We start from the raw sequence: 72,089 nt of genomic DNA on the forward strand, positions 1-72,089 counted from the left end.
ATAAAGACAATGATGACTGCAAGAGGAATGTGTCGTAGCTTAAAAGAGGGGAGTCATGAAATATCTCACTGAAAAGGTGGAAGTTCAGTAAAGATCCTCTGGAAGTGGGGGAGCGAGCCATGTGGATTTCTGGGTTAAAGCACCTTCCTGGCAGAGAAAACAGCAAGTGCCAATGCCCTGCTCCGGTTAATAACTTAGAAACAATGTATGGAGTTAATTCAGAAACCACAGAACGTCAAGTCGACAGCAGTTACCGGAACCCAAAGGAGAGAGTGTGCCCTGCACATCCTGAGCCTACCCCAGTCTTCATCTGACCCTCACTCTCGCACAATGGGAAGAGGTAGGGAGCCACTTCTGTTTCAGACCCAGAGGACCGACTGTGTGCTCTCTGAGATCCAGGTCGGGATTTGCCCAGTCGTGGGGTACCTCAGTGTGGTTCTTGAACCCCTGTACTGGCTCCTCAGGCAGGCACACTCTTCAGCTGGGACCAGCCTCAATGTCAGGATGGAGTGGAAATGGAGACTCTTTGTTCCCTTCTCTTGGGGTGTCAACATTTATTGGTGGTGGTGGTGGTCACGCCAGGGTCTGGGCCCAATCAGATTGTTTTCGCCAAGAAAAGTATTATGAGTGAACACTCGCACTTGAAACACTCTCCCTTTCTTTCCTAACTTCCCTGACTGTAGTCTTTCTGTCACTCTAGGGCTTCCCGGGGTATCTAAGCAGTGACCCCACTAGGAATAACCATGGCTTGAGCTACAAATTCTGTTTCCAAATATGTGTCGTGAAATTATAAACTGGAAATACTAGATCCACAGTAAATGGAAGGGAGTCTGGGGCTTATGTTAGACTCTTCACCAGGGCTTCATGATCAGGTTTGAGGGACACTGTGGATGAGTGTTCAGTGTGAGTGTGAAATTGGGGGAAGGAGGGGTGTCACAGGACAGGACAGAGATCTTGGTGTCAAACACGGTTCTCTACAGAGATACTGTGTTTAGGCTGTCAGCATGATCCCTGTGTACAGGGGCTTGGAAGGAAAGAGGAAGACAAGTTTGTAAAGGATGCCGTCCTCAAACGCTGTGTTTGTTGAGGTGGAAAGTAATCGGAGACAAGGGTGAAGAAGAGGAGCTACGCCCAACCAAGTCACACTCTCTTTATTCTAAGAGGGCACTACTGTTGCTATCCTTTTTTCCAGACCCAGTTATCCTCCCTTTAGTCATTGGTGGGAACAATGCTTTGTATAATAGGACCTTGGCACTCTGCAGCACCAACAAGGACATCCAGATTGCTTGGAGAACTACATTCTCTCCCCTTATTTTGCCTGGCTGTCCATCCGAGGCTGTGCTAATACAGGAAATGTGGGATTCTCAGCAACTTTAGGGCAACCCAGGAGAGTGCATGGCAGAAAGTGCATTTGAGAAGTTGTGGGTGTTCATTGGTCTGTATGAAGCCAACTTTTTATACATAAAATCCAACTTTTACTATATGTGGCTATGTAAAAAATAATGAGTGTATCATAGTGTGGTTGCCTTATGATTGTTCTTCTGCTTGTTATGTCTTTGTTAACAACCCATCGCAATCTTAATTAAAGTTGTTTCAGTGGAGCTGATAAAACTCCAGGCCTTAAAGGGTAGACCTGGGCCTGTTCAACGGGAATACTCCAACGCTCTGGAAAGACGGTGGTGCCTTTCCCTGAGAAGTAGAAGTCTAACGAGTTCAGATTAATATACATATCAAACATCAAAAAGCACACAGGTAGAGAACTTGCTGCAAGGACTTTATCTGGGATAAGGAAAGGAAATTGAGGACAAGGTACAAGGAATAATAACAGTCCTCTTACAGATCTTCAAAGCAAATCATGAACTCCTTTGTCTCTGTTTTTGAAGCTCAACGGCAGCAGAAGGGGTAGCGAACACCTTTGATGGTGCAGATCCCAGAAAGATGTTCTGAGCTAAGACACAGTAGACGTCTGCAGTGGCAGATAATGGTCTTCTTTAGGCCTGGAGAAACAGAGGAAGCATTAGGCATTGAATACTAAGTCAGGGTTGGGTAGTAAGCAGAGAATCCTGGAGAAGTTATGCACTGGGTTGAGCGGTTGTGCCATGTTGATTAAATTAGGACTCGAAGCAGTGATCAACCTCAACAGGGTAAACAGGAATAACTATAAATAGCAAATGTTGGCCACACAGGATTAGAGGCCTTCTCTGATATCACAGGTAGCAATGCTGTGCTCAGGGTAAACACAACTTCTGATTCTTCAATAGAAGATGGCTCTTGTCTGAAGGTCTGGGGAAAGAAGAGGAGTGTCAGGCAGAGTGGGCAAGGAGGAAAGGAGCAGCAGAGCCAGACTAATAGAGATACGCTCAGAAGCCACGTGTCCGCTTACAGTAGACATAGTACTGGTCCTCTTAGGATGGTGAGAATTTACATTTTTGTCATAAATCAAAAGAAATCTTACTATGTGTTTGTCATGCAGAATCACAGCTTCCCCAGTCCCAGTCTATCATTTACATGTGGCCCCCATGCCCTAGAATAGGTGTCTCAAACTCAGGGCTGGTAACCTCTCATTTCGAGCACAGCCTCCACGTATAACAAGTTCCTCTAATAGGCCTTGAGTCACCTCTCTAGCTGACGTGTCTGAGTTTTACTCATACATGTTATGAAACCAAATCCTTTGGTGCTGAGGTGCCCCCGAAGAGCCTCTAACTCCAGTGCTTTTGTTTTCCAATGATTTTATGGCTAGTTTCAGACACAACTGGAGCTGGAACCCCCTACAGCACATGGGTCTCACCTGAAGCCTCTTGGACTAAGCGTTCATCTCCTGCAAAGGAGACTGCCATGTCTTGGTCCCCTGTCTCAGGCTCGTCCTGGGCTGGAGCCTCATCATCCGCTTGTCTGAGTGGGTCAGCCTGGGCCTGGAGGGCCAGCAGGAGAATGGCAGTGAGGAGGGCGAGGGTCCTCATGGCTGTGAGTCACCCGGAGGTCAGCGTCCTGTATGGCAGAGCAGGAGCCTGAGCGTGGTGGCGAGTGAAGAGAGTCAGCCAGTATTTATATGTCTGTTAGGAGAAGGCTCAGAGATAAGCGATCCAGTTAGAGAAGGTGTGTATTTGTTCCGGGGATGGTGCTTGAGGGCTGCCTGTTGCCCTCAAGGTGCTTTGATGTTACTCTGTTCTGGCTGCTGTAATTGCACCAAAGGTCTGTATGTCTGGTGTCTGTACTTGGTGTATGTTAACAATGCTGATAAGGGCCTGATATATTTTTCTGTTGCCCATCTGCTTGAATCTTTACCTCTTAATATTCAAAAAAAGAAGAGAAACAATGCTTTCATTCGATAAGCTCAGGGAAAAAAATTTTTTGTGAAGGTGGGCCTTGCTGGAGCTCTAGACCCTTGGGCCAGGCCAGGCCCCAATGGAGTAGAGTGTTAATTCACTGCAGGATTCAAGGGTCACTAATCCTGCCACGGAGGAGGATTTCAAGGTTATAAGGAGAGTAGGCTTCTGTCAGTACTAGTGTGGAAAGGACAATGACCCTGTCAGGCTTCTGGTAAAACGAACTTCACATTCAGGGCCAGTAGGATATTAGGTAATGCCACGGTCAGACTAAAGCCAAAAATGGACACACATTAAATGTATACTAGTTACAACTCCCCACTTTGAGAAATATCAGCCTGATTGATGTATACACAGCTTCATTCTGAGCCTGTGAAATTTTTATAAAAATTAATTCTTGCACATGGATTGAAATGCAAAAGGTAGAAATAGTAATGCGTTAAAAAATTAACATTGTCTTCTATATCTGTGCCCAGCTCTTCAGCTTTGCTCCAGAAAGCCACCACTATTAACAATCACACACATCATTTCACACCTTACTTTATTCGCCTAATGATAAAGCTTGGATATACCACTGTATATCGACGCACATAGATCTGTCTCATTTTTTAAAAAAGAGCTTTGTAGTATTCCAGTGCTTGCACATGCCATAATTTAACTATTTTCTATAGACTTTATTAACTATATTTCTTCTTATTAAAATACCATTAAATTAATACAATTTGGTTATTTCTAAACTTTTGCACTTACAAGCAAGACTGAAATGAATCGTTTTTCATATATATCATTTTACCCACAAGTGATTATACATAGATTTGAGATAAATTCCTAGAAGAACGTGAACTGGGTCAAAGAACATATCACGTACAGTTTATAGATATTGCCACATTGCCCTCCATAGAGGTTGTACAATAACAGTCACAAAAATATAGAAGCCTGCTTGCTCTCCCCTCAACCCCTGCCAATGGCATGTGTTTCAAAAGGTCCTGTTATTAACTAGTTTCCACCCTGCCTTCTTCCTGCCTATGTTCGGGTCAGCAGTGTGCACCACTGAAAGTACTCGATATCGCACACTCTCTTGCGTGCAGCTCAGTGTGACCAATAAACAGAGCTCTCTGACCACTAAAATGTAATGCTTATAGAGAGCATCCCTTTTAAATGACAACAACATAAATTTTTGTTGTTAGTGCTTTCTTTTTTCCTCCTTATTTCTGCTCAGATCATGGAAGTAGTTGGATTTTCAGCAGCTCTCTTTTGTCCATGAGGAAGACAGTTGCTAAACATGGATGGTGAGGCTAGTTACCTGGCTACCCGAGGCCACTGCTGAAACACTTCACCCAGCCCTGGGTTGCCCACATCTGGATTTTTTTGCCCTGAGAAAAACAAGCTCCTTACTTTTTTAAGCTGTTGTTTGTTGGGTTTTATAGTGTTTGTGGCTGAAAGCAATCTGACACTTGTTTTAGGAAGCTTTTTGCCCTTTGCCAGTCTGATAGGTAAAAATTGGTATCCCAGTGTAGTTATGACTGCATAGTCTTATGAAAGAGGTTCCTCGTGTTTTAATGTCTAAAATGCATTTGTATTTATTTTCTCAGAAATTTCCTTTCATTTTTCGCCCCCCTTTTTTTGAAAGGGCATTGTGGGTTGTTGTTTTAATTGATTTGTAGGAGCTTTTTATAAATTCAAGAAATTAGCTGTTTGTCATATGCACCACAAATACTTTTCAGAGTTTGTCATCTCTCTTCTGAGTTTTCTGCTTTTGCCATGCTGAAACTTTGGATTTTTACATAGTTTTTATTGATTTATTTTAAACAGTGTTTTATAGTGTTGCCTTTGGTGAAAGTGTACACAGGAAATTAGGTTCTCCTTTAACAATTTCTATAATACTGTTCAGTGACATTGGTTACATTCTTCACAATATATCGGCACTCTCATTATTTCCGTTTTGGTTATTCTGTTTCCATTAACCTAGCTTCCCTGTCCCCCCTTGCCCTCTCATCTTTGGTCTAGGGTAAAAGTTAACCATTTGGTTTCACACAGTGATTATTTTGAGGAGTGCAGCACTCACAGGTGATATTATTTATTTTATGGGTCGATATATCATTTGGCTGAATGGTGACCTCTGGGAGTGTTTGAGTGCCAGTTTTAAAGAGTATCTCCAGGCGGTAGTCTCGGGGGTTCATCTAGTCTCAGCCGATCTGGGAAGTCTGTCCTTTTTTTAGGAATTTGAGTTTTGTTCTACCTTTTCCTTCCGTTCTACCAGGGCCCAAGTGTTGAGTCCCTGGTCAGAATCGTTGGTAGTGGTAGCTGGGCACCATTTTGTTCTGGTCTCAAAGTAGCAGATGTCCTTGTTCATGTAAACTATTGCTTTTGTAGACTAGTTTCTTCCTTGAGTCTTTGGCTTCCTTCTTTCTCTTTAGCTCTGGAGGAATAGAGATCAATGGTCTTATCTTAGATGGCCACTCGCTTTTACGTCCCCAGATCCTACTCACCAAACTAGGATGTAGAACATTGTCTTTGTGGACTATATTATGCCGTGGTCCGAAGGTCTCAAACCCAGTAGACCAATCCCATGAGGTGTTTCGCTATACCTAGGAAGCATCCATAACTGTGCTCCCCATGTGCTTTATTTTGTACTTCAAAATACACATAAACACGTATATGCATATGCTTGCATTTATTCATATATGCCCTCCTGTACATATTTATCCACACTTATATATCTATGTATCCAAACAGAGAAGTGGGGGAGAGGAGGTGAGGGGACGTCTCAAAAGCTGGGAGAACCTTCCCACTCACACCGCGGGCACTTGCTCATCACAGCCATTTTGCGACTAGGTTGGGCAATACCCCAAACAGGAAACAGAAAGGGAGCTAATCTGATGAAGCTTTAGCCCCTTTTTTTAAGATTGTGCAAACTGGCTGTGGGAGTTCGTAAGCCTCATAATATGAGGGGGCAAAGGGATACCGTGGTGCTGCAAGTGAGTGCTATTGAATCTCGCTGAGGCCTGAGACAGACAGGGTGGTGGGACAAGAAGTTCAAGGGCAGCAGGGTGAGGGACTACTTCAGACTGGCAGGTATCACATAGGGACATCCACAGTGGGACACTGTGGGACAGTCTGTGCAGGGGTGCCCATGGTGGAAAGACATAGAAAGTGCCCACCTTCACCACTGTGAAGTCAAGCCTTACTGCCTACATCAGTGTCTGTGACCAGCTAAACCACCCCTTCCATGCCTGTGTATTGAATTCCAGAGATCAAGCATCCAGAACTCCTGAGTCAGCACTCAAAAAAAAAACCTAAGGACTTAAGCACCTTCTAGTGGTTTTCAGGAGAAGATACCAAGCCCGCTCCACTGAGTCGATTCTGACTCATAGTGATCCTGTGGGCCTGAGTGGAGCTGCGCCATGGGGTTCCCAGAGCTGTGAGTCTTTGTGGAGTTGGGCTGCCACATTTTTGTCCTGTGAAGCTCTAGTGGGTGCCAGCCCTGTCCTTTTGGTTGGCAGCCATGTGCTTGACCCCTGCACCACCAGGGCACCCAATCACAGAATATTCCCACAAAAACTAGAATACAAAATTTAATGTAAAAAAACAAAGATAACAAAATGGCCCACATTCTAGAAAAAATAGTAAAATAAAAAAATCACGAGAGAAGAAAGTCCAGTCAAAAGCAAAACATGGAGAAGAGGAAATTTCTCCTATGGAAAAGCCAGAGTAAAACAAAGAATAAATAAATTTCAAATACTTGTGGTATTTGAAACAGAAGACCTAGGTTACAAGTCTAACTCTAATAAATGCTTGCCATTTACCCTTGGAGGCAACATTTAAATCCTATGAGCTTCAATATTCTCTTATGTAAAATAATAGTACTACTGTATTATTTCAACTTATTTTAGGATGAATATATAGCCCAGTGTGATGAGAAGTGTTATTGATTAACTACTATAGGTTAGGTAGTGTTCTCTGGATAGAAACATTTACTGTACTAATAATAGTTAAAGTCTATTGATTACTAAGTGCTTTTCATCTAGTATTGTAATTAATTATCACAAAGACCCTATTAAGTAGATATTGACATTAACCATTTTTATACAGATGGAAAAATGAGCCTTTGAGAGGTTAAGTACCTTACTCAAAGTCACAAAAGATTAGGCAACAGAGTTGATGACAAATCCCGTATACTTAACCACTATCATATACTCTCTCAATTTTTCTGAATTCTAAAGTGCTGAACCTATGCAAGGGATTGGGGTTATTTGTATTCTGAGCTCAGAATCATTCAGTTGCTATTGTTCAGTGGATACTTGCTGACTGGATCCCTGCCTTAGGATTTTATGCGAAACCCTTAGGACCTGATTTTTTCTTTTCTTTCACCTTTCAAGTAGGTGAGGAAAAGGCATCACCAACCAAAATTCTCATTTGCAGTCATTCTTGGTGAATAGATATCGTTATTCTCAGGAAATGGTAGCTGAGAGTATTATCATCCTGTTCACAGACTGGTCTATCAAATTATACAATGGCCAACAGGATTGGTTCATCAAAGTCTCCAGGATGTATGGTCTTGTGAGAAGAAAGAAGTCTTCAAAACTGAGACCCATCTTGGGGTTCAGCACCTCTTGTGGTGCAGCAGGGTCCTCAATACCTCTGAGGAAGGAAAAGAAATATCCCTGTGTGTGTACAAATTAGTTGGGTGCAAGACCAGAGATAAGGGGCCATTCACTGAAAACAGACTTCTGTGTTTACATCGCAATGTTTGTGTATGTGCTTATATTTGGGGAAAGATGGTGGCACAGAGGAGCGGGTGGCAGGAAAGGATAAACCACACAGAGTTTCCTTGTCACCCTCAAACACCTATGATATTCCTCTGATCCAGCAGTTCCAACCATGGCCATGTTTCCTATCTATTTGATGATCATCTGTATGTACCGTTCGTATGTCAAACTGATAGGGATTCTGATAACCCTCCCTGCTCCACATCTGCCTGAATATTTGACATCCACAATGCAGTTTTGTCTAAGGCATCTATCTGCTGTTTCATTGACCCAGAGCTTTTTTTTCCTTTTTCCAAAAACAGGGAGTTACTTCTGAGAGTAAAAGTGTCAATCTTTTAATGCTACTAAAGTAGAGTAGAACCACATCTTTGTAGCCAGGTCCTCTTTGTAGGGTTGGGTTTCTAAGTCACAAGGAAAGTGTTGCCTCCTCAGAGAGGGTGGCAGCAGGTGGGATGGACAACTCTGACTCAGTGAAGAAGAAACAGATAGGAGTTACTTTCATGCCATAAGGCACCAACACATGTAAGACATTAATTTTACAAATTTAATTAAGAAAGACACAAAAATCAGAATCATAACAGGCATTTAAAAACTACGTAAAAATCCTGGGGGTGGACCAAGATGGCAAAGTGAGTGGATGCTCGCATCTACTCCCCAAGATACTAACACACTGAACAATGAATAAAAACAAGCACAAACTGAGATCTTGGAACTCCAGACAGCAACTGAGGAATTGGAAAATCGGAGGGAGACCAGAAGTGGTGAAGAGGAGGAGTGGGGTGAGCACAGAAACTGAGAGATCCCGTGCGCTAACATCGCTAACATCGAGTGTGAGCTCATCACAGCCATTTTGGGATGGGACTGCGTAACAAACACCCCAAGCAGGGAACACAATCTGAGGAAGCTGTACCTGGATTTGTTTTAAGGTGGCAAAAATTGGCAGTGGGAGTTCACAGGCCCGCAAGGAGAGGGGGTAAAGGAAGACCTTAACACTGCATGAGAATACTGCTGAGGCTTGCTGAGTCCACAACTAACAGGCACTAGGACTAGGGAGAGCTGCATGGGCAATAGGGTGAGGAGAACAATCCAGACTGACAGGCAAGCAGAAGGCAGCTCCAGCAGGACACCGTGGGTAGCGAGTGTGTCAGTGCAGGGGTGTCCATGAGGGAAAGACTAAAAAAACTCCTCACCATCACCACAGTAAAGGTGATCCCCACCACGCACACCAACAGAGTCACCCAGAGAAAACCCCCCTCCAAGCGTACCGATCTCTTGAATTTCCTCACAATAAACAGGGTAAAAAAATCAAAGAAAAGATTACAAAACGGCTCAAGGTCAACAAAAACTAGTAAAAAACACAAAAGCACAAGAGAAGAAGGAAAACTTGAAAGCAAAACATGAAAAAGAAATCTTTCCTGTGGAGGCCAGAATATTGCAAGGAACTGATGATTTTCACACTATGGTTGTAAATATGTTTAAAGAAAGCAGAAAACAAGCTAGCAGAGTTCAGGAAGCAAATGGAGGAACGAAATGAGAGATTCAACACGGAATGTGAAAACATAAAAAAGAAAAAGAAAACAAACTACTTGAACTGAAGAATAAAACATCTGAGTTAGAAAAAGCAAGAGAAACACTCAACAATAGAGTTCAACAAGTAGAAGGCAGGACATCTGAATTAAAATACAAAATATCGGAACTCATCAAGTCTCAAGAGAAAAGAACAAAGAAAAACAAACACACCCAAAAAGAAATGTGGGATTGAATTAAGAAATCTAACAGAATTAATGGAATCCCTGAGCACCACAACCATAATAAAACCATGGAAACAATTTTCCAAGAGGTAATCAGAGAGAATTTCCCAGGCCTGAGCAGAGAGCCAAGCGTGCAAATACAGGAAGCTACATGAACCCCCATCAAAAGAGACACAAAAAGATAAACTCCATGCCATATCCTAATAAAATTCTTGAAATCTAAAGACAAGTAGAGAATTTTGAAAGCTGCAAGAGAAAAACACAATTTAAGTGGGACCTCAGAAAAATTAAAAACTTATGCTCATCAAAAGACTATTAAAAGAGTAAACAAAGAGCCTACAGACTGGGAAATAATCTTTGGAAATGACTTATCCAATTAGGGTCTAATCTCTAAAATCTATAAAAAACTGCAACAACTCAACAACAAAAATACAAACAACCCAATCACAAAATTGGCAAAAGACATGAACAGAACCTTCACCAAAGAGGACATCGCAGCAGCCAACAAACATATGAAAAGATGTTCACCATTATTAGCCATAAGGGAGATGCGGATCAAAAGTACTGTAAGATACTATCTTATTCCAGCTAAAATGGTATTGATAAAAAAAGAAGAGAGAGAGAGAGAACATTAAATGTTGATGGGGATGTGGGGAGACTGGAATCCTTATCTATTGCTGGTGGGACTGTAAAAATGGTATAGTCACTACGGAAAATGGTATGGTGCTTTCTCAAAAAAACTAGAAATAGAATTGCCCTATGATCCAGCGGTAACGGGTATGATCCAGCAATCCCACTCCTAGGTATATACCCTACCCAGAAATACCCTAGAGACCTAAAAATAATGATACGAACAGACACATGCACAACTATGTTCATGGCTGCTTTATTCACAATAGCAAATAAATGGAAACAACCAAAGTACCCATCAATGGAAGAATGGATAAGCAAATTGTAGTACATACATACAATAGAATACTATGCAACCATAAAGAACTATGATGAGTCTGTGAAACATATTACAACATGGATGGACCTGGGGGGCATAATGCTAAGTGAAATAAGTCAAGCATATAAGGACAAATAGTACATTATTCCTTTTTAATAGGGAGATAAGTATAGATGTATAGAGAGAGACCAATGCTCATTAGTGGTTACCAGGGGGACGGGGTGGGGCAGGGGAAGTATGCTTTAGATCGTACAGACTTGTTATTTTTGGTGATGGGAAAAGTGACACTGAATGTAGATGTAGTGAGCACAGCACACCAAAGTAAAAACAAGTGTTTAAGCACATGCAGATGGGTACAGGCAAATAGGTATATGGGTAGGTATAGGTATGTACATAGGTGAGAACAGTCAGAAGTATCTATAAACCAAAAAACCAAACTCAGTGCCGTCGAGTCGATTCCGACTCATAGCGACCCTATAGGATAGAGTAGAACTGCCCCATAGAGTTTCCAAGGAGCGCCTGGTGGATTCAAACTGCTGACCCTTAATGGTTAGCAGCCATAGCACTTAACCACTATGCCAGCAGCGTTTCCAGAAGCATCTATAGGTATGTGTAAATAAAAATATGTGAGTGCAGGCACATATATTCCATTGAAGACACAAATATGGATACTCAGGCATAACCAAACACCTTCCAATATTTGTTTTCTGTGTTTGAAGGCTTAGGACCATAGTCTCATGGGACAACTCAATCATTTGGCATAACACAGTTCAAGAAAATCATTATCTGCACCCTAGTGAAGTGAGTACCACCTGGGGCCTTAAAAGTTTTTGAGCAGCCATCTAAGACACAATTACGGGTTTCTACTTTCCAAGAGCAAAATTGTAAGAAGGTAACCAAAACTGTATAAAAGAAACAAGTGTACAAAGCCATGACCTTATCTATCCTGAGCCCAGAAAAACTAGATGATGCCCAGCCACCACCACTGATCATTCTGACCGGCGTCACAATGTTAGTCCCAGAGAGAATGAGAGAAAAATATGGAGCAGAGCTCAAATTCTTACTAAAAAAAAAAAGCCAGGCAAACTAGAACAGTAGGGAACACAGGACTCCCTGGGACACTCTAAACCTAGAACTAAGCCTATTCCCTGAGATCACCTTTTAGAGAAATAGCAGAGTGACACATAAAATAAAGGATATTACCCATAAGATCTGTGCCCTAGTTAAAAACCATCAGTTTGAGAACAAAAGTCAACAATTACTCAAGAGCAAAGATGAGAAGATAATGGGGCAGGGAAGCTAAAGTACTGGAAAGGGAACAAACTGAACACAATTATAGAGAATGTCGACACGCTGTGATAGGTGTAATGAACGTCACTGAACAATTTGTGTAGAAACTGTCAAATGGGAACCTAACTTGCTATGTAAGCTTTCACCAAAAACTCAGTATTACTAAAAACTGCAGGGAAGAATCAAATATGTTCTGACTTCATAGTTTTATTTTAGTAAATGTAAATCTAATAGTAAGAATTTTATAGGTTCACTTGCTCCTGGACTTTGGTTGTTGTTACTTGTGTAAATATCGTTTATTCTTAAATAAAAAAAAAAATTCTGAGAGAAGGTCTGCAGGAGCACGGTTTTACACTTAGTGCACATTGGGGTCTTGTGTAACTCTCAAGCACATCGGAAGAAAGATTTTGGGAGGGCAATGATCAGGATGGATTTGTGGGTTAGAGGCAGACTAAGATGTCAGTTGACATTCCCTGTATTTCCCTGGACACATAATTGTAAGATTTAGAAAAGGGCAATTAACTATAGGCACACCTTGGAGATATTTTGAGTTCGGTTCCAAACCACTGCAATAAAGTGAGTCACACTAATTTTTTGGTTTCCCAGTGCATACAACATTTGTTTACACTATACTGTAGTCTATGAAGTGTGCAATAGCATCACATCTAAAAAAAAATACACATCTGTCTTAGTTATCTAGTGCTGCTATAACAGAAATAGTGTTACAGGGCAAGGCTTCTCAGCTCAGAACTAAGCCCTGCCTAGGTTCTTACCTCCTTCTGACCAAGAACGACCAGGCGAGGCTCAGAGGTTCCACACAAACAAAGGTTTATAAGGGAGAGAAAGTAAAAGGCTTGCCAGGGAGAGAGGCAGAGGGGTTTCCACCTACACTAGCCCTCAGTCTCTTTCTGAACAAAGGATTCCCCAGGGCTTATAAAAGTTCTTAGGCAGGAAAAAGGCATTATCTTTATTCATTAGATGGGTGGAGATTTCTAGGAGAAGGGGAGGGATTATGAAAATCAAATGCACAAGCAGTTAGAACTCAAGATGGACTTCCTCGCAGAGGATGCTGGAACCAAGACGAAGTCTGTCACAAAGGCTGCTGGGACGTCGAACAGGACTTATTCTGGGATGTTGTACACAGGTGATGCCTCTGGATCTTGGTTTGAACCCCGGCGAGGGGTCCCTGTTCATGTTTGTCTCATGGGGAAGGTCATTCATAGGCCACGTTGATCTTTACCGCGCGTACTCTACACCTGGTGAGGCCTTGAAAAACAGTTCGGGAGAATTATCAGTAATTTATAGCTGGTCGAGCACACAGGGCCTTGAAATGTAGCCCCTTATCTTGTCTAAGCACCTAGTTTGTTAATTACAAGTAGTTCTCGGGTGCCAGCAGTAAAAGTTATACGGTGGTCTGCACTTAGGTTTAGATTTAATTACAGCTGGTCGAGCACACAGGGCCTTGAAATGCAGCCCTTTTTTAATACAGCCAGCCTGATCTCTTCCCTGTCTCAGTACCACAAGCAGATGGTTTTAACAAAGAAAAATTTATTCTCTCACAGTCTAATAGGCTAGAAGTCTGAATTCAGGGTGCTGGCTCCAGGGGAAGGCTTTCTCTCCCTGTCGGCTCTGGAGGAGGGTCCTTGTCATCAGTCTTCCCTTGGTCTGGGAGCATCTCAGCTCAGGGATCTCAGGTCCAAAAGATGTGCTCTGCTCCCACCGCTGCTTTCTTGGTAGTATGAGGTTCCCCTATCTCTCCACTCTCGTTTCTCTCTTTTACATCTCAAAAGAGATTGGCTTAAGACACTATCTAATGTAGATCATATCAATATAACTTCCACTAATTCATCTCATTACATCATAGTGATAGGATTTACCACACATAGGGAAATCACATCAGATGACAAAATGGTAGACAGTCATACAATACTGAGATTCGTACAATATTAGCCAAGTTGACAGATATTTTGGGGGGACACAATTCAATCCATGACAATACCTTAATTAAAAAATACTTGTTTCTCTGTAGCATGCGATGCTGTTTGGTAGCATTTTACCCACAACAGAATTTTTCAAAATTGGAGTCAATCCTCTCAAATCCTGTCACTGCTTTATGAACTAATTTTACGTAATATTCTAAACGTTGTCATTTCAACAATGTTCACAGCATCTTCACCAGGAGTAGATTCCATCTCAAGAAACCACTTCCTTTGCTCATCCATAAGAAGCAACTCTTCACCCATTCAAGTTTTATCATGAGACTGTAGTAATTCAGTCACATTTTCAGGCTCCACTTGTAATTCTAGTTCTCTTGCTATTTCCACACATCCGCAGTTACTTCCTCCACTTAAGTCTTGAACCTTTCCAAGTCATCGATAAGGGTTGGAATCAACTTCTTCCAAACTCCTGTTAATGTTGGTATTTTGACCTCCTCCCATGAATCGCAAATGTTTGTAATGGCATCTAGGATGGTGAATCCGTTCTAGAAGGGTTTCAATTTACTTTGCCTAGATCTGTCAGAGGAATCACTATCTATGACAGCTCTAGCCTTACAAAACGTATTTTATTGAATAATAAGACTTGACAGTCGAAATTACTCCTTGATCTATGGGATTCAGAATGGATGCTGTGTTAGCAGACACGAAAACAACGTTAAACTCCTTGTACATCTCCATCAGAGCTCTTGGGTAACCAGGTGCATTGTCAATGAGCAGTAATATTCTGAAATGAATCTTTTATCTGAGAAGCAGATTTCAAAAAGTGGGTTTAAAATATTCAGTGAACCATGTTATAAACAGATGTGCTGTCATCCAGGCTTTGTCGTTCCATTTATAGAGCACAGGCAGAGTAAGATTTAGCATAATTCTTAAGGGCCCTAAAATTTGCAGACTGGTAAATGAGCACTGGCTTCAGTTGAAAGCCACCAGCTGCGTTAGCCCCTGTCAAGAGAGTCAGCCTGTCCTTTAAAACTGGGAAGCCAGGCGCTGACTTCCCTCTAGCTGGGAAAGTCCTAGAAGGCATCTTCTTCCAGCAGGAGGCCGCTTCACTTGCACCGGAAATCTGCTGTTCAGCGCAGCCCCCTCATCAGTCACCTGAGCTCTGCTGTTCAGCGCAGCCCCCTCATCAGTCACCTGAGCTCTGCTGTTCAGCGCAGCCCCCTCCTCAGTCACCTGAGCTCTGCTGTTCAGCGCAGCCCCCTCCTCAGTCACCTGAGCTCTGCTGTTCAGCGCAGCCCCCTCCTCAGTCACCTGAGCTAGATGTCGCTGCAGCCTCTACATCAGCACTTGCTGTTTCACCTTGCACTTCTGTTACATAAGCGGCTTCTTTCCTTAAACCTCACGCACCCACCTTTGCCAGCTTCAGACTTTTCAGCAGCTTCCTCACCTCTCTCAGCCTCTGCAGAAGTGAAGAGAGTTAGCGCCTTCCTCGGATTAGGCTTCCGTGTCAGGGCGTGTCGTGGCTGGTCTGGTCCTCTCCCCAGACCACTAAAGCTTTCTCCTCAGCAGCAGTGCCGCTGTTTCCCTTTCCTATCATGCATTTCCAGCTTTCGATTTAAAGTGAGAGGCCTACAACACTTCCTCTCACTTGACCGCTCAGAGGCCATCCTAGGGTTACTAACTGGCCTAATTTCAACATCGTCATGTCTCAGGGAATAGGAAGGCCAGAGAAGAGGCAGGGGGCAGGGAACAGAGCAGTCAGAAGACACATTTATCAGTTAAGTTCACCGTCTCACGTGGGTGTGGTTCCTGGTGCCCCAACACAACTACAATAGTAACATCAAAATCGCTGGGCACAGATTGGCAAAGAGATATTACGACAATTTTTTTAAAAAGCTCAAAATATTTCGAGAATTACCAAAACATGACACAAAGAACAAGTGAGCACATGCTGTTGGAAAAAACGGCATCAACAGACTTGCTTGATGCTGGGTTGCCACAAACCTTCAATTTATAAAAAACGCATTACCTGCAAAGCACAATAAAGAGAAGCACAGTAAAACAAACTATGCCTGTATTCTAATTCAGCTCCATACACAGAAACACAGGGGCAGTGGCTAACCAGAGTTCCTTTCAGACGGCCCAGAGGCACTGAAGTTTAACCACCACGTGACTAACCTGTCTCCTAACCCTAGCACTTTCCCAGGGACGGTTACTGGCGGTACAGAACGCACAGAAAAAGGCTTCCACCCACATTGAGGCCCAGTCTGCCCTGTACTTCCTCCCTCCACACCACAAAAACCCGCTGCGGCCATCCCTCCCTCCCCCTGCCGGCCACTTGGCAGAATCTAGAACCAGACACCGCGCACAGGGCGGCTCAGACCGAAATTCCTCCTGCATCCTCAGGTCCTCTGGCCGGAAACCTGCCGCCTTCAGTCCGCAGGGAAGGGAGCGGGCGCGGGAGACGCTGCAGAGCGCGGAGGATGCGCGCGGGCTTCCCGGGCTTCTCCGCCCTGCTGGCGGCGCTGCAGAGCGCGGAGGATGCGCGCGGGCTTCCCGGGCTTCTCCGCCCTGCTGGCGGCGCTGCAGAGCGCGGAGGATGCGCGCGGGCTTCCCGGGCTTCTCCGCCCTGCTGGCGGCGCTGCAGAGCGCGGAGGATGCGCGCGGGTTTCCCGGGCTTCTCCGCCCTGCTGCTGGCGGCCGAGCAGAGCGCGCGTGAGTCCGGGCACAGCTCGCGGCCTGGGGCCCCAGCCTTGCTCCTCACCGACACTAAAACCCCACGCTCCGGCGCCCTAAGGCGCAAATGCCGTCCCTTGCCCGAGAATGCGGCCTCCCCAATCCTGTGCATGATCCTTGCCAAGCACGCCCGCCAACTACTTGGTGGATCCCCACGAATGCACGGTCCTTACGCGGTGCCGGCTCCCCGCGCCCCGCGACTGAGGAAGGTTATTCGAGATCTGCCCTCCAGAAAGCCTTCCTGAGCTCAGCAAAGGGCTGCGGGTGCAAGACTTGCTGGACACGGGACTGGGGTGCCCCTCTGGCTATCCTCTCCGTCCCAGCCGGCGGGTCTCAGCCTGGAGGGGCCGCGGCGGTCCTTCCAGACCTGCCGCTTTGGGGGCGGGGGACGGGGAAAACGGAGGCTACTGATCAGCCGTGGCTCTGAAGGAGATGACTCGCACTTCGGGGTTTGAAATAGGGCAGGAAGCGCTTTGCTGGGAGACACCCCTGTCTCGCGCGGGGACCATTCCCAGAAGGCTGAAGCGCAGCAAGATGGCAACGCTTTTTTACCGCCCTTCTAGTTTGAACTTGTTTCTTTCAGTACCCGAAAGGGGCGCCTCCGCCCACTTCCGCCAGGCTCCCTGCAAACTCGTCTTCCGCGACAGGGTTAACCCTAGGCCGGGAGAGCTGAGGGGGTTACTTTCATAAAGCTCCATCATCAAGACCCCCAGGGCTCTGTGCCCCCCTCCCCAACACACACTCCCTTGAGGACCCCGGCGGGCCTCCTTGGAGCAAGTCCTGGTGCCGGGGTCAACTGTGTTCCTTGTTTACATGACTGCCCCCTCCAGCTCCCCGCCACGCTTTTTCAAGGACGAGCAAGGTGGTACTCGGTGTTGCCGGCTCAGAAGGAAGAGCTGGTATTAAATGAATTGAAAAAGCTCTCCCGGATATAGCACTCAGGTTGGGAAGGGCTAAGACAATACGAGATCCTCAGGGTCATCGGCCCCCACCCCAGGTGCGTCTCGAACGGTACCCTCTCTTTCCCTTCCAGCCACGGACAGCTCTGTCTTTGCATTCCTCAGCCTGTTCAGAGGTGGTTACTTCCCCAAAAGCTGTTTTGTGTAAGTGAAACCCCAGTTTGTTTTAAGTGTGTGGCTGGAAGCTCAAGGTGGTTGGCGCTGAAAGAAACCTTGGGACTAAGAAGTGGCCGTTCAAAAGCCCTGACTCCCTCTTCTCAGAGCTGTGGGATTTTCATCTGTGACTTTTCTCTCCGTTTCCGTTAAAATTCACAGCTTGTGTCCAGAATCCATTTTCAAACGTTAATATCAGATAAATACAAGAAATATGATAATATAAAACGATTACTGTGTATTCATGTGCCAGCCAATGCTGGGCAAGATACAAAACATTAATTTCCAATGTCACCCTCATAACAATCCTCAGAAGTAGATGGTACTACCAATTTATTGTTCCTAAGGCCTAAAGTTACACAGACAATGAGGTCTATTGGAAAATAGAGATAAAATACCTACCTCAAAGAAAGAACTGTGATAAAGTTACACAGACAATGAGGTCTATTGGAAAATAGAGATAAAATACCTACCTCAAAGAAAGAACTGTGATAAAGTTACATAGACAATGAGGTCTATTGGAAAATAGAGATAAAATACCTACCTTCAAGAAAGAACTGTGATAATACATGTAAAGCACACAGCACAGACTCTGGCAGGTAGTAACAGCTCAGCATTGTTACTGATTGGGGAGTGCAAATCCTAACCTAATTTGCCTCTTTCCATTGCATAACTCAGCCCTAGCGTCATCAAACCACCACTTGTCTGTCAGTTTGTTGTACTACAATGACTTGTGTGTTGCTATAATGCTGGAAGCTATGCCAGCAGAGTCACCAATGATGAACAGGTTTTAGCGGAGCTTGCAGACTAAGACAGACTAGGAAGAAAGGACTGGCAATCTACTTCAGAAAATTAGCCATCGAAAACCGTGTGGATCACAACAAAATGGTGTCCAATATAGACAGGTCCTTAGGAGAGACCAGCCACTAGAAAAAGACATTATATTTGGTAAAGGGCCAGTGAAAACAAGGAAAAGCAATGAAATGATGGAACAACAGATTCAGATATACCAACAGGCATGGAAATGGCACAGGACCAGGCATTGTCTTGTTCTGTTATACATACGGTTGCCATGAGTCAGAGCCGATGGCAACTAACAACAAAAAAAACCAAACCTGTTGCCACTGTGTTGATTCTGACTCACAGCGACCCAACAGGGCAGAGTAGCACTGCCCCATAGGATTTCCAAAGCTATAAGTTTTTGTGGAAGCAGACTGTCACGTCTTTTTTCCCCACTGAGCAGCTGGTGGGTTCAAATCCCTAACCACTTAGTTAGTAGCTGAGCTTAACCACTGTGTCACTAGGGCTCCTTCCAACAATACCATCATCATCAGAAATAAAGCAAACAGTCCCAGGAGAGTAGGTTTAATATTTTTGAGCAAATTCTAGGTACTAGATAACTTGTCATATTTCGTCATAATATCCAACAGCCCCTTGGTATGGACCAAGGTGTCTAATCTTTTGAATCCCCTGGGAAGCCCTACAGCTTTCGTTAAACTTTTTGACTGTAGAGTCTCAGCTGGCTCCTGCTGACTCAGGTGCTGTGTTTAGCAGGAGCCCTTCTGATGGTAGGGACTTAGTATTGGTTAACCAGTCTTACTCCACCCTTCCAGTAATCCAACTCATCCATCCTTTTTGTCCTCCAGGTCTCTGCGCCATGTTTCGTTATTTCATCACAGGACAGCTTCTTTGGGGATCACTGGCCTTCTCTGTCCTACTGCCCGGCTTCTTGGTCCAGGGCCTGAGTTATCTATGGTTTTGAGCAGATGGACAACAAGGTCATTGCTCTTTGGTGATTCTGCACCTCCTACAGCTTGGTTTTTGGAAATGGTAGGAACAGGCAGCACCCTTTTCACCTCTGAGTCCCAAAGATTGTGCTGTGTTCATAAGTACAGTAGAAGGATTCTTCTGTGTATATGTTTCTTCTTAGAATCATGAAAGTTCAGAGTTGGGAGAATGTCAGAAGTTATCGTGTTTAATCTCTGCTGTGATATTTGCATCCTGTCTTCCAGCCCATGCTTCCCTGAGCATCTCCAACATCTTGGAGCTTCTTCCAGATGCAGCTGTGACCTTTAGAAAACTCTTTCTTGTCCATGGCCAAATTCTGTCTTCCTACTATTCGGATTCATTGGTCAACCCTTTAGAGCCCTGTGGAGTGACTCAGTCAAGGCAGTTCCATTTAAACACCTGTGACATTAGTTAAGGAAGGTAGAAGGAAGATTTAACCACAGACTAGACAGTGGTGTTAACCTGATGGCATTTGCAACAAGCCTTTGTTGTGGGAAGAAGCCATTTTGGAGCCAAAACCAGTTTTTTCCACAAAAAGAAGACAGGGATGGTCCTAGTACTTTGCAGACCTACCTGTGGTCCACAGGCCACCTATGTGTGCAAGTTATTATTTTTACTTGGAATACCCTGGATACAAGAAATGTCAGGAGAGATGTGGCAGTGAGTTTACATAAACGGCAAACTTCAGCTCTCAGCTGCCTCATAATCCCAGAGACTTCGTACGGATAAAAGAAGAGAGAAAAATTCAGGGATCAGATCAGTGAGGCCTTACAGCTCAGGTTTTTACTGGACACTGAGAATTGCAAGGTGTTCAAGAAGTCATTGCCAGGTTTCAGATGTTGGTGCTGTGCTGCCCTCTGTTCTTGATGGTTTGCCTTCAAGCTAGTCCCAAGACCTTCTTTGTAGGAACTGAAATGAGTTTTCTGATTTCTCCTCAGAGTTAGAGGTATGGGGCCTATGTACGGAATCAGTCGCAGAAAAGGGTAATTCCCTCCCCACCCAGGGGAGATCTCAGGTAGGAAGTGGCAAATGCATGTGATAAAGACATCAAGCAGCCACCCCTGAATTTCATTTGGCCCTTAGGAGTCGGAGCCCTAGATCTTTCAGGGCACCAAAAGCACATCTTCAGTCGCAGCAGTTTTGTCCAGAGCCGGACCTGTGTTCAAGCAGCGTGGGTCCCTCTGAAAAGATAGGACTCTTGATACTGGACAGGGAGCAAAGAAATGCCTCTTCACTGGACTCATAAAGAGTTAGAGCCTACTATCTGGCCTCTGCTGAGTGCCACACACCCTTTTCCTATCAGCCCTTCGCTTAGCCCAGCATATTAGTAAAACCCTTAAGGCTGTGGGTCTTTGGTTTTGAAGTTCCCTTCAGGGAGCACCTAGTACGTTGTAGTTCACGAAGTACGTGACCTCGAGGAAAGACAGCCTATTGAAATGATGAATCAACTTTAGCTTAAGCATACATCCCATAACTCCAAAAAGGAGTTAAGTAAATAGCAATCACTTTGGAGATTCCTACTTGGTAGTCGTCAGAAACGTTTGCCTTCTGAGGCTCTGTGAGGAAGCCCAGGTCCATCTAATCCAGTGCCTTGCTTTGGAGATGAGGGATGGGGTCCATGAGCAATGATGTGTCCAAATTTATACTGCTGGTTTTTGACAGCAGACCCATTGACTTTCTCCCCCATTCTCCTTCAAAGCCTTCTTTATGGTGCAATAATTGTCTGGTATATATGAAAGAATTCGAATGGGTAAGTGAACAAAAAAAAAAAAATTTTTTTTTTTTTTTGTTCACTCAGGGACATGAAAATTAGAAATTAGGGGAAAAAAAACTAGTCATCTGTATCTGTTCTTATTTTAAAAAATAATTTAAGGTGATTAAAAAATATATGTATAATTTGAAAGGAAAATAGTGAGAAAAGCCAAGGAAAGGAACAAAAATGATTAAAAAACAAGATAAAGCCAGAATGGACAGTTAATAGAGGTACAACACAAATTTGGCTCTAAGTTTTCTAACCCAAAAAAACCAAACAAAAAACCAGTGCAAATAGGGAAACATAAGAAGCTGCAATATTTGCAGTGTTTATGAGATTAAAAATAAACTAAACAAAACAAAATCTACTTCCTTAGGGGAAAAAGCAGCCCTGAAAGGTAAGACAGAAAGTGGCTTATCTATTCCACATCCTGAACCAGCACAATGGGTTCTCACAGAGAAATGCTGGGTCACGTAGTGCACAGATTTTACCAACCGCCTTGTAGGAAATCTACAATGAGTTTGGAAAGACTTTCTTTTGATTAGGAGCCCTGGTGGCGCAGTAGTTAAGCACTCAGCTGCCAACAGGTAGGTCCAGTGGCCCACCAGTTGCTTTGTGAGAGAAAGATGTGGCAGTCTGCTTCCGTGAAGATTTGCAGCCTTGGAAATCCTTTGGGGCAGTTTTACTGTGCCCCTTAGGGTCACTATGAATCTGAAGCGACTCCCCGGCAATGGGCTTTTATCTTTATGTCCCTCTTGGCGGCAGGAGCATTTCAGCAAATTGCAGTTCAGTAAAATCACCTGTAGGAGGAGCCAGACAATTGTGTTTTGCACAGGCCTGAATTGTGGATGAACGGACTACTTTGACTTCATGACTCAGAAGATTCTATTAACAGAAAAACCTATAAAATACAAACCTTTTGAGGTAAAGTAGCTTATAAAAAATGCAGGCACTTAAAACATAAATGTATTTTTTAAATTCCAAATATACATTTTAATGTATTAGTTTGAATCTTACCCTAGTCAAGAGAATCTGATGTTCGTTATTGTTTAAGCAAAGTCAGTTACTTTTTTTCTCTTTGGTTTTTATATTTCCACTCTAATATTGTATGTTAGACTATCTTTGTGATCATCTCTCTTTTTTTTTTAAGTCTATAAATCCATTTTGAAACTCAGTATGAGGTGATAGAAAAACACCTAGCTAATCTCATCCCCAGCATTATCTTAGTTTAAAGTAGAAGTTAAATAGTTACTTAAAAGGAAAGTTGAAGTGATCTTTAAGAGTGTGTAAAATGGGTATAACCTGTTGCCATCAAGTTGTTTCCGACTCATGGCGACCGTATAGGACAGAGTAGAACTGCTCCACAGGGTTCTAAGGAGTGCCTGGTGGATTTGACTTGCCAGCCTTTTGGTTAGCAACCAAGCTTTTAACCACTGCACCACTGGGGCATAGATTTAATATCAAAACCACAGTGAGATAACATTTTACTCCCACTAGGATGGCTAGGAAACCCTGGTGGTGTAGTGATTAAGTGCTACGGCTGCTAATCAAAGGGTCGGCAGTTTGACTCCACCAGGTGCTCCTTGGAAACTCTGTGGGGCAGTTCTACTCTGTCCTATAGGGTCGCTATGAGTTGGAATCGACTCGACATCACTGGGTTTGGTTTTTTGGTTTGGTTAGGATGGCTAGGACAAAAAAAAAAAAAAACAGAAAATAACAAATGTTGATGAGGATGTGGGGAAACTGGAATCCTTGTTCTAATACAGCCACAGCTCAAATCTTGAGCTGCTTGCTAACTCAGCTCTAACATCACCAAAAAGTGTTAAAATGGAGAGAAGAATCATGTGTTCTTCATGTTGTGGACCTATGGTGCACTGTTCTATTTGTAATGGATACGTTTGGATTTTTACTTAACTGGTTAAAGAAGGAAAATGAAAACTTACTGAGAAACTTAACTCCAAAGATCTAATTTTGGTTAATCAAACCTATCTCCAAGCTTCAATTTATAGTATACGGTGTTCTTAATGCAGCTAGAAAGCTTAAACTGTCCTCAACACAGCTCAGTATGCTCATATTTACTTGTTTACGGTTAGTAAACTTCTCCGTGACAGAAGGGACTAGAGATACACGTGATTAAGTTGCAGTCTCTGAGGCTGAATTGGAAGAAATCCTTAAGCAGTGAGATCAGGACAAAAAGTGCTGTAAGACCACAGAGGGGTGCCTTTAGGAGTAACTGCTGAAGGGTGACCCGTGGACCATCATCATCATTATCGTCACTTGGGAACTTGTTAAACATGCACATTCTCAAGCCCTATTCCTGACCTATATCCTATTACAACAAACTTCTCATGATTCTCTAAACATACCTATTAGAAATTCTGGAATGAAGGTCCAGCAATCTGTATTTAAACAGCCATCCAAAAAAAGAAGTAAAAGTCATCCAGCTTGGAAAAGAGGAAGTAAAATTATCTCTATTTGTGAATGACATGTTCCTATATATAAAAAATCCCAAAGAGTCCACAAAAAACTTCTAGAGCTAATAGAGGAATTTAGTAAAGTTGCAGGGGACAAGGTCAACAAACAAAAATCATCTGGGTTTCTATACACCAGCAATGAGAAATCTGAAAGGGAAATTAGGGAAACAATTCCATTAACAATAGCATATAATATAATGAAATCCTAGGAATAAATCTAACCAGAGATGTGAAGGACATATACAATGAAAATTATAAAACACTGCTGGAACAGATTAAAGAAGACTTAAATAAATGGAAAGATGTTCCATGTTCATGGATAGGAAGACACTATTTGTCTTAGTTATCTAATACTGCTGTAACAGAAGTACCACAAGCAGATGGCTTTAACAAAGAGAAATTTATTCTCTCACAGTCTAGGAGGCTAGAAGTCTGAATTCAGGGTGCCAGATTCAGGGGAAGGCTTTCTCTGTTGGCTCTTGGGGAAGGTTCTTGTCATAAATCTTCCCCAGTCGAGGAGCTTCTCAGCTCAGGGACCCTGGGTCCAAAGGACACACTATTCTCCTGGCTCTCGCTTCTTGGTGGTATGAGGTCTGCTGTCGCTTTGCTTGCTTCTCTCTTTTATATCTCAAAAGAGAATGGCTTAAGACACAACCTAATCTTGTAGATTGAGTCCTGCCTCATTAACATAACTGCTGCTAATCTCATCTCATTAACATCATAGAGACAGAATTTACAACACAGGAAAATCACATCAGGTGACAGAATGGTGGACAATCACACAATAGCGGGAAGCATGGCCTAGCCAAGTTGACAGATGTTTTGGGGGGACACAATTCAATCCATGACAGTATTATTAAGATGTCTGTACTACCCAAAGTGATCTGTAGATTCAGTGCAATCCTGATCAAAATTCTGACAGCCTTCTTTACAGAAATGGAAAAACCAATCCTCAACTTTATATGGAATAGCAAGAGGCCCCAAATACCTAAAGCAACATAGAAAGAGAAGAAAAATTAGGAGGACTCATACTTCCTGATTTTAAAATGTATTACACAGCTACAGTAATCAAAACAGCCTGTTACTGGAATGACAAGAGACACATAGACCAATGCAATAGAACTGAGAGTCCAGAAATAAATCTACACATCTATGGCCAACTGATTTTTGACAGGGGTGTTAAGTCTATTCGACGGGGAAAGAAGAGTTTCTTCAATAAATGGTGTTGGGAAAATTGGATTTTTACATGCAGAAAAATGAAACAGAACCCATGCCTCACACCATACACAAAAACAAATTCAAAATTGTTGAATGACGTTGTTATGGATTGAATTATGACCCCCCCCAAATGTGTCAACTTGGCTAGGCCATGATTCCCAGTATTGTATGGTTGCCCTTCATTTTGTGATCTGATGTAATTACTTATGTGTTATAAATCCTAGCCTCTATGATGTTAATGAGGCAGGATACAATCTACAGGATTAGGTTGTATCTTGAGTCAGTCTCTTCTGAGCTATAAAAGAGAATTGAGCAGAAATAGAGGAGAGGGACCTCGTACCACCAAGAAAGAAGCACCAGGAGCAGAATGTGTCCTTTGGACCTGGGGCCCCTGTGTGAAAAGCTCCTAGACCAGGAGAAGGTTGGTGACAAGGACCTTCCCCCAGAGCCAACAGAGAGAGAGAGAGTCTTCTGCTAGAGCTGGCACCCTGAATTCGGACTTCAAGCCTCCTAAACTATGAGAGAATAGATTTCTCTTTGTCAAAGCTATCCACTTGTGGTATTTCTGTTGCAGCAGCACTAGATGACTAAGACAGATCTAAATGTGCAAACAAAAACCTAAAATTCTTACAAGAACATGCGGGAGCAACTCTGTTGGGCGTAGCTTTTAACAATAATCTAATGTAATAATAAAAGTGCAAAGAGTGAAAGGCAAAATAAATAAATGGGGCCTCATGAAAATTAAAAACTTTTGTTCATCAAAGACTTTCCAAAAAAGTGAAAAGACAAGCTACCTGTGGGGAGAATATCTTTGGAAACCATATATCCGATATAACCCTAACCCCAACCAAAATGTATATAAAACTTTGACAGTTTAACAACAGACAACCCAGTCATAAAATGGGCAAAAGACTTGAATAGACATTTTACCAAAGAGAATATTCAAATGGCCATCTACACATGAAAAGATGCTCAACATCATTAGGCATCAGAGAGATGTAAATCAAAACCACAATGAGATACCATTTCACTGCCACTAGGATGGCTCTGATAAAAAAAAAAAATGTTGGTGAAGATGTGAGGAAGTTGGAACCTTTGTCCATTGCAGATGGGAATGCAAAATGGTACAGCTGTTGTGGAAAACAGTTTGGTAATTCCTCAAAAAACTAAAAATAGTACTACCATATGACCCAGAAATTCCACTGCTAGGTAAAGACTTGAAAGCAGAGACTAGTACCCCAGTGTTCATTGCAGCACTATTCACAGTTATCAAAAGGTGGAAAGAACCTAAATGACCATGAGCAGATGAACGGATTAACAAAATGTGGTACATACGTACTATGGAAAACTGTTCAGCCAGTAAAATGAAGTCTTGATACATGCTACAATACGGACAGAGTTTGAAGATTATGCTGAGTGAGATAAGTCAATCACAAAGGGACATATATTGTATGACCTCACGTATGTAAAAGGCAAATGTATAGAGACCGGTTTATTAGTTTGGTAGTAGAAGGGCAAAAGCGGGACAGTGACAGTGATGGAAAAATCATGTTGATTAAAGGTAGAGTTGCACATACTATTGTAAATGCTGTCAATATATTGTACACCTGTAAAAAGTTGAATTGGCAAAAGTTGTGTGATAGATATATTTACAACAATGACCAAAAAAAAAAAAAAAAACAGTAGCTGTTGAGGCTACTTATGTACAACCAAACACCTCACGGTTGCTTGGTTTGGGGATTTAGGGTCATGATTTCATGGGACAGCCCAGTTAATTGGCCTCATAACATGTTTAGTGCTTCTGTTCTACCTCCTAGTTTGTTGTGTAGTGCCTGGGATCTTAAAAGCTTGCAAGCCGCCATCCAGGACACAATTGGTCTGTATTCACCTGTAGCAACGGAGGAAGGAGAGTTAGGAATAGGAGGAGGATATGGAATGCGTGGCTAATTACCTCCATGAACAACTGCCTCCTTTGCCATAAGACCAGAGCTGGATGGTGCCCGGCTACCATTACCAAACAGTTTGATCAAAGATTCCATAGCAGCATCCTGACTAAGAGGGGAGAATGCAGAAAAGAATTTCAAATTCTCAAGGACTGCAGACTTTCTGGAGCTGTAGAAGCTGTACAAACCCCCAAAATATTGTCCAGAGATAATCTTTAAGCCTTAAACCAAAATGTCCCCTGAAGTCTTCTTTAAAAAAAGAGTAATTTAGCTTAACTTGTAAAGAAGGCCTACCAAAGAGCATTGTGCTCTTTTAAGAACTATCTACATAGCATCAAATTGGTAACAGCAGCCCAAAATGTTAGAGAGGAAATCTAGGGGGCAGTAGGTTTATGTTAATAGGGGAGGAACATCTCAGAAAAGGAGGGTGAGAATGGTTTAACAACTGGAAGAATGCAATCAATGTCGCTGAATTGTACATGTGGAAACTGTTGAATTGATGTATGTTTTGCTGTGTATATTCTCAAAATAATGACAAATAAAATAAACTATAAAAAACAAAACAAACAAAAATGACAGCCATCCAGGTGATTCTGATGCACACTTAAATTGGAGAACCATTGCACAGAGTCTAGTCCTGGTAGCTGAGCTCTTGAGCCAAGGCTTGAAGGATGAGCTGGATTTTAATAAGCATGAGAATGGGAGAGACGTTTCTGACACCGGAAACAACAGCGGCTTATGGAACAGCATAAAACACATGACAGAAACGAGTGTGTTTGGGAAATTTTGAGAAGTTTTTATACTGTGAGCATAGGGAAAGAATTTTCTAGATGAGAGGAATGTGGTAGAAGGTAAATTGGGCATGATTGTGAAGGTACTTTTATGCTAGGTTAAAGAATTCGGATTTTATCCTCCAGGCATTAAAGACGCCTAAGAAGGATTTAAGCAAAGGAGTAATAACAGCCCAATTTGGGCCTTAGAACACTCCAGATAGAGTAAAGGAAATGGAAAGGAGTAGGGACAGACCAGAGGCCAGGAAGCCAGCCAGAAATCCAGACAAGAGATGATAAGGGCCCAAAATAAGGCAGAGACCATGAGGACAGATTTAGGGGACAAATCTAACAGTTGTCAGTGACCAATCAAATGCCTCTTACTTTCCATTCTCACTTCTCACCCCCACCACTTTCCATCTTTCACCTGGGCTACCCAATAGCCTCCCGGTGGTCTCAGCCTGTATTCTTCCTTCTGTAATAGGTCCCATACACTGGAACCAGGTTAGTCACATTCTCATTGGTTCTCCATTTCTTACAAGGAAAATCCAATTACTCAACAAAACCTTACCACTGCTGTCGAATCAATTCTGACTCATAGCAATCCGGGAGAGTTTCCAAAGCTATAAATCTCTTCAGAAGCAGACTGCCAAATCTTTCTCCCTCAGAGCCGCTGATGGCTTGGAACCGTCAACCTTTCAGTTAGCAATGGATGGCTTTAACCACTGAGCCTTTTTCTCCTGGCCCCAGCCTTACATCTCGCTCAGATTTTCACTGTTCACAGAAATGGACCAGCCATTCAACAATCTGCTTCTTTATCCCCTCGACCCAGCCACACTCACTTATGCTTTCCTTCTTCTTAGATGCTCTCCTGTCTACCTATCCAAAGCTTGTCCATCCCTCTTTTTTCAGGGAGCTTTCCCTGACCATGCTATTCTTTCCCCCCAGGGACTTTGATCCCACCCACCCAAGCAGCTCGTTCTGATACTTTTTTCTTCCTACTTAAACTTTTCACATGTGTATGCTTTCTCTCTACAGCTGGATCTTAGGTTCCTAGAGAACATCTTTAATTTCTCTTGCTTTTTCTGTAGTCTCTAACAAGTGGTAAAAACTCACTAAAAAGGCACATTGAACAAATGAAGACTTCTGGGTGGATAGGAAAAGGGAACTATCATCAATTGAGGACAAATGACTCAAGAGTGAAAGGAAAACGATACCTACCCTTATGTTTACCTTTTTTGGCTTCATTTTTTTTTTTTTTTTTAATAATACTTTATTATGTTTTCAGTGAAGGTGTACACAGCAGTTTCGGTTTCCATTCAACAATTTCTACACAGATTGTTCAGCAACATTGGTTACATCTTCACAGTACTCAGTATTTCCATTTTGGCTGTTCCATTCATATAGTTTCCCTGTCCCCTTACATTCTCATCTTTGTCTTTAAGTAATTGCTGATCGTTTGGTCTCATATAGATAATTTTTTAAAGAAACACAGTACTCACAAGTGATAGTCTTTATTTTGTGACCCAATCTGTTATTTAGCTAAAAGGTGACCTCACAGGCTAGGAGCCCTCCAATCTCAACTGACCCAGTAAATTTTTTTTTTTTTTTTTTAAGGAATTTGAGCTTCTGTTCCATGTTTTTTTCTCCCATTCTATCAGGGTACTTCTATTGTCGCCCTGATCAGAATGGTCAGTAGTGACAGCTGGGCACCACCTAGTTCTTCTGGTCTCAGGGTAGATGTAGTTGTTGGTATTTTTTTTTTTAACAGTAAGGTTGTGTCAAAAATCATGGCTTCAAAGACTCAGTAAGAAGTCAACTGCTTCCAGGATTCCAAATCATGAAAAAAGGAAATTGTTTTCCTTAAGAATCTTTGCTAGGCCATCAGTGCCATAAGTAAGGTGTCAGCACACCGCTTCTGCTCTGGATGTAGAAACGTCAAGCTCGTCCTCTGTAGAGTCAGAGTCAAGCTTGTCCTCTGTAGAGTCAGAGTCTCTAGGGAGGTTCACTACGGTGACCTTAGAGTTGTATCCATCTCTGAGTCAGTAGTTGACAAATTTAAATATCTTCCAATTTTTCAACTTGTACAAGGCAAAGAAATTTACAATCCCAAATGGATTTTTTAGGCACTACTATCCATTTGGAAACCCTGAGGGTGTAGTGGTTAAGTGCTATGGCTGCTAACTAAAAGGTCAACAGTTCAAATCCCCTAGGCACTCCTTGGAAACTCTATGGGGCAGTTCTACTCTGTCCTATAGGGTCACTATGAGTCGGAATAGATTCAAAGGCAGTGCTTTGGTTTTTTGTACTATCCATTCTCTGAAGCCCTGGTGGCACAGTGGTTAAGAGCTGCAGCTGCTAACCAAAAGATCAGCAATTCAAATCCAGTGTAGTAATTAGCCTTGTACTTGCTGAGGAGTAGACCAAGGGAGAAGACTGATGGATGAGGGAGAAAATTGTTGAAACGCGAAGTCCACAGAGTCCTGAGTGTGTCTGAAGAGTGGTATCATTCTCATATGCAAATGTCAGCATATATTCTACTGACTCTTCAGATTGTGTGAAGTGGTAGTCCATGTTACCTTCTAGACAGCTCTCCTAAAATGAGAGCACCAGAAAAATATTTCTAGGATTGTTTTATAGTAAAGAGAATGAAATAATATTTCCTAACTTCTCTCTCCTGGATTTGAATCCTTTTCCTAGACTCTAGATCCCAACTGGGGTGAGCTAATGGATCCACTAAGGCCCCAGGCAGCCTGTTCTACACAATTCTTAAGAGTCTTCTCTGTTTCCTGCTTACCACCTCTGCAAGACTTACCTCCTTATGATATGCCTTCTTAACCTAAGACTTGAAGGTCACAATTGGCCAACTCCAAACCCAGTAGGCTCTTGTTATTCTTCATCAGCTTCAACCTTATTTCAGCACTCCATCCTTTTCAAAACTTACTGCCGTGCAGTAACTCAACACTTACAACTCCTTACTGCCCGGTTCTTTACCTCCAACCACTTTTTGCTGTTTTCACTTACCCAGTTTCGTAATTATGAATATTCTCCCAGCTTCTGTCCTTGGCCTTGTGCTGTCTCCTCACTGTCACCTCTAGCCATGTCCACTCCCTCCACTACTACTATTGCCTCTCTGTCAGTGAGTCTTAATTCATCATCAAAGCTCCAAACCTCTCTATGTTGGTGTAACCCTCAGGTTCCTCACTTCTGAAGGAAATTCGTACTCTCCCTCACCAATTCAGCACTCCCTCAACTCGCTTATTTCTGTCAGTAGCATCACCATTTTCTAAACCTTTAAACTTAAAACCTCAGAGCCACCTGTAACTCTTCTCCATCTCCCCTTACCAGTCATCAAGTCCTAATCTCCTTCCCCCAATATTTCCTGCATCTGCTCCTTTCTTTCCATTTGTAGTAATCCTCCCTGACTCAAAGCTTTGTAGTTGTTGCTTGAATTATTATATTAGCTTTCTTCTTGATTATTCTTATCTCCTGTACACACACACAAATTCATCTCATATTCCTAAACAGCACACATACCTCTACCAAATCCATTGTTCTAAAGCAAAATACAAACCCATTATTCTGAAATTCAGGGCCTAAAGTACCTTGTTAAGGAGCCCTGGTGGTATAGTGGTTAAGCACTTGGCTGCTAACCGGAAGCTCAGAGGTTCGAACCCACTAGCAGCTCCATGGGAGAAAGATGTAGCAGTCTGCTTCCGTAAAGATTATAGCCTTGGAAACCCTACAGAGAAGTTCTACTCTGTCCTATAGGGCTACTCTGAGTCAGAATTGATTCAATGACAGTAAGTTTAAAGTACCTTACCGGGAACATGTCATCTCCTCCACCTACACATTATACTCCAACTACCTTAGGTCTTGCCATTGTCCAGTTAAGCCTCCATACTCTTCTCCTTTTACGTTCTGCCCTTCCGCATGGCCCAGTTGGCATACAAAGTTCTACATTGTATGAAAACAAGGACTGGGTTTTTTCATCTCTTTATCCTCTACAGAGATCACTACAGTCAGTACCTTGAAACCCACATTTGTTGAATGAATTAATCCTAAACCCAAAGAGGTCCAGAGGTGAGGGAAGCGTGTTGGTACCAAACCCTGTAGGGTTATCAGTCTGGGTTCCTGTGCTCCCTGCAGCTCCAGATTGGAAGGAGCCCCCACCAAACCTGTCCAGTCTAGCCTCCCAGCTTGCCCCTCCCCCACCTCTTCCAAGATTGAGTAGAGTGTGGGCCCACTGGCTCTATCCTGCTGAGGGGGATTACTCACTGCTCCGTGACTTTAGGACACTTCCATTGGAATTGAAGTCTTCAGTTTGGAGTAGGAGCTTGGTGACAGCCTAGTTGATGCCTGTGGAATCTAGCATATTCATAAATTATTTTAAGTATGTTATATTCTCTCAATGATAAGACAGGAAAAGGAGGATGTCCTGTTGAAGCTGTTTGCAGTCCGGCTCAGTATCATGGAGCCCATTGCTTTTCTGTAGGCACGGGGATGCTGCATCAGCCGCTGTGTCAAAGAAATGGGAGGCCCCCCCAGGCCAACTGCTGCTGCAGGAGGCTGACCTGTCGGCCCTCCGGCTGTTGGAAGCCCTGCTTCAGACCAGGCCCCACCTGTTGCCTCAAACATATGTTTTTCTAGCCTCTGACTTCACAGATACTGTGCCAAGTGAGTGACTTTCACCATGGAGCCCAGTCTGACCAACTTTCTGAGGGGGAAAGAAACACATTCCTTATTCAGAAAAACCCAACCTAAGATTCTCCCTGCTTAGCAGAATTAAGGGTGTCCCTGGGTGGTGCAAATGATTAAGCACTTGATTACTAGCTGAAGGTTGACAGTTGGAACCCACCCAGAGGTACCTTGGAACAGAGGCCTACCAATCTGTTTCCAAAAGGTCACAGCCTTGAAAGCTCTATGGGACAGTTCTATTCTGCATACATGGAGTTACCGTGAGTCAGAATCTACTCGACAATTGATAACAACAAACAGCTCAGTAGCACACTATAATGTTTAAAACTGGCTTTTTGGGAGGTGTTTAGCACACAAAGAATTGCTTTTTTCATGGAGTTTAGGTTCTGAAGTCAGTCCACAGGATAGAAAGTGTATATAGCTGCAATTACCCTTGAAAATACCTTGGGAAGTTGTCACATCCTGGTTCTCTCTAAGGTGAACGCAGCAGTTTTTCCTGTATCTTTACACTAGACTAACTCTTAACTCAGCCGAAGGCTTACACCTCAAGAACCATGTGGAAACTGAAAACAGTTTAGGCCCTAGAAACGTTTCCAGCTCTCACGCATTCTTTTCTTCAATTGCTTCTTGCTTGTCTTATTTTTCTCCCTTCTCTTCTTTACCCCTGCACCTCATTTCCTTCCTCTCTCCTCTTCTCCCTTCCCTTGTTCTTACTTCCCATCCCTTCCTTATCTCTTCTATTCTCTTCTCTGTTGGCCGAGTGTCCACATTTGTATTTGCTTAAGTATGAAGCTTAAAAAGTGTGACTCTATTGCACCTCTATCCATGTTTATCAAAGCACCAAATACAATTTGATATTCTGGTTTTATTTCATTTATTCAATCTCCTTCATATGGATTGAATAATACAGTACATTTGGGATATAATACTGTCTTAGTTATCTAGTGTTGCTACAACAGAAATACCACAAGTGAATGCTTTTAAGAAAGAGAAATTTATTGTGTCACATTTCAGGAAGCTAGAAGTCCAAATTCAGGGTTCCAGCTCCATGAGAAGGCTTTCTCTCTCTGTCGGCTCTGGGGTACGGTCATTGTCATCAGTCTTCCCCTGGGTCTAGGAGTTTCTCATCACAGGGACCCAAGGTCCAAAGGATGCACTCTGCTCCTGGCTCTTCTTGCTTGGTGGAAATGAGGTCCCCCTCCCTCTGCACGCTTCTCTCTTTAGTATCTCAAAAGAGATTGACTCAATATAATCCAATCCTGTAGATTGTGTCCTGTCTCATTAAATAAGAGACAGCTCGCTCCCAAATAGGATCATAACCACAGGCACAGAGGTTAGGATTTATGACACATAGGATAATCACATCAGATCACAAAATGGAGGACAACCACGCAATACTGGGTCTCATGGCCTAGCCAAGTTGACACATATTTTGGGGGGACATAGTTCAATCCACAACATTCTACCAAAAATTCATGTCCTTGCCACATATAAAACACTTCCACCCCATCATATCTTCCCAAAAGTCTTATATCAACTTCAAGTCTAAATTGCATCCTGTGGCAAAATTCCTCGTCATACAACTTCTCTGCTTCCAAAGTACAGTGGTGGAATAGGCACAAGGTAGACATTTCAATTACAAATGGGAGAAATTGGAGGAAAAAAAAAGCAATAATGGACACCAAGCAAGTCAAAAACCTGGCAGAACAATATACATTAGCTCTCAAGGACTGAAAATAGTCCTCTGTTCTCTGAGACCATCTAGGCAATGGCTCTGCCCTCCAGACTGTGAATGTTGGCCATGCTTTCTGGATTCTAAGTGGACGCTCCTTGGCGCTGGGCTTAATCTCCACCTTCTAGGCCCACTGGGATGGCAACTCTGCTCCCTTGGCTTTGGGTGGCCCCATTCTCCTAGTCTGTCTGAGTGGCAACCCCACTCCCTTGGCCCTGGCAGTTCCCATTCTCTGCCCATTGGGCATGGCAGCCCCACCCCCTCAGTTTTAGGCAGCAGATCTGGCCCCATCCTTCTGGTACTTGTGAAAGGTTAGCCCCACACTCCAGAACCAAATTGGTGAAAATCTGATTCTTTGAAATCTAGGAGGCCATGCATGGCCTCACCCTTTGAGAACCAGCAGGCTGTACCCTTTGAGACCTCAGAGGTTGTGGCCCTACCCTTTGAGACCAAGGAAGCTCTGTTTCCAGCTCTCCTTGTCTCTTTAGCTTCTGCTTCCTGATTCCTTGGCCTCTCTGCCCCTTGGCCCCTCAGTCCTCTTGGGCCGGTCCAACTTCTGTGCTGCTCAGGAAAATGCTCGAAAGCTCTTTAGCTCTACCGATAAGTACCTAGACGCACCCCACTCTGCCAGTAAACCTCACTGGAAGGCATTCAGCTCTCTTGCTCCATGGGTTGACCCCCATGCCGCCTCGCAGGTCTCTTGTTTCTGCTCCTGGTGTTCCTCTGCTGCTGCGTCTTGCTGTCTGTGTCGTCTCTGGAGTTACGGCTGTCCTCACTTCCTTCTGAGCCCTCACCAGAATTGTCTTTGATGTCCATAATTCTGGCATTGGTCTCTTCAAGGCAATCTAGGCTTTTACTAGTCAGAATTCAGGGTACCAGCTCCATGGGAAGGCTTTCTCTCTCTCTGGGCTCTGGGGAAAGGTCCTTGTCATCAGCCTTCCCCTGGATCTGGAAGTTTCTCAGCACAGGAACTCTAGGTCCAAAAGATTCTCTCTGCTCCTGGCTATCCTTGCTTGGTGGTAATGAGGTCGCACCCCTTCCTGCTCATTTCTCTCTTTTATATCTCAAAAGAGATTGACTCAAGATACAACCTAATCCTGTAGATTGTGTCTTGTCTTGTTAACATAATGGACACCTCACTCCCAAATAGGATCATAACCACAGGCATAGAGGCTAGGATTTACAACACATAGGATAATTACATCAGATCACAAAATGGAGGACAACCACACAATACCAGGGATCATGGCCTAACCAAGTTGACACATATTTTGGAGGGACACAATTCAAGCCATGACAAATACCATGTTCAGGAGGCTATATGATCTGCCTAGTTATAAATACACCATTAATCAGAGGGCTTAGAGGATCAGTGACTTGGAATTTTTTCTAAAGGCATAGAAAAAAGTGCACAGCTAATTTGTTGGGAAAGAGTATCTACTGCATCATACAGTAGTTCCCACTTCTCTCTGTACACACACATGTATATTTGTACACAGAGCTATTATGTTTCCACAGGTGAATGTGGTTGGTTAGGGACACTCCATGTGAAGTCAGGTTTTAATAAGAGGTTAAGTGTCCCACAGAAGAAACTTAGCGAATGAATCTTTATGTGGTGCTGTTGATTTGAAACATTGAGGGAATACTGTTGTCTGTCCACTTCCCTTCCAGGTGTGAGTGCCGTGTTCTCCTGGCCCTCACTGTCCTGGGCCCTGGTGTCCTATGCCCATTTCAGGGGCTTCGTGAAGCCAGGACACCTGTCCATGCCATGGGCTGCCCCCTTATGCCAGCAATTCTGGAGGATGGGCATGTTGGGAGCTCATGTCCTGAGTCTGGTTCTCTTTTACAAAGCTTACCACGTTTGGGTTTTGGTAGTTGGAGGTAAGCCAAGCTTATGTTCTGGTTACTTATTGCTGTATAAAAAAACACCCCAAATTTAAGGACTTAAAATAACCATATATGGTCTTCTCACCAGTTCTGGAGATGACTGGACTTAGCAGGGTGATTGCAGTAGGATATTGGGGGTCTGGATTCATAGGAAAGCTGGACTGGGCTGGACATACAAGAAGCCTTCTTCACTGACGTGTATGACATCTCAGTGGCCTTTCTCTTCAGCAAAGTAGCCTGGACTTAATACATGGCAACTGAGGACTCCAAGGGAAAGGAAGTGGAAACTGCCAATCCATTTAAAAGATAGGTCCAGAATTTCTGCAGCATTGCTTCTGCCATATTCTGATGGTCAAAGCAGTCACTAACCAACCCAGATTCATGGGGGAGGAGCAATAAACTCTAGCTCTCCATGAGTGTACAGGGAGGGAAAGAATTCATAGTGTCTACCTTTGGAGATAAGATTCCAGAGCTTAGATATCCAGCCCTCAAAAGTCCCAGCTAACTCTAGAGCATAGCTTAGACTGCCGTAAGGACTCCTCGGTACAGTGCCAAGTTTTCTGTATAATGGACTGAAATCTTCTCTTGAGAAAAACTGTCACTCGAACAGGAGGTGGGGAGGTCTAAGGTCTCACCTGCCCTGACCCAATTCAAAATGTACAGTAGCTACTATGATACTGCTCATAGTTTCCAAAAGTTCACCACCTCGTTTAAATGCAGAATCTCTGATGTCTTCACTGTTTCCGATGGAACATGTGCACTGAACCAAAACCCTCCCTCTGCCCTCAGGCTGGCAGCGCACAGACATGAATGGTGATGACAGGGAGTCAGCCTGACCATACGGGACAACTGCATGGGGCCTGCATTCCCTTGCCAAAGAGGAATCTCTTCTTGGTCTTCAGTGAATGCACTCTATAGAAGGAACGGCATACTCCTGTTTTAAGAGAACTGGAGAAGTTGAGAAATATTTAAACCTTAGGCCTAGTGTAAATATTAATGCATTTATTTGCAGAAAAGAGAATTTTTGAAAGAAAGTGTGCTCCTAAAGCAAAACTAGCTATTTTGTTGTTGATGATTTTTTTTTTAATTCAACTTTAACTCCAGTATGATATTATCCATCTTAAAATATAGGAATGCAAATTATAGCACAGATTTTGGAGTCAAACAAGGTTGTATTAGGACCCCCACTCTGCCAATCACATAGATTTCTTTCCTTCCAGTGCAGAGGTTTTTAGCTCTTGTAGTTAGGATTAAAGGGTAGAAATATCAGTTTCATAACTGCCTCTTTAAACATGGTTTGGATCCAAAAGGGGATAAGTAGACAATAATTGGTAAGTGTTCTTGAAGTGAGTCTATGTTTTCTCACCTGAATTAGGTAGAAGACCCTTTATGAGGATCAAATGAGAAAATATGTTATAAGATAAAATATATTGGTTTTCTAGGCCCCTAGGATCTCTCCTGGGTTTCAGTCTCTCTTCTCGGTCAGGATTCTTGCAACAAAGACTCGGAAAAACAAGTGAATCGATCACGTACATGACAATCTACAAACCCTGACCATCAAACACAGATCTAAAGAGTTGACCTGAGTGACAAAGACTGAGAACAAACAACTACGGGGGAGCAGCAACTGTTTTCAGAGCCTGGAGCCAGTGTCCCAGTCAAGAAACCTTGGCGCTGGGACTTGGACTGGGTGCAGGGGAGCTGAGCACGGCATCCTGAGACGGCGCAAACACGGGACGCAGCCCTAGCCCCCAGAAGTGACCTGGGGGAAGCCCAGCCAGTGCACGCAGGCAGCACAGGGACATGGCTGACAGGAGGAGAAGTCACCAGGAGGCAGCGACTGGTTTTGGAGCCTGGAGTGCAGCATCCCAGCTGGGGAACCTTGGCGCTGGGCTTTGGACTGGGAGCAGAGGAACTAACAACGGCTTCTGAGACAGTGCAAGCACAGGACATGGGCCTGGCCCTCGGGGGCAATCTCTACCCAGCCAGCGCACACAGTCGATGCGCCCCTCGGGAATCTCAGATAAAACAGTCATCCCAAGCAAGATAAGTAACTTTGTCTATATTCCGGAGTGCTACTCTCTCCTATTTATCTGAACCCTCCCCTCCCCTTCCCAGGCGGATTCATTAACATTGGAATTTCCTGAGCCGAAGAGTGAAGTGCTCTGTGTTTTTTCTTTCTTTTTTGGTCTTTTCCTAGCCCATTCTCCTGGCCTGAGAGAAGCAGCTACAAAAAACCCAGGGACCAAAAATCCTTCCCTAATTGGACTAAAAATACAGAACCAGCTCCAGCCAAACATATGTGATCCACAGTCTTGGGCTTTCATCCCTACAGGGAACAAGGTGGCTATTATAATGCAAAGGCAATTCTGAAAGGGATCTGACTGTAATTGTTTTAGCGGATTACTGGAAAGACAAGTTTCCCAGGTCTGATATCTCTGCATATTCAACAGAGCCCTCACTGACCCACAACAGGGAACTGAGGGCTGAAGCTCCCCCCAGACCACCTAGCCTCCTGCCTTAGGGGTCTAAGGAGGGTGACACCTACCAATCTGTAGAGGTACTTGCATTGGGGGCCTAAGGTACAGCTGCAGAGCCCACCCACCAAAGTGCTTTAGGAATAGAGACACACCTACCTCACTGGCACTTGGGGGAAGCCTGTCAGCATCCTGACCCCCCTGGAGTGTAAACCCCTGCTGCTACTAGAATCTGGTGCACACAACTATCACCACTACCTCTCTAGGTGGATAGGTGACAGTCTGCACCACACACTTGATGACCCAAAATCAGATTCTACTCAAGAATAGTGAATGGACTCTTAGGCTTATATATCTGATAACAGCACAAACCAGCTGGTAATAGGACATAAGTGATTCAAGGGCTACAACAATCAAGACAGCGCAATCTAGTAGCCCATCTACGTACATTGAAAGAAAACAAAATAAGACTCGGTGAGCAAATATAGAATAAAGCACTACAATATCTTAGTGATGGCTTGAAGACAGCAGTTGATATCAAACTACATAAAGAAGCAGGCCATGATTGCTTCTACAACTCCCCAAACTAAAGAATCAAAATCTTTCCCAAATGAAGATACAATCCTGGAATTGCCAGATGCAGGATATAAAAAACTAATTTACAGAATGCTTCAAGACATCAGGGATGACCTCAGAAATGAAATAAGGCAATCTACAGAAAAAGCCAAGGAACACACAGATAAAGCAGTTAAAGAACTCAAAAAGATTATTCAAGAACATAGTGGAAAAATTAATAAGCTGCAAGAATCCATAGAGAGACAGCATTCAGAAATCCAAAAGATTAACAGTAAAATTACAGAATTAGACAACGCAATAGGAAGTCAGAGGAGCAGACTCAAGCAATTCGAATGCAGGGTGGGGGATCTGGAGGACAAGGGATTTGACACCAATATAGCTGAAAAAAAAATTGGATAAAAGAATTTTAAAAAAATGAAGAAACCATAAGAATCATGTGGGACTCTATCAAGAAGAATAACTTGAGTGTGATTGGAATCCCAGAACAGGGAGGGATAAGAGAAAATACAGAGAGAATAGTTGAAGATCTGTTGGCAGAAAACTTCCCTGACATCATGAAAGATGAAAGGATATCTATCCAAGATGCTCATTGAGCCCCATATAAGACTGATCCAAAAAGAAAATCACCAAGACATATTATCATCAAACTTGCCAAAACCAAAGATAAAGAGAAAATTTTAAAAGCAGCCAGGGATAAAAGAAAGGTCTCCTACAAAGGAGAATCAATAAGAATAAGTTCAGACTACTCAGCAGAAACCATGCAGTCAAGAAGGTAATGGGATGACATATACAGAGCACTGAAGAAGAAAAATTGCCAGCCAAGGATCATACATCCAGCAAAACTCTCTCTCAAATATGAAGGAGAAATTAAAACATTTACAGATAAACACAAGCTTAGAGAATTTGCAAAAACCAAACCAAAGCTACAAGAAATACTAAAGGAAATTGTCTGCTCAGAAAACCAATAATATCAGATACCAGCACAACACAAGGTCACAGAACAGAACATCCTGATATCAACTCAAATAGGGAAATCACAAAAACAAATTAAGATTAATTTTAAAAAGAAAAAAACACTCAAAACAGGGAATCATTGATAAGTCAATATGAAAAAGATCACAATAATCAAAAAGAGGGACTAAATACAGGAGGCATAGAACTGCCATATGGAGAGGGAAACAAGGCGATATAGGACATTACAAGTTAGGTTTTTACTTAGAAAAATAGGGGTAAATATTAAGGTAACAACAAACAGGTATAACAACTCTATAACTCAAAATAAAAACCAAGAAAAACATAACGACTCAGCAAACATAAAGTCAACTACTACGAAAATGAGGAACACACAATTTACAAAGAAAAACATCTCGGCACAAAAAAGTAAGTGGAAAAATGAAATTGTCAACAACACGCACAAAAAGGCATCAAAATGACAGCACTAAACACATTAAAAAAAATTACTTCTCTATAATTATGCTAAATGTAAATGGGCTAAATGCACCAATAAAGAGACAAAGAGTCTCAGACTGGATAAAGAAACACGATCCGTCTATATGCTGCCTATAAGAGACACACCTTAGACTTAGAGACACAAACAAACTAAAACTCAAAGGATGGAAAAAAATACATCAAGCAAACAACAAGCAAAAAAGAGCAGGAGTAGCAATATTAATTTCTGACAAAATAGACTTTAAAGTTAAATCCACCACAAAGGATAAAGAAGGACACTACATAATGATTAAAGGGACAATAGACCAGGAAGATATAACCATATTAAATATTTATGCAACCAATGACAGGGCTGCAATATACATAAAACAAACTTTAACAGAACTGAAAAGTGAGATAGACCCCTCCACAATTATAGTAGGAGACTTCAACACCCCACTTTCAGAGGACAGGACTTCCAGTAAGAAGCTCAATAGAGACATGGAAGACCTAATTGCTACAATCAACCAACTCGACCTCATAGACTTATACAGAACACTCCACCCAATAGCTGCAAAGTATACTTTTTTTTCTAGTGCACATGGAACATTCTCTAGAATAGACCACATATTAGGTCATAAAACAAACCTTTGCAGAATCCAAAACATCGAAATATTACAAAGCATCTTCTCAGACCACAAGGCCATAAAAGTGGAGATCAATAACAGAAAAATTAGGGAAAAGAAATCAAATACTTGGAAAATGAACAATACCCTGCTGAAAAAAGACTGGGTTATAGAAGACATTAAGGAGGGAATAAAGAAATTCATAGAATGCAACGAGAATGAAAACACTTCCTATCAAAACGTCTGGGACACAGCAAAAGCAGTGCTCAGAGGCCAATTTATATCAATAAATGCACACATACAAAAAGAAGAAAGAGCCAAAATCAGAGACCTGTCCCTACAACTTGAACAAATAGAAAGTGAGCAACAAAAGAATCCATCAGGCACCAGAAGAAAACAAATAATAAAAATTAGAGCTGAACTAAATGAATTAGAGAACAGAAAAACAATTGAAAGAATTAACAAAGCCAAAAGCTGGTTCTTTGAAAAAATTAACAAAGTTGATAAACCATTGGCCAGACTGACTAAAGAAATACAGGAAAGGAAACAAATAACCCTAAAAAGAAACGAGATGGGCCACATCACAACAGACCCAACTGAAATTAAAAGAATCATATCAGATTATTATGAAAAATTGTACTCTAACAAATTTGCAAACCTAGAAGAAATGGATGAATTCCTAGAAAAACACTACCTACCTAAACTAACACAATCAGAAGTAGAACAACTAAATAGACCCATAACAAAAAAAGAGATAGAAACGGTAATAGAAAAACTCCCAACAAAAAAGAAGCCCTGGCCCGGATGGCTTTACTGCAGAGTTCTACCAAACTTTTAGAGAAGAGTTAACACCACTACTACTAACGGTATTTCAAAGCATAGAAAATGACGGAATACTACCTAACTCATTCTATGAAGCCACCATATCCCTGATACCAAAACCAGGTAAAGACACCACAAAAAAAGAAAATTACAGACCTATATCCCTCATGAACATAGATGCAAAAATCCTCAACAAAATTCTAGCCGATAGAATTCAACAACATATCAAAAGAATAATCCACCACGACCAAGTGGGATTTGTACCAGGTATGCAAGGCTGGTTTAATATTAGAAAAACCATTAATGTAATCCACCATATAAATAAAACAAAAGACAAAAACCACATGATCTTATCAATTGATGCAGAAAAGGCATTTGACAAAGTCCAACACCCATTTATGATAAAAACTCTCACCAAAATAGAAATTGAAGCAAAATTCCTCAACATAATAAAGGGCATCTATACAAAGCCAGCAGCCAACATCACTCTAAATGGAGAGAACCTGAAAGCATTTCCCTTGAAAACGGGAACCAGACAAGGATGCCCTTTATCGCTGCTCTTATTCAACATTGTGCTAGATGTCCTAGCCAGAGCAATTAGGCTAGACAAAGAAATAAAGGGCATCTGGATTGGCAAGGAGGAAGTAAAATTATCTCTATTTGCAGATGACATGATCTTATACACAGAAAACCCTAAGGAATCCTCCAGAAAACTACTGAAACTAATAGAAGAGTTTGGCAGAGTCTCAGGTTATAAGATAAACATACAAAAATCACTTGGATTCCTCTACATCAACAAAGAGAACATCGAAGAGGAAATCACCAAGTCAATACCGTTCACAGTAGCCTCCAAGAAGATGAAATACTTAGGAATAAACCTTACCAAACATGTAAAATACCTATACAAAGAAAACTACAAAGTACTAGTGCAAGAAACTAAAAACGACCTACATAAGTGGAAAAACATACCTTGCTCATGGATAGGAAGACTTAACATAGTAAAAATGTCTATTCTACCAAAAGCCGTCTACACATACAATGCACTTCCTATCCAAATTCCAATGACATTTTTTAATGTGATGGAGAAACAAATCACCAACTTCATATGGAAGGGAAAGAAGCCTCGGATAAGTAAAGCATTACTGAAAAAGAAGAAAGTGGGAGGCCTCACTCTACCTGATTTCAGAACCTATTATACAGCCACAGTAGTCAAAACAGCCTGGTACTGGTACAACAACAGGCACATAGACAAATGGAACAGAATTGAGAACCCAGATATAAATCCATCCACGTATGAGCAGCCGATATTTGACAAAGGCCCAGTGTCAGTTAATTGGGGAAAAGATAGACTTTTTAACAAATGGTGCTGGCATAACTGGATATCCATTTGCAAAAAAATGAAACAGGACCCATACCTCACACCATGCACAAAAACTAACTCCAAGTGGATCAAAGACCTAAACATAAAGACTAAAACGATAAAGATCATGGAAGAAAAAATAGGGACAACTTTAGGAGCCCTAATACAAGGCATAAACAGAATACAAAACATTACCAAAAATGGTGAAGAGAAACCAGATAACTGGGAGCTCCTAAAAATCAAACACCTATGCTCATCTAAAGACTTCACCAAAAGAGTAAAAAGACTACCTACAGATTGGGAAAGAATTTTCAGCTATGACATCTCCGACCAGCACCTGATCTCTAAAATCTATATGATTCTGTCAAAACTCAACCACAAAAAGACAAACAACCCAATCAAGAAGTGGGCAAAGGATATGAACATGCACTTCACTAAAGAAGATATTCAGGCAGCTAACCGATACATGAGAAAATGCTCTCGATCATTAGCCATTAGAGAAATGCAAATTAAAACTACGATGAGATTCCATCTCACTCCAGCAAGGTTGGCATTAATCCAAAAAACACAAAATAATAAATGCTGGAGAGGCTGCGGAGAGATTGGAACTCTTATACACTGCTGGTGGGAATGTAAAATGGTACAACCACTTTGGAAATCTATCTGGTGTTTTCTTAACAAGTTAGAAATAGAACTACCATACAACCCAGAAACCCCACTCCTCAGAATATACCCTAGAGAAATTAGAGCCTTTACACGAACAGATATACGTGCACCCATGTTTATTGCAGCCCTGTTTACAACAGCAAAAAGCTGGAAGCAACCAAGGTGTCCATCAACGGATGAATGGTTAAATAAATTGTGGTATATTCACACAATGGAATACTATGCATCGATAAAGAACAGTGACGAATCTGTGAAAAATTTCATAACATGGAGGAACCTGGAAGGCATTATGCTGAGTGAAATTAGAGGCAAAAGGAGAAATATTGTATAAGACCACTATTATAAAAAAAAAATTATAAGATCCTGAGAAATAGTATAAACTGAGAAGAACACATACTTTCGTTGTTATGAGGACAGGAGGGAGGGAGGGTGGGAGAGGGTTATTTACTGCTTAGTTAGTAGATAATAACTACTTTAGGTGAAGGGAAGGGCAATACTCAATACACGGAAGGTCAGCTCAACTGGACTGGACCAAAAGCAAAGAAGTTTCTGGGATAAACTGAATGCTTCAAAGGTCAATAGAGCAAGGACGGGGGTTTGGGGACTATGGCTTAAGGGGACTTCTAAGTCAATTGGCAAAATAATCCTATTATGAAAACATTCTGCATCCCACTTTGAAATGTGGCGTCTGGGGTCTTAAATGCTAACAAGCGGCCATCTAAGATGCATCAATTGGTCTCAACCCACCTGGAGCAAAGGAAAATGAAGAACACCAAGGTCATACGATAACTATGAGCCCAAGAGACAGAAAGGGCCACATGAACCAGAGACTTACAACATCCTGAGACCAGAAGAACTAGATGGTGCCCAGCCACAACCGATGACTGCCCTGACAGGGAGCACAACAGAGAACCCCTGAGGGAGCAGAGGATCAGTGGGATGCAGACCCCAAATTCTCATAAAAAGACCAGACTTAATGGTCTGACTGAGACTAGAGGAATCCCGGCGGTCATGGTCCCCAAACCTTCTGTTGGCCCAGAACAGGAACCATCCCCGAAGACAACTCATCAGACATGGAAGGGACTGGACAATGGGTTGGAAAGAGATGCTGATGAAGAGTGAGCTACTTGTATCAGGTGGACACTTGAGACTGTGTTGGCATCTCCTGTCTGGAGGGGAGATAGGAGAGTAGAGAGGGTTAGAAACTGGCAAAATCGTCATGAAAGGAGAGACTGGGAGGAAGAGGGCTGACTCATTAGGGGGAGAGTAAGCGTGAGTATGGAGTAAGGTGTATATAAGCTTATATGTGACAGACTGACTTGATATGTAAACTTTCACTTAAAGCACAATAAAAATTATTTAAAAAAAGAATTAAAAAAAAAAAAGCCAAACCTGTTGCCATCAGGTCAATTCCAACTCATAGCAATCCTATAGGACAGAGTGGAACTGCCAATAGAATTTCCAAGGAGCAGCTGGTGGATTCGAACTGCTGAGCTTTGGTTAGCAGCCAAGCTCTTAATCACTGTGCCACTATGCCACCTAATTCTCAGAGTTCCTGTGAAGATTAAATAAGATCCACCTACTTTGCAAGGTTCCTGTGAAGATTAAATAAAATAACATACATAAATAACTTGGCACAAAATAATAAATAGAGTCCATTTTTAATATTACAAGATAAATAGACCTTCAGCTGGAGCAGGCATTTCAGGATGGAGATGTGAGCAGCTGTAAGAGGCAGGCAAATGCTGCGCTTGTCCAGGAAAGGACGGGGTGCCTGGCCACCTCCTGTATTTGGAGGGGCTGAATAGCTTGGTGGCTATCTAGGCTATGGAGCCAGACAGCCTAACAGACAGGGAGCCTAACAAGTTACTGAGCCTTACCAAGACTCGGTTTCCACATTTGAAAACCAAGAATAATGATGCCCATCTCAGAGTATGGTGGTAAGGACTAAATATGTTAACATGCGTCTAGAAGATAGCAGCCTTCTAGCCCCTATACATGAAGGAAAATGGAATATTGATGTTATCACCCATTTTCAGAAGCAGTTCGTTTTTAGTTCAGTGGGCATATCTGCCAGTACCCAAATGTGTGCTGATAAGCAAGAGTTCAATAATGAGAACTTTCGTATTTGTTGATTTGTTTTGTTCTTAATCACTTTCACCCTTGTCAGCATATTTCCCCAGAGTTTTAGAGGCTATTACATAAGGAAGAGAAGCAAATACTTTATTCTTCCCAGCTCAGTCACTAAATCACTGAGTTAAGAGCAATTAAGTAGGAAAGCTAGAAATTAGACACTGTTTAGAGTGGAATCGAAAATAGTGGCCCTGAGGTCCCCATTAGGCATTTGTAGTGATTCTTTATATTCATAAAGTACCACCTAGTTGAAATAGTCATATCTCAGTGGCCTAGATCCCCAGCAGCATAGTGAGGGGGCAAAAAGTGGGTATTAGGCTTTGCATCCAACATGTTAGGGTTTGATATTAAGAACTTTTGCTTACGAGCTGTATGAGAGAAGTTATTTGCTATTTCTCCATCCCAGTGTTTTCATATCTCAAGTGGTTTTGGCTAGGATTTATAAGATAATAGATGTAAAGCAATGAGCCCACTTCCTAGCATATGGTAGTTCTAGATAAACTGAGAGTTAAATACATACATACTTAAACGAGAGATGAATACAAAGATGTGTAACATCACCATAAAGAGATGAAATAACTCTCAAGATAACCTATTAAATCCATGAACCCATTTAAGGAAAGACTGTCACTCACATTTGGGGACGAGGTGGAGAAAATAGGAATTGCAGCCATGGAAGTGTAGAAACGGAATATTCGGAGATGTAGAATGGACAGTGCCCATCCAGACACTGTGCACAGAGGATGGTCTGGCCCAAAAAATGAGAGCACACTCCTTGAGGTGGGCAGGACTGGGCTATCCTAGCTCCATGACACTGGCTGTCCGGTGCATACAACAGAGTGTCCTTACTTTCATTCAAGAACCTCAAGCAACTTTTGATCAAATTTGGCTGAGTGGTCAGATCCTGAAGCCATTACTTCTGGGTAGATGACCAATGCCTAGTTTCTGAACCTATAAGCCTGAAGGCCAGACCCTGCAGGGACACACTGAGGTACCATCTCCATGTGGGAACCATCAGATGCCTAAGCACCCTAAGTGACCTCTGGCAAACGTAGGCCAGTGGTGTCATCCAAAAGTCTGCTGAAGGTGCCTGGACTCTCCCTGACCAGGGTTCTCCCACTGCACTCCTCAGAAGAACAATACCACACTGGAAAGTGGCCTGACAAAGCCCAGGCCCAAGTGAGCCCTAGGAGCAGCAGCAGAGGCCTGTCTGGAAGCCCCAGCTCAGGGCCAACCCACCTATCACTCATCAGTTTTGAACCCCACACATCTATCAGTTTGTTATACTGGGGGCTTGTGTGTTGCTGTGATGCTGGAAGCTATGCCGCTGGTATTCAAATACCAGCAGGGTCAGCCATGGTGGACAGGCTTCAGCTGAGCTACTAGACTAAGACAGACTGGGAAGAAGGACCGGGCAATCTACTTCTGAAAAGAATTAGCCAGAGAAAACCTTACGAATAGCAGCAGAAAATGAGCCCCTCAGGTTGAAAGGCACTCAAAAGACAACTAGGGAAGAGCTGCCTCCTCAAAGAAGTCAAACTTAATGACGTGGTTGGAGTCAAGCTTTCGCAACCTTCATTTGCTGATGTGGCTTGACTCAGAATGAGAAGAAATAGCTGCAAACATCCATTAATAATGAGAACTTGGACTGTACGAAGTACGAATCTAGGAAAATTGGAAATCATCAAAAATGAAATGGAACGCATACAGAATGATATCCTAGGCTTTAGTGAGCTGAAACGGACTGGTGTTGGTCATTGTGAATTGGACAGTCATACAGTCTGCTATGCAGGGGATGACAGCTTGAAGAGGAATGGCATTGCATTCATCGTCAAAAAGAACATTTCAAGATCTATCCTGAAGTACGATCCTACCCGTGATAGGATAATATCCATACGCCTACAAGGAAGACCTGCTAATAAGATCATTATTCAAATTTACACACCAACCACTAAGGCCAAAGATGAAGAAATTGAAGATTTTTACCAACTTCTGGAGTCTGAAATTGATCCAGCATGCAATCGGAATGCGCTGATAATTACTGGTGATTGGAATGCAAAAACTGGAAACAAAGAAGAAGGATTGGTAGTTGGAAGATACGGCCTTGGTGATAGAAATGATGCTGGAGATTGCGTGATAGAATTTTGCAAGACCAACAACTTCTTCTTTGGAAATACCTTTTTTCACCAACGTAAACAGCAACTATACACATGGACCTCACCAGATGGAATACACGGGAATAAAATAGAATACATCTGTGGAAAGAGACAATGGAAAAGCTCTATATCATCAGTCAGAACAAGGCCAGGGGCGGACTGTGAATCAGATGATCAATTATTCATACGCAAGTTCAAGTTGAAACTGAAGAAAATTAGAACAAGTCCACAAGAGCCAAAGTACGACCTCGAGTATATCCCACCTGAATTTAGAGACCATTTCGAGAATAGATTTGACACTTTGAACACTAACGACTGAAGACCAGACGAGTTGTGGAATGACATCAAGGACATCATACATGAAGAAAGCAAGAGGTCATTAATAAGACAGGAGAGAAAGAAAAGACCTAAATGGACGCCAGAAAAGACTTTGAAACTTGCTCTTGAACATTGAGTAGCTAAAGCAAAAGTAAAAAATGATGAAGTAAAAGAACTGAACAAAAGATTTCAAAGGGCAGCTTGAGAAGACAAAGTAAAGTATTATGATGACATGTGCAAATACCTGGAGATAGAAAACCAAAAGGGAAGAACATGCTCAGCATTTCTCAAGCTGAAAGAACCAAAGAAAAAAATTCAAGCCTCAAGTTGCAATATGGAAGGATTCTACAGGGAAAATATTAAACGAGCAGAAAGCATCAAAAGAAGATGGAAGGAATACAGAGAGTCACTATACCAAAAAAACTGAGCGACGTTCAACCATTTCAGGAGGTAACAAATGATCAGGAACCTAGGGTCCTGAAGAAAGAAGTCCAAGCTGCACTGAAGGCATTGGCAAAAAACAAGGCTTCGGGAATTGACAAAATACCAGTTGAGATGTTTCAACAAACGGATGCAGCACTGGAAATGCTCACTCACCTATGCCAAGAAATTTGGAGAAGAGCTGCCTGGCCAACCGACTGGAAGAGATCCATATTTATGCCTATTCCTAAGAAAGGTGATCCAACTGAATGCGGAAATTATTGAACAATATCATTAATATCACATGCAAGTAAAATTTTGCTGAAGATCATTCAAAAGCGCCTGCAACAGTATATCAACAGGGAACTGCTAGAAATTCAAGCCAGTTTTAGAAGAGAATGTGAAGCCGGGGATACCATTGCTGATGTCAGATGGATCCTGCCTGAAAGCAGAGAATACCAGGATGTTTACCTGTGTTTCACTGACTATGCAAAGGCATTCGACTGTATGGATCATAACAAATTATGGATAACGTTGCAAAGAATGGAAATTCCAGAACACTTAATTGTGCTCATGAGGAATCTGTACGTGGATCAAGAGGCAGCCATTCTAACAGAACAAGGGGATACTGCATGGTTTAAAGTCAGGAAAGATGTGCATCACAGTTATGTCCTTTCACCGTACCTATTCAGTCTGTAAGCTGTGCAAATAATCTGAGAAGCTGGACTGTATGAAGAAGAACAAGGCATCAGGATTGGAGGAAGACTCGTTAACAGCCTGCATTATGCAGATGACACAACCTTGCTTGCTGAAAGTGAAGAGGACTTGAAACACTGATGAAGGTCAAAGACCACAGCCTTCAGTATGGATTACACCTCAACATAAAGAAAACAAAAATCCTCACAACTGGACCAATAAGCAACATCATGATAAATGGAGAAAAGATTGCAGTTGTCAAGGTTTTCATTTTACTTGGATCCACAATGAACACCCACGGAAGCAGCAGTCAAAAAATCAGACGATACGTTGTATTGGGCGAATTGGCTGCAAAAGACCTCTTTAAAGTGTTGAAAAGCAAAGATGTCACCTTGAGGGCTAAGGTGGCCCTTCCCAAGCCATGGTGTTTTAATTGGCTCATACGCATGTGAAAGCTGGACAATGAATAAGGAAGACTGAAGAAAAACTGACACCTTTGAATTGTGGTGTTCGTGAAGAATATTGGATATGCCATGGACTGCCAAAAGAACAAACAGATCTGTCTTTGTAGAAGTACAACCAGAATGCTCCTTAGAAGCAAGGATGGAGAGACTACATCTCACATGCTTTGGACATGTTATCAGGAGGGATCAGTCCCTGGAGTAGGACATCATGCTTGGTAAAGTACAGGGTCAGTGGAAAAGGGGAAGACCTTCAACAAGATGGAGTGACACAGTGGCTGCAACAATGGGCTCAAGCATAGCAGCAATTGTGAGGACCAGACAGTGTTTCATTCTGTTGTGCATAGGGTCTCTATGAATCGGAACCAACTGGACAGCACCTGACAATAACAACAACAAATTTTGTTTGTTTTTTGTTGTTGAGAATATACACAGCAAAACACACACCAATTCAACAATTTCCATGTGTACAATTTAGCGATATTGATTACATTCTTTGAGTTGTGCAGCCATTCTCACCTCCTTTTCTGAGTTGTTCCTCCTCCATTAACATAAACTCACTGCTCCTTAAAACCAAAACCAAACCCATTGCCGTTAAGTGGAATAGGTTCCTATATAATCTTTTGAGTTGCTGTGGTCAATTTGATTCCGTATAGATAGCTCTTAAGGGAGTATAATGCTCAAGGCAGGCCTTTTGGGGCCTCTATTTTTTTATGAACTAATAATACCCAGATTTCCAGTGAAGAATAATAACTAACAGCAATAATAGCTAATAGCTTAGCTTAAACAAGGAAATGCATTTGCCCAGATCACAGCAGTAACTTTTGGAGTTATTCTTGTGTTTTTTTACTCAGTCTATTTATTTATTCAATAAATGAAATACGTATTTCCAAGGAAGCTCATTATGGCTTCCCTGTTCTCACCTTGAGGTCCTGGGAATAACAACAAAAACACAAATAATAGCTAACTTTTTGGGGATGATTGTTATTTATGTACCAGACACTGTTCTAAGTTCATCGACTATCTTATTTCACACAAAACTCTGTGAGATAAAACCCATTTTACAGATGAGGAAATTGAGGCTGACGAAGGTTAAGCTGCCTGCTGAAGGTCACATAGCTAGCCAGACAGGCCAAACCAGTCAAACTCGTTGTTGTTGATTCTGACTCATAGCGACCCTATAGGACAGAACTGCCCCATGAGCAGACTGCCACATTTTTCTCCGTGGAGTAACTGGTGGATTCAGCCGCCTTTCGGTTCTGAGCGAAGCACTTAACACTGCACCACCAGGGCTCCTTAAGCAGACAGAGGTGAGATTCAAATTTAATCTGTCTGAAGCCACAGTGGAGCTGTTAACCGCCAACACCACACTGCCTGGCATGGGGAATAATTAGCTCATGGACTTAGGATTTAAGAGTGTTTGAGCTGGAAGAGGCCTTAGGGTGCCTCAATGCAACTATTTCTAAACCCGGCTGGTTGTCTTAATCACTCAGGAAGCTTTCCCAAAGCAGAGATTCCCAGGCCCTGCCTCAGAGATTCTGACTCAACAGGCCTGAGTGGGGCCTAGGAATTGGCATTTTGGAAGAAGCCTCAGGTGACTCTGATGATCACCCACATTTGAAAACTACCCACCTACACTCACCTCCATTTTCAGAGGTGGAAGCTGGTAATTTTTTAAATTTAAATAGAAACTTTAACCTCTTTCACTCATTATTGATCTATCCGTTTGAACGTACACAGAGCTTCTACCATGTGCTAGAAAAAGAACTAGATGCCAGGGTGTGAGAAGGTCATAATCTAAGTGGCCACAAAGACACAGAAATTAATGCAAACCACTGAGATAGGAGAAGTGACGTTATCAAAACCGCACAAGAATACAAGAGGCAGAAAGAGGAGCGTAGCCTGGGAAGGCTTTACAAAAGGTGACATTTGAGCCCACTCTCAAGAGAGAAGTAAAGTTTGCCTGATGGAAAAGGTGGCGGTGGGGGAGGGGGGGCAGGGAGGGCTTTAAAGGCATTTTAGGCAAAGCTGTAAAGGCAAAATAAAGAGTATGGAGAACTTGGGATTTCACAAGAAATGGAATGTGACAGGAGTATGAGTTTGGGGCACAGCGTGTTGGAAGATGACCTTGGAAAGAAAGACTGAGGCTAGTGAACAGGTCGGCTTTCGCTGTCAAAGAGTGGGGACTTGACCCTAAAGTTAAGATGCAGCTTTTCGAGGTAAGATAGGCAGGAGTGACAAGATCTGATGTTTGGTAAAGTGGGTCACTCTGGTGTGGAGGCTGCAAAGAGAGAAGGATTAGAGGTGGCAGTAAGATCCCAGACAAGAAGAGATAATGGGGCCAGAATGAAAACGTTAGTAAGGACAAGAAAGAGGCAAAGCATTGGAGATAGACTTAAGAACTTGAATCAACCAGACCAGAAGCTGATCGGATGTAGTTAATTAAGGAGTAGGAAAAGAACAACTCCAAGTTTTCTTTGGATTGGGCCACTGGGCAATGCCACTCACTACTGAAATAATGCCTACGGAACCTTGTAACTACTGCTACCCAGAGCCCAAAGCTGCGGCTGCTAACCGAAAGGTCAGCAGGTCGAATCCACTCATCACTCCTTGGAAACCGTAGGGGCAGTTCTACTCTGTCCTGTAAGGTCCATAGGAGTCAGAACGGACTCGACAGCAACGGATTTGGTTTTTCGGTTTTTGGAACCAGAGCCCAAAGGCATGGGAAGAATCGACATAGTTAGGATTGTTGAGCAGCTCCAAATAAAGTTTTTAATTACTGGGTCCTCATTTGAATTTTCTAGAGTTAAAGTGAATCTATTAAATTACCTGGGTAAAACTTTGGAAGGCTTTTAATACAACGGTATTATAATTTACACTTGTTTATTTTATTTTTTTTTTAAGTTCATACACAGTATTTAAATATACCATCTTTGAATTGTGTCAAGTTTGTTTTATTATTGAATAAAGAACAATATTTTTATATTAAAAAATTCAAAGGTAATAAACCTGCGCGGACCGGAAGTATAATGAGCTTTCTGGAAGAGCTTTGCCGTCTTGCACCTCCGAGAACCGCCCAGTATTCACCAGCAAAGAGCACAGCCCCTTGCTGCCACCTGGCGGTAGCATTCCAAATTTAACTTTAAAGACGTAAATAATTGGAAAAAATTGCAAAGTTGTTATGAAAGTTTTTGACTCTAGCCTACTGGAATTTGGTGGCACTTATGAACTCTGCAGATATTTTTAATTATTCTGTTATAAAAGTAATACATGCTTACAGTTAAAATAATGTGAGAATTGAGAATTGTATAGATAAAAGTCTTTTCTTTCTACCCAGCGTAGCAATTTGGGCTGTGCCCATATGTTTCCTGTGCTCTTATGATTCCGCAAACATTTTAGTGAACCATACTGAAAACAGAGAAACTCTCTCTTTCCCAGAGAAACTCTCATTCAGACCATTACCCTGCCTCTGGGAGGGCCCCAGAGCAATGAGAGCCCCGCTGGGTACTGAGGAGGGAACCTCCAGGACTGGAGGGTAGTACTACAGACTGCAGGATGAGGAGAGCTCCAGCTGCTGTGTGCACCTGACGTTGTGTGATGGCTCTCCCTTCGGTTCCCTAGATAATGCTGATGGAGAACATCGTCCTTTTGTTGTTGGCTCCGTATTTTCTCCGGGAGGCTTCGTGGAGCAGCCTGTGGATGACAGCATGTGTCATGTCTGGATTCGTGATTGGTAAGACCCAATGTGGCCTTCTTACACCTCGCTCCCATTTTGTTTTCCTACAGTGAATTCCAAGGGTAGGAAACTGTACACTTGGGCTCCTAACAACAGTAGGAACCACCTGGCAGGGTCTCTGGGTGGCACAAATGGTTTGCTCTCGGCTGCTAACTACAAGGTTGATGGTTTGAACCCACCCACCCGCACCATGGAAGAAAGACCTGGTGATCTGCTTCCATAGAGACCAAGGAATGGAACTCACTGCATTGTGGATGGTGATGCCATCACAGACCAGGTCATGAGACACTGAACTCAGCCTACTTCTTTCTGCCATGATTGACTATGCTCATAACATTAAGCAGTGCTGAGACTGTCCATGTCTACCCAATTTGTCTTGTGTGAAATGCCCAGACCAGATGCCATCTGACCATCTCATGTGGGTCCTAAAACCCATTGCCATCGAGATGATTTCAACTCATAGCGACCCCATGTGACAGAGCAGAACTGCTCCATAGGGTTTTCTTGGCTGTAATCTTTATGGAGACAGATAATAAAGCAGGCCAGTGATTTCTGAGCTGCTTGTGTGCATATGAATGTTATAGAGAAGGCTGACACTACTGGATTGCCCATGGTGCGACCTGGCAGCATCCAGACCCCACACACAGTTCATACTGGTCCGGGTTCTCCCACACACAGTTCACCCTGGTCCGGGTTCTCCCACACACAGTTCACACTGGTCTGTGTTCTCCCACACACACAGTTCACACTGGTCCGGGTTCTCCCACACACACAGTTCACACTGATCTGGGTTCTCCCACACACAGTTCACACTGGTCTGGGTTCTCCCACACACACAGTTCACACTGGTCCAGGTTCTCCCACACACAGTTTACACTGGTCCGGGTTCTCCCACACACAGTTCACACTGGTCTGTGTTCTCCTACACACACAGTTCACCCTGGTTCGGGTTCTCCCACACACACAGTTCACACTGGTCCAGGTTCTCCCACACACACAGTTCTCACTCGTCTGGGTTCTCTTGGTGTATCTCAAGCAAGCCTTCTGGTGGGGGAATGGGAGGTCAGTGAGATTAGGGATGTATGGCCTTTGCCGGCTGGGAAGCCTAGCCACTCATTTTGATTTTTAGTTTATGGGTGGTATAACTGTCCTGGAGCACAGTGGAGTTGGAAGTAAAAATGTTTTCCACTCCCTGTCTACTTAATATATTTTAACACTGATTCAAAAATATATGTCCAGACACCATACCTAAAATGTGGCTCCCTCCTGGGAGCCGCCATGCTGATTTCCAAGCTAGTGTTCTTCCAATGAGAATTTCTTTTCACTCTCAGTGTATGACTCACACATGATAGGAGAGCACTGTGCAGGGAGCCACATGCTGGCATTTAGCACCTGGGTGCTCAGATGGCTGGGAGAGAGGGACTAAATAGAGCCAGGTTTCTGGTTTTTGGCCCTCTTTTCCGTGGGTGCTGCCTGTACCCCTCGCTCCCAAGGGTCCCTTAGAAGTCCTCAGTTGGAAAGATTGTGCATTAATTATGTTCAAAAAAGCACAGGCTTAAAGCCAGGCAGCTTTGCTGATATCTTGGCTCTTCCAATTTCTTTCCCCTGACAAACATTTATTGAGTGCCTACTGTGTGCAAACCTGGGACACCAGCAATGATCCCGACAAATCAACAATTTTATTGAATAATTGTACTTAGTACTTATGTGATCACGGGCTTAGTTCATCTTTCTTGACCTTACATTGCACATTATAAAAGAAAAAAGATGATATTTACTTCATAGGGTGATTGCAAGAATTTAAAACAATGTGCTGCAAGTGTTTGAACAGTGCCTGCCTCACTGAACACACAGCAATTCTGTCTCCATTTCCCCCAGTTCCAGCCCTGCCACTGACTATGTGACCAGACCTGTCTGTTAGTTCTCAAGTCCTCATTCCCCTGTGATACACAGAGAGGACCCGATGTGATCATCTCTTAGGTTCCTTCTAGCTCTTTCAGAGCAGCCTGCTGGCACAATGGTTAAGTACTCCGCTGCTAACCAAAAGGCTGGCAGTTCGAACCCCCCTAGCAGCTCCATGGGAGAAAAACCTGGTGATCTGCTCCCACAAAGATTACAGCCTAGAAAACCCTATGGGGCAGCTCTACTCTGTCATATGGGGTCACTGTGAGTTGAAATCGACTCAAAGGTATCTAACAACAGCAACAACAATGGTCCTTTCATGCTGTGATTTCCTGGTCCCCTCAGGTTATTTTCCCCAGAACTTACTTCAGGTCTCATGCTGTTTATAACGAGCACCCTGAAACGAGGCACTTCATCCAGTACAACAGGAAGCTGGAAATGATGTGGGAGGGTTACTGGAATGCTCTGTTAAAGAAATTATTGCAGAAGTCAACACTTCTGATCAAAATAAATTAAACTGACAACAGTGTGATTAAGATGTTTATGTACAAAGGAAGTGTTGTTGTTGGTCATGGAAATTCCTTGATATGGGATTTTTGATGAGCACGTTTAGCCTCTGCTTAGGTCTTATTTGTTTTCGAGACTACTTCCTACCCACCCACCTATCCCTCTTTGGAACCTGTCAACGGGTGTGTTGATGGTTGAATTCTGAGCATTTAATCCAGTTACTTGAAAGCAGAGTTAACCATTTTAACAAATATCTCACACACAGGCACTCACATCCCCACACATATCTACAGTACTCAATTGGAGTCACCCTCAAGAAAGAGTTCATAGAATCGATAGATTTAAACTTTGTTATTACTTTTTTAGGAGCCCTGGTGGCACAGTTGTTAAGAGATTGGGCTGCTAATAGGAGGTTGGCAATTTGAATCCACCAGACGCTCTTTGGAAACCCTGTGGGGCAGTTCTACTCTGTCCTATAGGGTCGCTATAAGTCGGAATCAACTCGATGGCAATGGTTTTTTTTTTTTAATTACCTTTTTAAGTTTAGAAGTTTTTTCAGATTATAGGAGCTGATAAAAGAGTCCTGTTTTGGCCCCCAGATTATATTACTCTGCTTACGGTGGCCAGAACCTGAAAACCAGCAAGCCACAGGGAGGATAGAGAGCTTCAGGGAACATGACCTTATACTCCTTTTTATTTTTCAGGCAGTGTCTCACTGGTAATTTATTACAGCCTGCTACATCCAAAATCCACAGACATCTGGCAGAGCTTCATAAGGAAGTCCTGTGGCATTGCAGGTGGTGATAAAACAGAGAAAGAATCTTCTCTCCGGGCTGCAGCCCCAGCTGAGGAGAGGATGGAGAGCCCGGACGTGTGCCAAGGGAAAGGCTCTGAGTTGACATGTCTGGGGACTTCACCCAGCCCGGAGCAGGACCCACCACAGGCTGGTCTGGGAAGCCAGGTTGCCAAGGAAGACTCTTCCCTGGGACACCACCACTGGCTGTTGGTGAAACTTGCCTTAAAAATTGGAAATGTGTCAAAGATCAACGCAGCCTCTGGAGATGAAAATGCGGGCTGCTTTTGCCCTCTTGTATGGCAGTCGAGTCAACACTGCAACCAACAAAGAAAGCCTTTCTTTTCCCAGCAAGAATTCCCATCATCACCCTGGGACACCCAAGCCTTAAAGAAAGGCTCTGAGGTTGAATGTGCCCCTAAAGCAGAGGCCAAGCCTTTGGCAACCTCAAGCTACGTCTCTTTCACCAGCGATCATCACAACAGTGCACCTACCCAGAACCTGTCAGCTACGCAGGGGGAAGACAGCCCAAAGGAGGGGGTTGTGATTTTGCTGCATGAAGCCGTAGCTCCTGAGGCCCAGGGAAGGGGTGTGAATGGGCAGCCAAGAGAAGGGGAAGGGCAGGAGAGCTCCACGCTATACTTCAGTGCCATCAAGGAAGGGACTGTACCTTCACACCAAGAATGCAAGGCATCTCCACAGATGTTCCACTCTGGGAGAAGGCTAGGAAAGAGCAACCCTGCCCAGGCTGCCTCACCTCAGCCAGTTGTTAAACCCTTTCCTATCAGCATGGCTGGTATTAGCCCCATCCTAGGCATGGGCCCAGGCAAAACCTTCTGCCCCAGTACAGACTTCTCTGGAGGGACCCCAGGTAGCTCAGACTGTGGGGAGCAGCAGGAACCCCCAAGGAACCTAAATGATCATGCCATAGTAGACACGTGGATGTCATTGCTAAAGCCTAGACTGAGGCTGGGGGATGAGCCCTGCATCACATCGACCCCTAAGTCTGAATCCATCCAAAGGGACTGCAGCTGGAAAAAAAACAAGAGAGGAGTTTTTTCATCTGATCTGAGTCGTGATGGAATAAAACTGTAGACCAGCAAACCAAACAGTTCATCAAGGTGTCACATGATAAGCAAACTGGTCTGGGGTTTAGGAAACCCCCACTTCTGGCACTATATCCTTGAGCAAACCACTTCTCTCTCTGGCCTGCCATTGCTCAGCTGAAAAATTTCTAAGATGCCCTTGTGAACACTACGTACCACACATAGCCATGCACTGTATTCTTTCAAATGTGGTGTGGGAGGAAGAGAAAAGACTTCCATTCAAATTGCCTTTTGTGAACTGTATTATTTATCCCTTTTTTATTTTTTTTGGTGTGACATCCAGGGAACTCAAAAGATAAAATGCAGAGTCCTACATTATTCTAGGCTCTTGTTAGCTAGGTTAGCTTCTCCTGTCACTAAGTGGTTATTAATGTCTCTTTTCAAAGATGTATTCTAACTACATTATTTTATGAAATCTCATGGTAAGGTAATAAAGATCTTTTCCGGAAGTCTGAGAAATTGATGGCTATAATCCTCAATATAAATGACCCTGAAAATGCAGGTGTCGTTCTGAGAGTCCCATGCCACTTTGGCAGAGCCTAAATGATATTTTCCTTTAAATACTCAGCCCTCCTTCCTGAAGGCCAGCCAGTGGTTCTTTGTCAGGTCCCTTCTCTCTGCTCCCAACTTTCACTCCATTTCCTTTCTCTCCAAAGTCTGCTCCCCTGTCAATGCGATGTGAGACACTGTCGGTGACTTAACTTACCCTACAAGAGGGGATTAAACATCCTTTTCCTCTTTTGCTCTGTTTCTAACTCTTCACCTAAAAGTTGTTGTGTGCGGGTAGGTATTTCCCTCATTTCATTAAGCCTTCCTTTGTAGCTGGTTCAGGGAACCTAATCATAAACCATTGAAGAGTAAGGCAGTTTGGTTTTGGTTCAGGAGGATGCAAGGAGCCCTGGTGGTGCAGTGGTTAAACTCTCAGCTGCCAACCGAAGGTCAGCAGTTTGAACTCACCAGCTACTCTGTGGGAGAAAGATGTGGTCTGCTTCTGTAAACCCTCTGAAGCAGTCCTACTCTTTCCTATAAACCCCACAGGAACAGGTTTGGTCTGGAAAGAGGATGCATAGAGTAACTTAGTTTAGTGCATGCTAAGGGCATTTTTTTTTTTTTTTTTAAGGGCATATGCAGACATTTTGTGCAGTGAACTTTCAGACCACCAGGACCCACCTGTCACGACCAGTCAGAGATAGTAGATGGTGGCAAACCAGGTTAACAGAGAGCAGAGAGTTTCTTAGCAGGACAACGTCTTTCACAGTTATGCTCACTGTTCTTTTTTCCTCCTCCGCCCATCTCTCGCCAAGCTAGAAACTTGGACCTCTTCCTTGGTCCCTAACTGACCCCTACCCCACATTCTACCCCTGTTGCCTTCTAAGGGGTGATGCTTAGAAGCCTTCCCTGGCCTCCCACCCCTTCTTTACCCCCTTGTCCTCTGCCCCAGGCTATACCCAAAGGCTACCTCTATGATCCTTTGCCTTCTGGTGATGTCTTCCTAAACTGAAATGGTGGTCCCTTGGGGGCTAAGTAAGAGTTGCAAATCCTGACTTTGAGCTCTGTAATGCCAGTGCCCAGCACAATGCCTGACACAAGGTAGGCACTGGGAAATAACAGGATGATTTAATTAATTAGTGACTGCTTCAGTGTTTAATTGTGGTTTTAGTGCATATCCTGTTAAAAAGGCATTTGTGTCATAGGTGAAAGGCAGGGGTGGGATACAGGGAATTTGCTCATTTTCAAAGTTTCTAACCCTAGAAAAGGCTAGAAAGCTAGAAATTCTTTGTTTATTTAGGAAACATTTATTGAGTATATCAGGCACAGAGTCTGCAGAAATCGACATGGTCTGCACTTGTTGCCGAGGGGCTCACAGCTCAGCCTGGGCCTCCTGCATGGCCCTCTTTGTTTCATGCATCCAGGAAGTGCATCCTTGGGTGGTGAGAAGGATCAGGAAAAATATGAATATTTATTAGAGAAGACTAATAAATGAGCACTTAATTTAAAAAATGCTTATAGAGTATCACTGAAGGCTACAACAAAGTTAGACAGGAGGAGGCTCACTCTCTGCCCCTGGCACTCAGCAGAGGGAGCGTGTCCACACCCTTAGTCGAGTCCACTCTGAGGCTGGGCTGCAGAAACTTGCAGCTTTGCTTAGCAAGAAGGACAGGGACCTGAAGGGCTGTTCTGTGGAAGAGGGATTCAATTTTCTCCCTGCCCAGCCTAATGTAAGCCACAGAGAAACACATGAGGGCTCAGTATAAGATCTCTAAGAAAGTTATCCAAAGGTGGACAGGCCGTCTCTGAAGTCAGGAGTTACACCACGCTGGAGATGTTCAAACAAAGTCTGCAGCTACTTAGCAAGAAGACTACAGAGGAAATTCAAGAAGTACAAAATTCAACTCAGAGACTTTTAAGGTCCTGACCCTGGGGGTCAGATGGCTGTATGCACAGGGTGTGGGGACAGCAGATGAGGAACTCTAATGTCTGTTTTACAGAATGTTCGTTCGCTGAGGGGAAGAGGAGAACCAGAGAGTCAAAACCGGTGCGTGGAAGGGACCTTAAATGTAATCTGTCTTCTGCCCTCACTGAGCCTCCACCTGAACCGGTTTGGTTTTGAAGTTATCCATAATATATATCATGCCCACCTGAGCCCAACTGGAGCTTCCAGCCCAAAGTGTGACACTTCATCCCAAGAGACCTCAGGCCTCAGCCAGGTGGAAGGAAGATGTGGAGAGCAAAAGCAACTCTCCTGATTGCCAGGACAGAAGAAGGGTCTTTCCCTTTCATGCCAAAGAGTCCCCATTGCCTGAGTGCTCATTTGCTATCTTGAGGACATTGTTACTGGACAGAGCATTCCACGTTACTACCCTCATTTTCATCTTTGTGGTCAGGACCCTGGAGCACAGTTATGGCCTTTGGAGATAGCAGTGTTAACATCCTCCAGCCAAAGACCACCAGGAACACACCTGTGTTGAACAAGTTGGGTTTATTGTGACAGTGAGGGAGAACCCACGCCATGCGGAACTGTGGCTTGTCTCAGTGAGAGAGTGTGTTATGAATTGAATTGTGTCCAAGATATGTATTATAAATTCTAACCCCTATGCCTGTGGTTATAATCCCATTTGGGAGTGGCCATCCTTGTTATGTTAGGAGGGCAGGATTAGTGTAGGATGTATCTTGAGTCAATCTCTTTTGAGCTATAAAAAAGATTAAACAAGTAAGCAAGCTAGCAGAGATGGGGGAAGAGAGATGCCAAGCCACATGAAGCTTGCCCAGGAGCAGAAGCTCTGAAGAGACAAGGACCTTCCTCCAGAGGGGACAGAGAGAGAAGAAAGCCTTCCCCTAGAGCCGGCACCCTGAATTTGGACTTCTAGCCTCCTAAACTGTGAGAAAATAGATTGCTGTTTGTTAAAGCCATCCACTTGTTATCTTTCTGTTATAGCAGCACCAGATAACTAAGACAGAATTTTAGATTATAGGATTTAGGGGTTGGTTGGGTAACTTTGGGGAGAGCCTAAGGAAGCGGAGACTTGCTCTGGATTCTTGTGCTACAATTCTACAATTGGGTATGGAAATAAACCTTATCTCTAGGGAGTGCAGACTAGACCAAGGATGAAGTTGTATTTGATAAAGAAATGGCAGTCATTTGATGAGAAAGGGGGATGTTGGGTATTTTATGGGTGGCACCAGTGACCATCTTTTTCTTGCGTTATCATAGTCTTAGAGTGATCTTAGCAGTGCTGATGTACTGTGAGATGGTGTGTGTCCTACAGGAGAACAATATGGCCTCACGGTGAATGTCAGACTAGTTCCCAGAGGTCAGAGGCTGCTTTTTTCTTTCTCAGAATATTAGTAGTAGCTTAGTAGCTGTTTCTTAGGCTATTATATATTGAATCACAACTAAATATACTAAGATGATAGCTTTTCTAGACTACCACTAGCAGTGTGATCTAACTATATCTATATTAGAGTTTGTATTTTAGTTGGTTGTACCTTTAATGGGTTGGAATTGGATCTGTTGTAAGCCAGCTTAATTTGTCTACAATGTAAGGGCAACATAAGAGAGTTTGAACAAAACTTAGACTATTAACAGAAGTCCAGCATCATTAGAGCGTGGCCCAACTACCAGATGCTGGCACTAAAACATTGGCGGAGCCCTCTGTGTATTCCTCAGCAGTTACATATGAAGTACAGCAGTGCCTTGATTCTGCTGGTATATAAGAAGCTCCTACGTGTGTTACAAGGAGCCCTGGTGGAGCAGAGGTTAAGTGCTCAGCTGTTAATCAAAAGGTTGGTGGTTTGAACCCACCAGCCACTCCAAGGGAGAAAGATGTGGCACTCTGCTTCCATAAAGATTTACAGCCTTGGAAACCTTATGGTGCAGTTCTACACTGTCACGTTGGGTCACTATGAGTTGGAATTGACTTGATGGCAATGGGTATCTTATTCTGGGGTGGAGGTAGCTGTGTTACATCATTTAATCTTTGCAACAACCTTCACATCAGGTGTTATCCTCCCTCCTATTTTATAAGTGAGCTGGTAGGAGGTGAGGCTGACACTTGAAGTGAGGTCAGAACCAAATTCTCACTGTGTGGTTGCCAGACTCACCCACCTCTATTCCACCTTTCTAGTCCCCTCCAGCCTCTCCTGCCCTTAAGACCGTATCTCAGAGCCTCATGTGTCACTACCAGTGGGTTCTCATTCTACTCACCTGCTTCCTTTCCCCACGCCAGCATTGCGTAGCTCTACCCCACTTAGATGCCACCCAGGGATCAGTGATGTTACTTTTGGGAGCGGAACCTAGTTGTATCTATTCTATTAATGCTAGTGCTTCAAGAAGTGACCTGCTGCCCAGTACCTAGAAATGTCTCAATTGCACCCATGGTATTTGCCCTAAGGACATTTTTATCTTATATCTGCTGTTGTAGCTGCCCGGCCACTGTTCTTGATTTTTTAAGCCTGCCTCAGTTTCCTCTTCTTGCACAAAAGCTACAAACCAAAAACAAACAAACATACAAAAAACAAAACATCATTCTGACTCCTGGTGACCCTGTGTGTTACAGAGTAGAGCTGTGCTCTATAGGGTTTTCAATGGCTATGACCGTTCAGAAGCAAATTGCCAGGACTTTCTTCCAAGGTGCCTCTGGATGGGTTTGAACCACCAACTATTCAGTTAATAACCACATGGTTAACCTTTTAAACCACCCAGGGACTCCCTAAAGAAAACAGTAAAAGGGTACCTCGTATTCTTAAACACTACAAACTGTACACCTGTTGCCTTTGCTGTCATTTCTACCAAAAGCCAGGAAGCCTCTGCTGTACAGAACCTTCAGAAAAATCAGGGTTGATTTATATAAATATTTCTTTAATTATTAGAAGCTCCTTGGGACAGGTTATTTTCTTCAACTGTTTGACTCCCCTGAGGCCTGGCTGGAGAGATGGCTGAATGACTAAGGATTTTGCCTCTTAACAATGAAGTGTTTTAATAACTATTTTAGAGGTGGGTCTTTCTAGAGTGATTACACACTCCTTTCCCTGCCTTTTTAGACAGAGGACTGTAATGTCTCAGATATGCTGATACTCTGTCAGCCTTCGTCCAGTAAGAAAACAGCTGGCACACTCACAGGTGGTAACTGAAAGCTTAACAAAGGAGCTGTTTACATAGCTATTGGACAGGGTTACGGAACCCAGCAAGGGGTGGTGGAGTAACCCATGTTGCCTTTCCCACCCTTAGGGCAAGGAGAAGGAGCTGCTGTCAGGACCAGGAGAGAGCTGCCGTGGGGACATGGGATCTGAGCCTTGATTTTGAAAAGGACTGCAGCCAACCCGTAATGGCCCGGCAAAGAGGAAGCCAAGGAAACAAATGCCCTTCCCCACTCTCCTGCTGCCCTCAAATCTGCTGGCAGCACCGTGGGCCAGATCCAAGGGCAAGCCAGAGGATGAGGAGCTGTTGGTGCAGTCTATAAAAAGCGGGCGTCCCATGCCAAGAGCAGGGTAGAGAATAGCCCTAGAAGGACAAACAGCAAACATCCAGCGTCGTTACCACACGGGGTGGCCTTGGGACTTCTTTCGCAATCTGTACAGAGCTTGGCCTCTACACTGAATGGCCCCCACACTGTGGCCTTTTTAAAAGTTTGTGTCTTCTTTTCATAGTTTTCCTCACCCCTCATGCACTATGAAAATAAAACAATTTATTTTTATGTATCTTGTCACTTAGATTCTGGACTATTGGTTAATATCTTTCTATGACCTTTGCAGGCATAATTAGTTGTAGCAATGTATTTTAAGCAGTGGAAAAGAGTAGAGATTATACGTCTTCTGTCCTCCTGTGACAACGGAAGAAAGCCTAGAAGAGAACGTCTGAAGACCTATTTGTAGCTACTTATTTTTATGCACGCAGTGACACAACTGTGAAAAATAATCAGACAGGACTCTTAATTAGATTAACTTCCTTCTTAGACGGATGATGGATTAGCCCACTTCTGATGTGTAACAAACAGCACAAAACAACAAGGACATATTTTTCACTCAGGAATCTCTTCTTCAGACTGCAGGTCAAGGTCATGCCAACTCTACATGTCTCATTCTGGGCCCAGGCTAGAGACAGTGTCCACAAGAGATTCTTCTGAAGGTGGAGGCCAGAAGTTCCCAGAGGGCGAGTGAGAACATGATGCCTCCTAAGGCTTAGGCTCCTAACTGACATACTTCCACACCCACCCACATCCAGCTGACCTCAAGGAGTCACATGGCCAAGCCCAAGTTCTCTGGGGCGGCAGCATGGTCCTCCGTGGAGGTGGGGAAAGAGAGTGAATATTCACTGAACAATCACCTACCCCAGCAGCTGGGTATCTGCACTTCATTTGTCTTCCTTCTCCACCATTATCCTGAAACTTACAACTATAGAACTTATAACATCAGACACCATTGAGGCTCTGAATTTATAAATCCAGAAACAGAGTCTATATATTTCCTGAAGGTTCAGTGTTTATAAATCCAGAAATAGAATTAATATTCCTGACATGAAGGTCCTGTTTTTATAAATCAATAAGGGTTTTATGTGCATTTCCTCCAGGGGCTCATCACAAGCGTTTTGGCCTTTGCATTGGCAATTTTTGCCTTAGTTTTGATTTTATACTCCCTCCTTTCTTTTAACCCCCCTCATTCTACTGATTTCTGAAAGCCAGCAATTTTCACAATACTTGGAAAGGCAACCAGAGCAACCTAAGAGATTCATAATAAGATCCAGAAAGCAGGCAGGGCCCCTTGAGTGAGACACCATGTGAGGCCAGACAGGAAGCCCAAACCCCCCAGAGCAGCCTCGCCACAGTCCTTCTCTCCTGCATCCTTCACCTCTTTCAGAATAGAGAAAAGAGGTTCACTCAGAACAGCCAGGGCCCACGGGGAAAGACTTAGAGTAAACCACTAGCAGCAGCCTCCTGTGAGGGCTAAATGTCCATGAGGCGGCTCGTTCAGTTCACGCCTTCAAATGTGCAGAGGATCAGTGAATCCACGGAATTGTGCAGCGGAACCGTGGTTTGTTTGGTTTTTCAGAGTATACTCTGTCATGCCAAGCTTGGGGCTTTTAAATTTCCTATTTAGCACTTTTCTGAATCAGTTCTCAAGCTAAATGCCGATTATGCTAAGATTTTTTAAGCTCAAAAAAAAGATTTTACTGAAAAGTCTGGTTAACCAAACCAAAAACCAAACCCGTTGCTGTTGAGTCAATTCTAACTCATAGTGACCCTATAGGGCAGAGTAGAACTGCCCCATAGGGTTTCCAAGGAGCGCCTGGTGGATTCAAACTGTCGACCTTTTGGTTAGCAGCCTAGCTCCTAACCACTACACCACCAGGATCTCCAAAGTCTGGTTACTCTCTTTAAAATATACAAGTCCTCTGTTAGATTTCTGTCCTCCTCCAGCTTTGTTCTATTTTCCATACCATTTAAGATGACCAACTGTGTGGTTTGCCCAGAATTATGGCGTTTCCTTAGACTTTTTGTGCTATAACAAGATATTGTTAATTGTTGTTAGTTGCTGTCAAGTCGGCTCTGATTCATGGAGACCTTGAGTGTAACTGAATGAAACGTAGCCAGTTTTTGTGCCATCTTCATGGTCATTGGTATGTTTGAGTCCATTGTTCAGCTACTGTGCAGTGCCTTCCAATCTAGGGGGCTCATATTCCAGCACTATGTTGGATAATATTTTGTTGTGATTCCTAAGGTTTTCATTGGCTAATTTTTGGAAGTGGGTCACTAGGCCTTTCTTCCTAGTCTGTCTTAGTCTGGAAGCTTTGCTGAAACCTGTCCACCATCGGTGACGCTGCTGGTGTTTGAAATACGGTGGCATAGCTTCCAAACATCACAACGACACCCAAGCAACACAGTATGACAAACCAACAGATGGGTGGTGGAAAACCGGATCGCCTCAGGCAAATCAGGATAGTTGATCATTCTAATACCATGTTAGCCCAATTCACCTTTTCTACTTCAATGTGGTCACCAGGTCAGACAGGACAGAAAATTCCCCGTGGTAAAAAATATGAGAAAGGATGCAAAGCCGCCGAAGTCAGCTCATATATCATCACAACCCTGGAAAATCAATTTGACTAATATCTCCGTGTTAATTATAACTACCAAAGTCAATATAATCATTAACTCACATAAGTTGTACCAATGCCAGAAGAGATCCTGTTCTATAATCAAAACTATACTCCAGATTTCAAATTAGCATCTCTCAGGGAGGAAATCACCCATGGAAAAATACCATGGAAAAGTCCATTACTTTGACCACACAGATGCATTCATTATGGCAGGGCTATAATTACACATCACCCATCAGGGTTTCCATTATAAATGGATCTAAATCTTGGTGGAATGCAATTCTTTCCAGCTAGAGTAAACCATGGACAGGTTTTCAACACATTGGGAGTTTTTCTGATTTGTTCACAAATTGGCAAAGCTGAGATGGGCGGAGGGGAAGGGAAAGGGAGGGAAGATACGGTTGGGAACAGAATAAGCAATATGGATTTTTTTTCACCTTGTGTGCTCTTTAAATTGAAACTGAGAGAAAACAGAAAACAACCAACCAAGGCGAATTAGGCATAGTATTCAGATCCTAGAATTTTGGATTTAAAAACAATATTTTGTATTTAACTCACTGAAAGATGGAACATTAGATAAAAGAACAGATAGTTCACTTTGATTTCTTACACCTGAAGTTCATTCAGCCACTGAAGAACCTGAATCTTTGGATTTACTGTGCTTTTGAGCAGAAAGTACAGTGTCCTGGGAAGAGTAATTTGGGAAACAAGAGAACTGGGTTCTAGTTCTGCCTCTTATACTAGCTAACTCTGGGACCATAGATAAATCTCATCTTTCTGAGTCTCTGATTGTTCTTCTGGAAAACAAGGATAATATCAATCAGTCTGGCTAATTTAGAATTCTTATGCATAATCAAAAAGGTAACGGGTATGAACTGCATTACCCAAATGATAAACAACAACAACAAAAAAATCCACGTGGTCATCCTAAATTGCATGAAAATAGAATTAAATTCGAGGAGGACAGAAAACTAACATAGGATATGTATATTTTAAAAAGAGTAACCAGACTTTTAAAGTAAATTCTTTTTTGGTGCTTAAAAAATCTTAGTGCACATTAGATGGTGCCCAGCTACAACCGATGACTGCCCTGACAGGGAATACAGCAGAGAACTCCTGAGGAGAGCAGGAGAGCAATGGGATGAAGACCTCAAATTCTCATAAAAAGACCAGACTTAATGGTCTAAGACTAGAAGGGCCCTGGTGGTCATGGTCCCCAGACCTTCTGTTACCCCAAGACAGGAGCCATTCCCAAAGCCAGCTCTTCAGACAGGGATTGGACTGGACAATGGGATAGAAAATGATACTGGTGAAGAGTGAGCTTCTTGGATCAAGTAGACACATGAGACTATGTTGGCATCTCCTACCTGGAGGGAAGATGAGAGGGCAGAGTGGGTCAGAAGCTGGCGGGATGGACATGAAAAGAGAGAGTGGAGGGAAAGAGTGTGCTGTCTCATTAGCGGAAGAGCAATTAGGAGTATAGCAAGGAGTATATAAATTTTTGTATGAGAGACTGGCTAGATTTGTAAACTTTCACTTAAAGCACAACAAAAATTAAAAAAAAAATCTCAGTGTAATCGAAATTTAGCTGGAGTACTGATTCAGGAAAGTGCTCAATAAGAATTTAAAAGCCCCAAGCTTGGCATGACAGAGTATCCTCTGAAAAAACAAACAAACCACGGTTCCGCTGCACAATTCCGTGGATTCACTGATCCTCTGCACATCTGGAGGCGTGAACTGAACGAGCCGCCTCATGGACATTTAGCCCTCACAGGAGGCTGCTGCTAGCGGTTTACTCTAAGTCTTTCCCCGTGGGCCCTGGCTGTTCTGAGTGAACCCCTTTTCTCTATTCTGAAAGAGGTGAAGGATGCAGGAGAAAAGGAACGTGTAGAGGCCAATTTGGGGACCCCATGTGTTATAGAGTACAACTGCTCCACAGGGTTTTCTTGCATATAATCTTTGCACAGGTAGCTCGCTGACCTTCCCTCTGTGGCACCACTGGGTGGGTTCAAACTGCCAACTTGAGCTTAGTAGGCAAGTGCTAACCATTTGTGCCACCCAGGAGCTACCCAAGTGATTGTTGTTGTTGTTGTTGTTACGTGCCATGGAGTCAGTTCTGACTCATAGCGACCCTATAGGACAGAGTAGAACTGCCCCATAGAGTTTCCAGGGAGGAGCTGGTGGATTTGAACTGCTGACCTTTTGGTTAGCAGCTGAGCTCTTAATCACTATGCCACCAAGGCTACACTCAAATGACAGGATTCTTCTTTTTAGTTTTCTCAAGCTAAGCCTCCTAGCTACCCTCTAGAGAGGGTGGAGTCAGGAGAATCATCCTGTGTGGTGAGGGGGCTCCTCACTCAACTGTGGGTGCTTCCACTGTTTACTGAGACCAGGGAAGAAGGAAGGCCCCTCCACCTCCCACCCCGTTCTAGATACTGCCTCACCTGACTCACCCCAAAACAAATACATACTGAATTCTGATGGAGGTTTAAGCTTTTTTTTACTGGTAGGTTTTATATTAATTGCTCCGGAGCCATAAAATCAGTTTGGGGGACATCAGGCATCTTTCCCTGGCCTGTTGACCTTGTACCTCAGGCCATGCAGAAGTCCAGCGGCGGGGGGGACCTCGACCCTTCTCAGGCCTGACAAGGTTCACAGGGTGTCATTAAGACTGATGATAAAAATGACCCTTATAAAATGACTAATACAGCTCCTATCCAAATAGAATAGGAATTCCAAAAGTGTTAGTCCCTGTCTTCCCTTCTGATCCCTTCTAGGAACAGTGAAGGGAAGGGAATCAGTTCTATTTATGGATTCTTTGTTTTAAATCACGGCCATTGCAGGGCTAAGAGAAAGTTTTACTTAGATATTCAGATCCAACTTTCCATTTCAAATGTCTTAAGCATTTCAAAGTCAATATCTTTTTTCCCCAGCTGTCAGGAAGGAATGTGATTAATCTGAGTAATGGACTTAGGTGGACAAAGGTCCAAGTTGAATTTTATAAGGTTATAAAAACTTTCAAGATTTTTGGTCATTTATTTTAAATAACTATCAGTTAAAAACTGAATCCGGCTTAGTTTTGACTTAGGTTTAAAATAAACGGCCAATTGCCTTCTTCTCTCATTTAATTCATGGCAATATTTAGCCTTTTTTTTTCCTACATAACAAAGGGCCCGTTCTTGGTCAAGGTCAACATCACACTGACATTCCAGTGCGTTCAGTGGCTAGAGATGTTGTTTGCTGCCATAAGGCGTACGTTCTGTGGTGGGCAGTTTTAACGGATGTAAATCATGGACTTAAGAATACGTTCCATTAATGTTTTGCTTTAAGAGCTAGTGCTATTGTAATGTCACCCAGTTCCCAGCCACGGGGAGAGAAGTGCAACTGAAAATACACTTAAAGCTGTTATTTCAAGCTGTAGACCTGGCTCCCTGCTGCAGACAAGCACAAGCTCACCCTCCAGGGCCGGGAAGCTGTGGTTTCAGTAGCTGGTGCTCTTTCTCCTCCATCAGCCCCGTTTCCCAGCCTCGCGCAGAAGCGCAGTGCAGCCTGGAGCCTCTGTTCTCGTATCCTGTGAAGTGTTAGCCTGGGTAGTTGGTTTTCAGTCTGTTGCTTCAGTGGTATACACAAGCAGCTGAAGAGTTGCTGAAAGGACTTTGTTGAAGTTATGTGTTTAAGGGCTTATTAAGATGATTAAGGTTCGAATGTTGCTGTTGTTGTTAGGTGCCGTCGATTTGGTTCTGACTTATAGCGACCCTACATACGACAGAACTAAACTCTGCCCGGTCCTGCACCATGCTCACAATCGTTGCTATGCTTGAGCCCATTGTCATGGCCACTGTGTCAGCCCATCTCATTGAGGTTCTTCCTCAAATACAGTTACCTATTTTCCATAAAAGAGTCCCTGGGTGGCATAAACGGTTGAGTGATCAACTCTTAGCCGAAAGCTTGACAATTCGAACTCACCCAGAGGTGTCCAGAAAGACAGACCTGGCAATCTCCTTCTGGAAAGGCCACACCCTTGAAAACCTTATGGAGCAGTTCTACTCTGCAACACATGAGGTGGCCATGAGTTGGAAGGGACTCGTCCACAACGGTTGGGTTTTGGCTTTAGGCATGTGGGGAGAATTGAATAAGGCATATTTCTTATCTTCATTGCCACACATCCTTTTTCTAAGAAGGTCAAAATCCCTCAAAAGCATTTGCAGTGCCCACTTTGGTAGCCTTTATCTGCCCTGTGCTCTCAGGAGCTGCTGTCCCGTACAGGGACAAGAACAAAACCAAACTTGTCTTCACCTCTTCCAAGAGTTCACGGTCAACGATTTTGGCAGGAATTTTCAGATTTTTATGAGGCAAAAGTAAAACTCCTACAAGGTCTCTTTGGGTCAAAGGTAAACAAAAGGAGCAGCTCACTTAGAATTTTTTTTTTTTTTTTTAGGGAAAAAAAGTTTCTTTCTGGTTCAGAGAGTTTCTGACGTGCTTCTTCTTGTTTTGCTTCATACTTGGGGACAGCAGAAATGATACCCGGCCTCCCCACAATCACGGGGTGCTATCCAGTGGACCATGATATATTTACTGAGAAATTTTTAATAAATGAACCATAGCCTTGAACCCGTGTGCCCTTATAAACCAGCCAGTTCCCACGGGGAGTGTTCAGGAGTTTTTATGGAGAAATACTATGTTCTCATGCGAACTTTATTAGAAATCAGAGACTTGAAATGCATCAAGCAGGAAATTTATGAGGTTACATGGGGACCATCCTTTCATTTTGTCATTCTGGGTTAATTTACTTCTTCATACTGTGTTGATTTACCTTGTAAATTTTAGTCATGAACATTATCCCTGATTTCTCAGTAAATTCAAGCAAGCTAATTGGTTTCTTGAACTTTTCACTTTCCATTTGTATCCTTAAAATAAGATAGATAATTATTGATAGTACATCAAAGAAAAACCCCATATATGTGAGAAACACACATTACCAGTCAAAAACGTATCCAAGGAGGCCTTTCCAAATGTCAAGGAATGAACAAGCACAGCAAAAAATTTTTTTAAACCACATATAATTCTTTAAATCTCTAACAGCTCCACTTAATAGCTTCTCCAAATAAATTTTTAAATTGTATTTTTTGAAGTTCCCAGTCAAAATTTCACTCTCCAAAAAACCTGTTGTTTATCATCAT

At 43.0% G+C, this 72,089-nt stretch overlaps 2 protein-coding genes across 3 annotated transcripts; one reads left to right on the plus strand and one right to left on the minus strand.

Annotated features, from left to right (window-relative positions):
* Positions 1 to 1,427: 1,427 nt before the first annotated feature.
* LOC135232917 (defensin-7-like) lies at positions 1,428 to 16,509 on the minus strand. 2 transcript variants are annotated; one of them, XM_064294936.1, is made up of 3 exons: positions 15,434 to 16,509; positions 2,789 to 2,988; positions 1,428 to 1,997 (listed from the first exon to the last, which is right to left on the minus strand). In XM_064294936.1, the coding sequence occupies exons 2-3, from the start codon at positions 2,958 to 2,960 to the stop codon at positions 1,885 to 1,887; spliced, it is 285 nt and encodes a 94-aa protein (XP_064151006.1). In that variant the 5' UTR covers positions 2,961 to 2,988; positions 15,434 to 16,509; the 3' UTR covers positions 1,428 to 1,884. The 2 variants fall into 2 exon arrangements, with proteins under 2 accessions (XP_064151006.1, XP_064151005.1); XM_064294935.1 differs by having other exon boundaries at positions 16,406 to 16,504.
* Positions 16,510 to 16,679: 170 nt separating this feature from the next.
* XKR5 (XK related 5) lies at positions 16,680 to 58,909 on the plus strand. The gene is given in 7 exon segments (XM_064294927.1): positions 16,680 to 16,737; positions 19,517 to 19,700; positions 32,312 to 32,493; positions 35,918 to 36,127; positions 47,891 to 48,306; positions 53,894 to 54,005; positions 57,122 to 58,909. Coding segments are annotated over 7 exon segments (2,346 nt in total). The 3' UTR covers positions 58,306 to 58,909.
* The last annotated feature ends 13,180 nt before the right edge of the window (positions 58,910 to 72,089 follow it).

This window comes from Loxodonta africana, chromosome 12 (genome assembly GCF_030014295.1).
Source record: "Loxodonta africana isolate mLoxAfr1 chromosome 12, mLoxAfr1.hap2, whole genome shotgun sequence".
Classification (NCBI taxonomy): domain Eukaryota; kingdom Metazoa; phylum Chordata; class Mammalia; order Proboscidea; family Elephantidae; genus Loxodonta; species Loxodonta africana.

What these genes read in the sequence shown, in the direction of transcription:
- LOC135232917 (XM_064294936.1), bottom strand. Translation starts at nt 2,960, where the DNA reads ATGAGGACCCTCGCCCTCCTCACTGCCATTCTCCTGCTGGCCCTCCAG. An exon ending in CTTAGTCCAAGAGGCTTCAG is followed by an intron (nt 1,998 to 2,788) that starts GTGAGACCCATG and finishes CTGTTTCTCCAG; the next exon opens with GCCTAAAGAAGACCATTATC.